The sequence below is a fragment of the Vombatus ursinus genome, unplaced genomic scaffold (assembly GCF_900497805.2).
Source record: "Vombatus ursinus unplaced genomic scaffold, bare-nosed wombat genome assembly UNPS02014810.1, whole genome shotgun sequence".
NCBI classification, from domain to species: domain Eukaryota; kingdom Metazoa; phylum Chordata; class Mammalia; order Diprotodontia; family Vombatidae; genus Vombatus; species Vombatus ursinus.
In genome coordinates this window covers 225,630-297,718 of record NW_020954588.1, presented here as the reverse complement: position 1 = coordinate 297,718, position 72,089 = coordinate 225,630, and the positions used below count along the sequence as shown (strand labels likewise).

General features: G+C 39.1%; 2 protein-coding genes across 4 annotated transcripts in view; both read left to right on the top strand.

Annotated features, from left to right (window-relative positions):
* The window catches only part of CUL3 (cullin 3), a 108,784-nt gene extending 108,106 nt beyond the window's left edge, over positions 1-678 (top strand). The window contains exon 16 of the mRNA XM_027875884.1: positions 1-678. This exon is cut by the window's left edge and continues 535 nt beyond it. The gene's annotated coding sequence lies outside the window, so the exon portion shown is untranslated.
* A 20,919-nt stretch (positions 679-21,597) lies between these two features.
* FAM124B (family with sequence similarity 124 member B) lies at positions 21,598-70,669 on the top strand. 3 transcript variants are annotated; one of them, XM_027876128.1, is made up of 5 exons: positions 23,823-23,889; positions 54,900-55,002; positions 59,830-59,898; positions 60,591-61,329; positions 69,711-70,669. In XM_027876128.1, exons 4-5 carry the CDS (start codon positions 60,598-60,600, stop codon positions 70,350-70,352), a joined length of 1,374 nt encoding a protein of 457 aa, XP_027731929.1. In that variant the 5' UTR covers positions 23,823-23,889; positions 54,900-55,002; positions 59,830-59,898; positions 60,591-60,597; the 3' UTR covers positions 70,353-70,669. The 3 variants fall into 3 exon arrangements, with proteins under 3 accessions (XP_027731931.1, XP_027731930.1, XP_027731929.1); XM_027876130.1 differs by lacking the exons at positions 23,823-23,889; positions 54,900-55,002 and adding an exon at positions 21,598-21,662; XM_027876129.1 differs by lacking the exon at positions 54,900-55,002 and having other exon boundaries at positions 23,820-23,889.
* The last annotated feature ends 1,420 nt before the right edge of the window (positions 70,670-72,089 follow it).

Here is a 72,089-nt window from a genome sequence, read left to right as displayed (position 1 = left end):
CGCATTGTATAAGTTGGGTAACAGAAAGATAAAAGAAATGACAGAATTCCCAATTATATTGCTCTGCTTCCAACATTTCTTGAGTCATGTTTAATTTAAAGATTTGGTAAATAGTCAAAAACCCAAGGATACAATTTTAGCATGCTCCACTACTCAAATTGCACTTACTAATCTAGCTTCACAACCATGAACCTTTGTTTCTGTCTTAATTGGCTTTTTCCTGTTTTAATTTGAATTCTTCCAAATTAAGTCCTTATGTTGATTAGGTTTTGTTCTGCATTATTTCTAGCAGTAAGAAAGGAAAATATTTTAGTATGTATAAATTGTATAATAATTTTTTTTGCTGTTGTACTCACTGCTGATAGTGGATTGTACAGAGCGGTGTTTTTATTTCATTTATTGTAGACAAATTCAAAATAAATGGATTTAGTGTTCACATACCCACTAATTCAAATATGTCAGAGCACAAAGGTGGCAGTTAATTATTTTGGCCCCTTTGAAAAGCACACCAGTCTACACTTTGTTATAAATGTCTTTGGTTTTTTTGCAACCATAAAGTTCCTCCACTTTAAATACTTTGGGAGAAAGAAGTGAAGCCTGTTGTGCACTATTAATTTACTGTTTTAAAACACAATCTAAAGATGCAATAAATATGGTTACTTTAATCTTTTAATGAAATCTTCAGTTCTTACAGCCAAATTTTATGTTTTGGAGTGTGATAAAGCAATATTTTTTAAAGCTGGTGATTTGTGGACAAAATTTGCATTCCACAGAATCAGTTTTACTTTCTTCAAAAATGTGCTTTGTACATGAAGTTGTACTTCGGTTTTCCTGTACTTCCAAACATTCACAGATGTTTTTGACCTAACATCTACCAAGGACTATATTTTTCTTTATTTTAACATCAAAGTATTTTTATCTTTGCTTCTATTTAATTTTGGTTTGGTTTGGTTTTCCTAAGGCAACGTTTCAAAAATGTAATTGGGACAAACCACTAAAGATGCCTGTTGGGTGGAAAAATAGATTGTTACTAACAAGTTTGAATTGAATAACTGACACTTGGTTGAATATAAGTACTATTGATACATTTATTAGAATGTGTGTCTCAGAAGATGATTTTTGTTCAACTTTATGGTCAAGTTAAATCAATTGAATTTTAATCTGGATTAAAAATTCCACGTAAATATTTTTTTCCCATGCGTCTTGGGTAATAATTTTTCCTTTTAGATTGACAAATGTCCTTATGTTAGATTTACTTTTTTTGGCTTATTCAGAATCTTACATTATTACAAATACATTTCAACATTTTTTGTTTATTCATGTTGAAATATAAGAGATGAAAAAATTTATCAGCATCATTCTCAGGTTTATCTTTTCTCATCCCACCTTGAGGTATTAAAGGTGGATATTGGGTCAGTTACCATATGGAAAGCCAGAAGTTTTCCATGTCTAATTGCAATTTTAGTTAAGAGTTGTTAAGCTTTCTTAAGAGTTATTGGGTTTTTTTCAATGTTCTTTTTTTGTTTCAGTTTGTTTTTGTAATTTCTCTGCCTAATTAAATATCTCTGTATAATTAAGTTTAGGTAATGTATATATAGGTTATATTGTTGGTGTATGTGTGCTTTTATTCATAAGGCACAAAAGGTTTCTTTTAAAGTTGGCAGTGGGAAAGGGAAGATGAGACTTTTCTAATGGAAGAAGTATCTAAAATACTAATGAAGTGCTTACAGTTTTTTTTTTCTTTAAAAAATTAATACCTCAATGTCAAAGATTGAGTAAAATCAAAATTACATTCATTTTTGGTGTTGAAGTGGAAAGCAAATAGGAAGTATAATTGTTTTCTTCTCCAGCATATGTAGTCTTTGTACTTCTAAAGTCAGCATTTCTCAGAAACATTTCTGAACACCAAATGAATAGGATGTCAGAGAAAATTACTTATTTTTGTGGGTGCTATTTAGTGCTGCATAAAAATTAACTATAGTATATAAATACCAGAATGTTGCCTGGAAAGGGTTTTAGCTCTTTTACAAAGTAAAATTCATCTAATTATATCTTAATTTGATATTACTTTGTTCCCACAAATTTATAGATTGCATTCATTTTGTTTTTTTCTTAATGTTCTGGTTTTAAAAATTAAATACGTCCTTCCCAGTAAGCCATTCATTTGGATAAATATGACTGTGTGAAGAATGCAAATGGATTAGGTCGAGTGTTTTAACAATAGAAATTTATATACTCGTGTTTTCTCTCATATAGAATAGATCATATTGTATGTCTTGAATTACACCTTGGATCAGAGGATTTAGAGCTTGGAGGAGCACATGGGGCTGTCTAATCAAATCCCCACCTCATTTTTTAGGGATGAGGAAATTGTGACCACATCAATAAGGATGCTAAATTTTATGTAGTGAAAATTTAGGAAAATGTACAACTCAGAAAAAAGATTGTCTGTCCATAAAATGTATTTATTGTATTTAACATCCTACTAACAGTTCAAAACTGCACTTCTGTGTAATAAATATCTGAAGTAAAAGTAAGAAATATTAAACTATTAGTATTTGGATTTCCCAATAAGCTTCTAATACCTTATATTTAAATGGTAATGTTCATACTATACATTTTCAGAAGTAATTTTACAGGATTACTGAGTTTTCTCAGTCATACAAGAAATACATTCCAAATCAAAACAGCACTTTTCTTTTCAACCAGTCAGCAAGTATTTGTTGCTTGTCATTACATGAACATAAATTATAAAACATTTGAAGTTAACCAAATGATAGTAAAATTATTTCTGGCCTAGTCATAGAAATAATCTTGAATTATCACTATGATATTGACATAGCATGTTGGATATATGTTTTTAAGGAATACTTTTAGCATTTTATTTTTTCATTCACCTGAAGAAAAGTTATAGTAAGCTATGTAGTATAAAACTGCTTAGCAAACAGATGCATAAATATCTAAGTCTATTGCACTTTTGCTATTTTTCTTCACTGAATATTAACAATGATAGAGGCCATTTTTGTTTTTTCTGGAATGCACTCATTTAAAAGGACATTTTAATTCCTTTGTTTTCCTCAGAGAACACTGAGTTGATATCTTTTCTTTAGTAGGTCATGTGAACTTTTAACTGCAGAAGTCAGTACTCATAATGTTAACAGTTGTCATCATTTTCTCCTTCCCAAATGGATGAAACAGTATTTGAAAATGTGTGTTGTCAGAAATATTTTAACTACAACATATGTTTTTTGACCTAATACATTTATGCCCATCATAAATATTGATGCAAATACTGAAACTAACTTTCGTTATACTGTATTACAGCTGGGTTTCCAGGGCCCCTTTCACTTGATAAAACATAATGTGAGTTATGCTGAAGAATCTTTTAGAAATAAACAGTTTGTTCATTTAAGCCAAGATAATATCTTTTAGACTAGGTTCTTAGTTGATAGAAGAAAAACAATGGCTCAACACTATGTTGAGTGCTGAAAATCTGAACTGTTTTTAAAAAGTATTTTAAGTTGATGCCAGATTTAAAAGTGTATGGTGAGAGGGAAATTGCAAATCCTTGAATTTAGGGAGTATGGAACAAAATTTAAATATGCTCAACAACGTTTGCAGTCTAGCAAATTTAGTCTTTTCTAATTCTCACCTGGATCTGAGTTTTTCTAACTAAAACAAGTCTTTAAGAATTTGCTTTTTCTAGTTTTCTGTTAATAACGTTTAGAAAGGGAAAATGTGCAAAGAATTAAAATGTATAAAATAATCATCCCTTTCATTATCTTTGGGTGTAATGAATGACAAAGTTAATGATGTTTTCACTTCTATAAACTGAAATTCAGATGCACAATAGATTTTTGGTGGTGCCTAACATGATGCTCATACACCTGACTGAAGTAAAAAATTCAGACAATGATTTTTTTCCCCTCCACGACTCTAAATACTCTGATTTTCCCCCTTTCCTGTCAGTTGATTGCTCTGGTATTGTTTGAATCCAGCTTTATGATTTCAGGGCTGTGAAAGTAAAGGTAAGGTCTGCTTTTTAGTAATGATTTAACTTAAGTAATGGATTTTCCTTTACAGGTATTTTGTGAAAGTTCATGTGAATTGGTTTTTTGCTGTCATTATTAGAAAGTGTTTCATGAAGAACTTCATGACTTGAATAAGGAACATGAAACTGATTCAAACTCAACAGGAAAATTTGTGAGTGAAAGTCATTTCTATTTAGTGACTCTTGAAGATAGTCTGTATCATATAGTATGTGGAGTATATTCAAACTTTTCTTCTTCAAAACATACTTTAGAAATACCAAAACGCAGCATGTGAACCTCACAGGTATGGTGGAAATTTTTACTGTATCTTGCTAAAAAAATCTGAATGAATTTTCTTTTTATAAAAAGCCCTTTGACAAGATAATATACTTGTTCCAATGGTGTTGCTGTTTGAAAGTATTTAGTCTTATTTTCGGAGCTATAGAATAAAGCTAGTCTCAAGGCAAACGTTATTTTAAAGAGATTTTTTAAAAATTGTTAGTAGCTATGTTAATCACTTAAGCAATTCCCCAGATTTGCTTCAGATTTTTCCCTAAGATCAAATCCACTTTTGAACAATTAATACATTTCCACCATTAAAGATTTTGAGAAAGAAGAGGCCATAACTTTGGAAATGAGCTCCAAAGATGTTTTCAGAATCTTTGGAATTACCATAAAATGCAAGGTCACACCTTTTCAAAAGTAATTTGAGTGTGTAAGTTATTTTGTGACAGTCAACTTTGTACATCAACCTATGGGCCTAACAGTTTATATTAGTTGACATTTCTCTAACTCCTTACATTAGTTACTGTATTTGGCCCTCACCTCACAACAGTTCTTTGAGGTAGGTCTTATAGGCACAGTTACACTCATTTTATAGCAGATTGAGACTCAGAGGCTCAGCCATTTGTCCATCATTAGACAATAAAGTGGACTTTGAACCCTGATCTCCCCTTCTGCAAGGCTGATATTCTTTTCACTACTGAGTCAAGTCCTGTGACAAAGCTAATTTTTGGTCTTGGGTAGGTAGGGTAAGAGGATGGACAAATGTAAATTCATCAAAGTTCACGAACTGTTCATGATTTAATGGAATTGACATCTGTGAGATGGGCCTGCTAACTTCTAATGAGGCATATAAGTAAGTGGTGGAAAGAACAGAAAAATGGAACTAGACAAAATTTAGAAATGAGGAAGCATATTGCCTTGAGGACAATATAAATGAGGAATATGAACACCAGAAGAATGATTGTCATACATAAGGAAACGTTAGAAACACAGACATCTTGACCAATGGAGATTGGCATTTTTTCTAGAAGACCCATTCCTGTATATTGCAAAAACATGTTAGTCATGCAAAATCTGAGATGTTTTGGTTATTTGTGTGTCAGAATCCATAGAACCAGGGACAAATGGCAATGTGAAGCTCCCTTTTCCCAGAGGTCCTTTTGAGGCCTGCAGGTTTTCAGTCACACTGGGTCTTGAGCTAAAGTGCTTACTCTGCATAGTATTGGGCTGGGCCTGATGTAGTAGCTAAGTAAGAGTGCCCATGCCATCAAGGATCAAGGAGCTCTCTACAGATGCATCAGCTGAGGGGTTTTCCTGACCCTGGACATGGGCCTTTCATAGCCAGGATAGGTGAGGCACAGTCAAGGCCATTGGTTATGGGGGGATAGCCCAGAAAGTGGTGGTCTGGCATCAAGACTTAAGTTTAATCCTTGCTCTACCATGTCATATCATGTTCAGTCAATGAAATGTTCGAAGTGTTAACATCTTGCTTCACTCACTGAACTGTTAAAAGAGCCAAATTAGATTTTATTTAGTAGGTTAAATGGAATAGGTCCCCACTATTTTTTTGTAAATATGATTTTTCCTGAATGGTGTCTAATTTGTAAAATAGTCTATTTTGAGCCCCTTCCTATTGTATTTGTTCAGAGTATTTTATTTTTCTTCATATCTGAAGAAAGTGAATGTAAAATATACTAAATAAAGCATTTGTGTAAGTCATTTTACAATTAATATTAAGAAATAATATGACATCCGGTAACATCTTCAATAAGAGTAAAGTATCAAAGTAATACTAAAAAACATAGCTCCAGTTCCCAGTTTTGTTTTAATACACTGCTTCCTAACAAAGATGTTAAATAGGAAATTATTTGACTGAGAAAATATTTACTTCTGCCAATATAATTTCCCAACCTTAATGTAACCGTTTATATTAGTTCCAGTTTGTAAAACTACTTTTGTTTTTTGTTTTATTTCAGAAACCAGGACACTAGTTTCATGCGTACTGATGCACATAATAATAATAATACCTCCCATTTATGTAGTGCTTTAAAATTTGCAAAGCACTTTACATACATTCTCTCTCTTGACCCTCACAGTAACCTTGTGAGGTCGGTGCTATTACTGTCCCCATTTACCTGATGAGGAAACACAAAGTTTTCCAAACAGTTTAAATTTATGCCCCCTCCACCATCCCTTCTACAAGTGAAAAGACATCTTAATGGTTTTTCATAGAAATCTTGCTGCAGTGGCACCACACACTCTTGATTCTAAGACTCTTTGAATACAGGCTGCTTAATCTGGTGTAATCTTGATGACCATGCAGTATGATGCTGTGTATGGTACAGACATGAGCTTTTAGGTTAAGTCAAGTCCCCTCTTAACTGCTGTTGGTGTATCCACTTTGGATTCCTTATCCTTATCTTATTCTGACATATTCATCTCCATTCTGCTGTAGCCTGGCAAACCAGGGAACCAAAGCTTTTGTTTTATCGTTGGTGGCTTTGGATAAGATTAACATGAGTAAAGTGCATGATTTTAGTGCAGTGGCTTTTTGACTTTTTTTGGGGGGGGGTGGGGGCTCTTAGAGATTTTCTGCTTCCTTCTAGACTATAGGTTGGGGTAGCCTGAACTCTCGGTAAATGAAATGCATTTGTATAATTAAAGATGATCTTGATCTGAGCCTGAAAGACACCTTTTGGAATCTAGGTTAGCAGAAGGATACCTTTGAAAGGAAGGATGAATTCTGAAAAAGTTCAATTGGGAGAAGCTCAAGCTTTGGCCTTGACTTCCCTCTCCGCGTTACACGGACTGGTTTTAAAGTACCTTCTTCGTTGCTCCAGTACTGATTTCATCTATCTGGATACTACTTCCAGTGGTACAGATCAACAATCCATCTATGCTTCCTGTACAACTCTCATGTTCCAATAAATCTTCCATTGGGATCTGTTCAACATGCTAGAGGCCTTCCTCTAGGTCTTTTAACATTACTCGGCTACTTGTGCAGCATTTAAATTGTCCAACTATTATCCCTTCTAATATGTTCTTCCCACTTTTTTTCCAGTCATTTGATAACATCTTTTATATATTTAAAAATACATATTGGGGGCAAATCTAATTATCAGAAGTTAGAGTGGCTGCACTAATAAAATCACATCTACCAAAGTACCATGTTGGCATATATAGTAAACACCCATTTGTCCAGAATGATTGAGGAATGGGATGTTCTAGTTAATTGAATATTCTGTTAACTGAAGTTACCATATATACCATGCATGGATATTACTAAATAAATTTCAAAGAAGTAGAATGCAGAAAAATATATTTAATATAGAAACAGTACTGAACATCATTTAACGCATCATTGCTTCACAAGAAATTTTAGGACTTTGTGCTTTATGTTCATTATAAGCATCACTTCTTATGGTACAGTACTGTAAGTGTAGGAAATTAGAATGAACATGTACCATCTGGAAAACATACCATGGAAGGTTTTGTTTATTTGTAAATAAATTTGTGGTACCAGCTTGTATATCTGTCATTTGTCTCTTGATTATAAAAAAAGAATTTGAAATGTGGGGATAAATGCTGGTTGAATTCTCCAGGGATTTATGTAAATAAAATATTTTTAAAACATTTTTAGCCTTGCAGTTTAATTAGAGGTTATTCAGCCATCACTGCTAATAATAAACAATGTTTTTTTTTTTTTTTCTCCAGAAGCAAATACCGCTTCGTACTGAGAACTAGGGCTTTAGCAATTAGCTCATCAATCAGTTTGAGGAAGATAACTTACAAATACTAAACCTCTTGTCCTCTCTTATAATTTATTAGCTGACTTAATCTTGCCTCAGGTGAGGTTTTTAAAAATTGCTACTGGAAAAAAAATTCCAAGTATCACATAGTTTAAATGATCATAGGATTACAGATGAAGTGTAAGGAAGTTAAGTGATTGCCCAAACGTCCTTTGGCTTCTAGTGACATGGGCAGGATTTGTGGCAAAGTCCTCTCTGCCTCTGGAACCAGAATTCTTGGATGACACTTGTGTTAGATTTAACAAACCAACTTTAATAATGCTAAAGTCTTGTCACACACAAGTCACCAGAAATACAGTATAGGCCCTGCTGTCAAGGGTCCTACACATCAGTGAGAATGGGGACAAGTACACAAGATAATGATAGAAGGGAAGGTGAGGTAAGTTCAGAGGGGAATTTGCTGGCAAAATGATGTGAGCTATTTGAACAGAGAGAGTCAGAAGCTTGTTCACTGGGGCAATGAAAGAGCTAGGGAAAGATTATCAAGAAGGTGGCAAATGAACCTTGAAGAAGAGATGAACATAAACAAGAGATGGAATTCATTCAAAGACTAGGGATGGCAAAGAGGACAGAACAAAGAAGGGAAAGTCTGGTTTAACTGTAATGTAAAGTATGTGAAAGAAATATGTACGACTGAAGGCTGGTGAAAGAACTTGTACTAGAACAATTAGGGCTGACCACCCTACCTAGGTGTAGCTAAAGGAGTTTGGTCCTGGCACAAAAGCTAGAAAGATGAGTAAACCATTTTATTTACACTTATGTATGTATTCTCATACATACATATCTACCTACCTATCTTATACCCATACATGTATGTATATGTGTGTGTATAATGGCTTATGTAATGGTTTATATATACATATATTATTTTACATGTGTACACCATAGACTATATAGGAAAGAGTGACTCCCTAACAACTAATAAGCACAGAGAAAGACTGAAAGGAAAAAAATGGGTTTTCTACAAACTACAAGAATACCTAGAAGAAATGAAGCAAAAGAAAAATCAGGTATAATAGCTCAGGAAAGAATTGGAAAAATTATAAACAGCTTAGTTGTAAACCTTGATTAACAGATTCCCTGGAAACTGAAATAGACCAAAGAGAAATCCATGACTGTGAGACAGCCAGAAATATCAGAATAAAACCAAAAGGCTGGGGGGGAAAACGAGATAACATCTCAAAAACAAACGATCTGGAAAACAGGTCACAGAAAGATCACTCAAGAATCATTGGACTCCTTGAAAACTAATTTTAAGCAAAAGAGTCCTAGATACTGTGTTTCTGGTGATCAAATGATAACCACTTACATCAGAAGTAGAACATGAAGCCACCAATTGCTTCCTTAAAGAAACTGAAAGGAAATGACCAAGGAATATTATAGCCTAAATCAAGAGTTCCCACCAAAGAAAAAATGCCAGTATCCAGAAAGTAGTTCCAAGTACCAAGGAACGACAGGATCATACAAAACCTGGCTAGCTCCTACTTAATTCAGAAGAAATCTTCTAATACAGTATTTCGAAAGCTCAGAGTCTTGAAATCAGGGGAAACTTACCCTGAAAAGAGGAATACAATAACAGAGAAATAAAAATGGACCTTTAATAGCACAGAGAACTTTCAAGAATTTCTGATGAAAAGACCAGAGCTAAATAGGAATTTTGAAATATAAACACAAACATCACAAGAAATCTAGAAAGGTAAATTTATTTGAGCAATTGGAAAGCGCTATATGATGATGTAGTGTTAATATTCTAACGAGGGAGAAAAAAATAAGTGTCCCTTCAGAACCTTAACGTCTGGGCTATTGAGGGAGTTAAGCAAAGCAGCACCAGGGGTTGGATTGGTTTATGTGTAAGAGTTTTAAGAAGGGAAAGAGAAGGGAGGCTAAAAGGAATACACTTATACAGAAAAGAAAGAGAAAGTTGAATTGAACTCCCACCTAATTTGAGGGCATGAGAATAAACAAACTGAGGAGGGGAGTAGGAATCAGTTGATTTTCATTTATCTGAAAGAAAAGTAAAGTTGTTCCCGACTTGCTGCAGAAATACATCAAACTAAACAGAAATCAGGAGAAATATGAGGGCATCCCAAAAAAAAAAAAAACTACGAGGGCAAATAATTGGATAATATTAGGGAAGGGAAGTCACAAGCAATACAAACTTTCTAGTGCTGAAGAGGGAATTAAAAGGGAGAAAGAAAGAAAGAAACCTAGAATCTAAAGGAGCACCCATCACTTGGAGAATGCCTGAATACATTGTCTATGAAGAAATAGGATTTTATTGCACTATAACAAATTATATAATTGTTTAGTATAATACATTCATATGATACTTTTAGATTTGCAGAGTACTTTATTTGCAAAGTACTCATTTGATCCTCACAGTTCTAGGGTAGGTGCTATTTTTATTCCCATTTTACAGATTAGGAAACTGAGACTGAGAAGTTAAATGACTTGCCCAGTGTCACAGCTAATAAGTGTCTGGATTTGAAAGAGGTGGGATTTGAAATCAGGTCTTCTTGAATCCCAGGTCCCACACCTACACACTGCACACTGTGCCCACCTACCTGCCCCATAACAAAATGATGAATTCAGAGAATCTTGAGTCATATGAACTGATGCAGAGTGAAGCGAGAATCTGGAAAACAAGGACACCAACCTTATACAGGGACACCAACATTATTAAAAATACACAAACAGAACTTTAAGAGACTTAACTCTGATCGATGCAATGACCAACCATGTCTCCAGAGGACTTATGCTAAATCATGTGACCCATCTCCTAATGAAGAAGTGATGAACTCCATGCAGAGGCGCACATTTTTCATTACCACCTTTGAGTGGATTTATTTTGATTGCTTATACTTATTACAGTTGATTCTTTTTTTCTTTTGGTGTTTTAATTGGGGGAAGATTTTGGGGAAAATAGCAAATTAACGGTGATGCCAAAAAAGAGGACCAGCAGAACTTTATTTTTTTAATGCATAGAAGAGGGAAATTCAGAAGGAAACAAACAAGTGGAACAGTTTTGAAAGTAATGTGTAGAAAACAGGTCTATAACTATCTCCAAATGTCTCATTTGACCCATCATTTAACCTGTTGAGATTTTTTTGGATCCAAACTCATCAAAGATATTTGCTGTCCTTTCCTTCCCAATTTCTTGTCATCTGTAAATTTGAGGAGCAAGCCATTAACAACTTCATTCAAATAACTGATAGAATATTGGACAGCACAGGGCCAAGGACAGATTGCTGGGGTGCCATAGGTTCAAACTTCCCTCCAGGCTGCTATTGGGTCCTTGAAAGCTTCTCTTTCAACTGGATCATTTAGACCAGTTATGAAATAAATTAGCTTTCTTATTATCTAGCCCAATATATCTCTTCCTCTTTTACATAAGGATAGCATGAGATCTTAAGTGTTTTACCAAAATTTCGATAAATAGCTCTCCCCTGACCTGAGTCTAATAACTGTCAGGAAAGAAAATGAGGTATAGCCTGTTCTTGAGGATGCCAAGGTGGCTCTTTGCAACTGCTAATGCCTTCTTTAGTTCACCAACCAGCCCTTTAATTAGTTCTAGAATGTTGCAAAGATTTGAATTCAAACTTATTTTGCTGTGTTCACCTTCCTTATCCTTAGAGTACTGGCCCTGGAGTCAGGAGGACCTGAGTTCAAATTCAGCCTCAGTCACTTGACACTTAAGCTGTGTGACCCTGGCCAAGTCATTTAACCCTGATTGCCTTGCCCACCCCCCAAAAAAATTGTGTGTGTGTGTGTGTGTGTGTGTGTGTGTGTGTGAAACCGGTATTATTTGCATGTGTCCAGCCCTAGGATCTAAAACTAGAAGAGACCTTAGATATCTATTCCAATCCTTAATTTTTACAGATGAAGCAGACCCTGAGAGGCTAAGGGACTTGTCCAAAAATCACACTGATCAGCAGTAGAGCTTAGATGCAAATTTAGATCCCAGACTTAAGTCTAAAAGAGAGAGTAGATATCACTCTAGATATTCCCAAATTGCTATGGAAATGTTTATATAGTACCAAGAAATTAGCTGTATAGTTATTTCTCTTTTTTGTATGTGTGTATGCATGTGTGTATGTATATATGTATATATGTATATGTATGTATATATACATATATGTCCCCCCAATTACATGTTTCAAACAATTTTAAACATTTGGTTTTTTAAAGTTTTGAGTTCCAAATTCTATCCCTTCCTTCTTACTTGCCTTCCCCCCTCCCTGACAAAAGCAAGCAATCAGATATAGGTTACACATGGGCAATCATGTAAAACATTTCCATATTAGGCGTTTTGTACAAGAAGGAAACAAAGTGAAAATAACATACTTCATTCTGTATTCAAACAGTATCCATTCTTTCTCTGGAGGCAGATAGTATGCTTCATCATTAGTCCTTTGGAATTGTGTTGCTGAGAATAGCTAAGTCATTCACAGTTCATCATCGAACAATATTGCTGTTACTGTGTACAACATGCTCCTGGTTCTATTTGCTTCACTCTGCATCAGTTCATGTAAGTCTTTCCAGGTTTTTCTGAAATCATCCTACTTGTCATATAGCATAATAATATTCCATTACAATCATATACTAAAGCCTGTTAAGCATTTCCCAATTGATGGGTATCCCTTCAATTTCAAATTCTTAACCACCACGGAAAGAACTGCTGTGAATATTTTTGTACAAATAGGTCCTTTTGCTGATACTATAAGCAAACTAGGAGAGCAAGAAATAGTTTACCTGTCAGATCTATGGAGAAGGGAAGAATTTATGACCAAACAAGAGAGAGAGAACATTATGAAATGCAAAATGGATGATTTTAATTACATTAAATTGAAAAGGTTTTGCACAAAGCCAATGCAACCAAGATTAGGAGGGAAGCAGAAAGCTAGGAAACAATTTTTACAGTCAATATCTCTAATAAAGGCCTCATTTCTAAAATATATAGAGAACTGAGTCAAAGAATACAAGTCATTCCCCAATTGATAAATGGTCAAAGGATATGAACAGGCAGTTTTCAGATGAAGAAATTAAAGCCGTCTATAGTCATATGAAAAAATGCTCTAAATCTGTGTTGATTAGAGAAATGCAAACCAAAACAATTCTATCAGATTGGCTAACATGGCAAAACAGGAAAATGATAAATGTGGAAGAAGACATGGGAAAATTGGAACACTAATGCATTGTTGATGGAGTTTTGAAATGATCTAACCATTCTGGAGAGCAATTTGGAACTATGCCTAAAGAACTATAAAACCGTACATACCCTTTCACCCAGAAATACCACTCCTAGGTCAGTAGCCCAAAGAGATCATAAAAAAGAGGAAAGGACCCATGTATACAAAAATATTTATAGCAGCTCTTTTTGTGGTGGCCAAGAATTGGAAATTGAGGAGATGCCCATCAATTGGGGAATGGCTGAACAAATTGTAGTATATAGATGTATTGGAATACTGTTGTTATAAGAAATAATGAGCAGGTAGACTTCAGAAAAACCTGGAAAGACTTACATGAACGGATGCTCAGTGAAGTGAATAGAACCAGGAGAACATTGTTCACAGTAATAGCCACATTGTGCAATGATTAACTTTCATAGATTTGGCTCTTCTCAGCAATGCAAGGATCTAGACAACTCCAAAACACTCATGTTGGAAAATGCTATCTACATCCAGAGAAAGAACTATGGAGTTTGAATGCAGATCAAAGCATACTATTTGCTCTCTCTCTTTTTGTTGTTGTTGTTGTTGTTTTGTTTTTCTCATGGATCCTGCCATGGATTCTAATTCTTCTTTACAACATGACTAATTTGAAACTTTGTTTAATATGAATGTGTATGTAGGGTCTATATCAGTCGTATGCTGTCTCAGAGAGGGGAGAGGGGAAAGAGTAGGGGGGAATTTATTTTTTTTTAATTTTTTTTTTAGGGGGGAATTTGAAACTCAAAAGCTTATGGAAGTGAATATTGAAAACTGAAAATAAATTAATTAATTTTAAAAACTCGAATAGGTCGTTTTCCCTTTTTTTATGTCTTTGGGATACAGACCTAGCAGTGGTATTGCTGGATCAAAGGGTATTCCCAGTGTCATGTAACTATTTTTAATGAAAATAATTTTAGCCAAATTCCTGCCATTTCAATTAAAGATATTTTAATTCTCTAATAATTTTCACAATATTGATGGCATAATTGGTAGGGACTTAGGGTTTGTATTCAAAGGAAATTTATACAGGAATTTTATGTCTAGACATAATTATGGGAGATATAAAAAATGTGTATAAAGGCAGATGATTGTTCTTCTCTCTTCTATCTTCAAATCAGTTGTCAAAGTGATCTTCTTAAAGCACAGGTCTGACCGTGTCACCCTCCTACTCAACAAATTCAAGTGGCTCCCTTTTGGATGTAAGATCAAATGTAAAAATTTGGCATTCGAAACACTTCATATTCTTACACACACACACACACACACACACACACACACACACACACACACCTTTCCAGTCTTCTTACACTTTATACTCCCTATTGTCATGATTTCTTCCATCCAGTGACACCAAGCCTTGAGACACTCCCTCTCCTAATCCGGGGATTTTCACTGCCTGTTCCTCAAACATTTCTCATCTCCGCCTCCTGGCTTCCTTGACTTCAAATCTCAGCTGAAATCTAATACAGGAGGCCTTTTGCGGTTCCGAACAACAAGCTCCCTTCACTCTTTTGTCCACCTTTTGAAGAATTAAATCATTGTTAAGAATACCTCAGCTTTTGTTAGTGAGTTTCAGCAGACGTTCAGATTGAAGTCCTATTACAACCATACTATGCCTTTGTGCCAAGTTTGTGTCCTGTTTCCTTAATTCCTCATCTCCCCTGAGACCTTGTTTCCATTCCATTTTATCTTGCTATCACATCCTCTTGAATAACTAGGAATGACTGTTTTAAGTCTGGCTTGGTGCCTTAAACTAGCAGAGATTTATGTACGTGTAGATTCTAGACAAGTTCCTTTCTCTTTATTGTTATACACATTCAGTGCTCTAAAGTCAGCCAGAATGGGTAGATCTGCCATGCAAAGTGCTAACTTCAGCATTCTTCTCTTCGAGCAGCAGACCACGTTTGCTGCCTGTACCTCATTTTGATTTTTAAGGACATCATCTCAACAGAGGTCGGGATCCCAAAAGAATGTTTTGTCAGGAAAATTAATTTGATATTGGATATGTCCAAGGTAAGATAGCCATTTCCCGGGGCAGCTAGGTGGCACAGTGGATAAAGCACAGGCCCTGAAGTCAGGAGGACCTGAGTTCAAGTCCGGGTTCAGACCAAACACTTGAGACTTACTAGCTGTGTGACCTTGGGCAAGTCACTTAACCCCAATTGCCTTACCAAAAAAAAATAGCCATTTCCCAAAGTGGATATGTTGTTTAGACAGAAGAAAATGTAAGGTTTAAAAGCTGTCATTTAGTGAAGAAAGGGCTTAGGGCAGATCACATTACACAGGCCCCATTCCCCCTAACAGTTTTTAGGTGGGTGGAACCATGGTCAGCATGGGCCAGTTGGATCTGTGGGATTAAGAATACAGAAATGGGCAACAGCAGTCAGTAGAGAGGGGCTTGTGTTGAAGTGCTCCCTACAACCTCTGGAGCAGCATGAGGGCATGAATACTAGGGAAAGGTGAGGAGATGACACATTGATGCTGATAAGACTGATGTCTTAGCACTAGTTTTATTTCAGCCGCCAACTTTTTACTATTACTTTCTTCTCTTTTCTAGTGCTGGGCCCAGAGTACTGGACCACATCATATGCCCTAGAGACATCTTTCAGCAGCTGAGGTGTCCAGACTGGTGAAGTTATTATTAGATTAATAGATATGGTGGGAGTTGAAGCCTTGAGAATTCTGGGTTCTAGTCCTGGTTTTGCCTGCAATTGGCTGTTCAGACTTCAGCAAGCTACTTCAACTCACTGGACCTCAGTTTCTTCCTCTGTAAAATGAGAAGGTTGGCAAATATTATCTCTAAGAGTTTCTTCTAGCCACCTTTGCCCCACCCTTCCCCACCTTCACATAGCAAGCTTTTGTTTTCCTATACCTTTACCTCCTCCACTCAGGCAGGAGGGGAAGCTGAATACTACTGCTTGTTTTCGCCGAGTGGTTAAAGGAGGGCAAGGGCGAGGTTTGCTGATGATTGCAGAAGCAGCAGCATCAAGGGGTGGATCTAAGAGCACAAGACGAAGGTGCTGTTGTGCTGCCCTGGCGGAGAACGGAGGGCTGACAGAGGACTGAGTGAGCACCTTGGGGGTTAGAGATCAGATTTCTCTGCTATTAATACATCAAGTTGTTATCTCATTAGGCTTCTTAGCGTCTTCATTTGTAGAGTCAGACACAATTAGTTTACCTCCTAAATATAATTCTTATATTGGAGAGTTTTGGGCATTACGGAGGATCATAGAAGAGGTCTTACTGGCCATCTTGTCGGTCACGTCCACTCAATATAAATGACCAGCCACAGAGGTTATGCAACCCCTGTTAACTCTGAAAATACCAAAGAGCTCACACAGGTTATCACAACCTCAGTTAACTCTGAGAAATTAAAACAAAACAAAACCCAAAGAGCTTATAGTGGTCATAAGCAAAAAGCTTTCTTTATTCCACTGGAGGAGGGAAACTAGACACATGAGCTGGGGCCTCCTCTGATCCCGAGGAGACCCACTTTAGCATGGGCAAATCTCAATACCTATACTAGTGAGCGGTAGCCCCGACAATGAGGGGCACCAGCAACAATCAGACAGGTTTGATTCATAGCAGGACTTCACGACCAGAATACAGGCCCTGTAGGTGCTTGTACAAGTCCAGAGACCACCTGGTGCTGGTGTGAAACAATTCTGGGATTTCACTGCGGCTTTCATCCAGAAGTTGAGCACAAAGAATTGTTGTTATGTCGAGTTTAGGGCACAACTTGCTTAGGGGTTAGCTTACCTAAAAGAAAAAAGAGATGGGTGGTTTGGCATGGAGATCCTGACAGTCATATGATCTGGAAGTCAAAAGGAATTTTATGAATAGTAGTCCTATGTTATCAACTAACACATGTCAGTATGTGACATTAAATGTGAGTGGTGTATTTAAATTAAAGAAAAATACAAATTTAGTTGATACGTATGTATATGAATTTGTGATTTCATCAATGTGGATAATCCCTCCAACAGCAGATATCACAACCTCTTTTTATCTCTCTCTTGAGTAGGTCAGATCATTTTGGCAACTAAATGGAGCATAAATTGGTTGGTAGAGACTTGAAGCAGGGAGGCGAATTGGAAGGCAATTGGAATAGTTAAATGAGAGGCATCTTGTTTCAGTTTCATAAACAGATTTTCTCAGGATGGTCTGGCTCAACAGGATCTCATACCAAGCACCTTGAGGTTCATTTTCTCCTAAACTGGTTTTTGCTGTTTTGTTTTGGTAGGTGATACTGTTCATAATTTTCTCTCCCCTTCTCTCTAATATTTTTTTAAAATGAATTCATATTCTAAACCTGTGTTGCCCTTAACTACCATGTCTCTCTGGTAAGAAAGCTGTGGCAGCAAGACAAAGCAATTTCTAGCATCTTTTAGCCTCCTCTTTACTGTTTTGCATGGGAATCTTCAGGTCTTCATTATCCTAAAAATCTCTCTTAAGGTTTGGGTTTTCCCTTCAATGGATAAGATTTCTTCTTTTCTCAAATCTTCTTGGGGGAGACTGGCTTTTAGAATAGGAGGAGAAAGGACCTAAGGCCAGCTTGTGTAACTCAGATACCCCATGGCAATGATTTCTGCCATGGTGAAATAACCCTGGATACCTCCTAGCACACAGATACATGCTAAGGAGCATGCCTCCAGGTAAGGTCAGATTCTTGCAGTTTGGACCAAGAACAAAAGAAGGGTCATGTTTTAAACAATCAGTGTGGTTTTCTTCCACTCCTGAGAGAGTCTGCTGTTGCCAGTTTGGAGCTGGCAGTTTGATTATTTCTCCCCAACTCGCCTTCCCCTAACCCACAATGAGCTGAACTGCACCAGAGAGGAAGGGTGGCAACATAGCAGGGAGAGAGAGAGACAGAGACAGAGAGACAGAGAGAGAGACAGACAGAAAGAGAGAGAGAAAGAGAGAGACAGAGACAGAGAGAGACAGAAGACAGAGAGACAGAAGACAGAGAGAAAAAAGAGACAGAGAGAGAGAGAGACAGAAGACAGAAAGAGAGAGAGACAGGAGACAGAGAGAAAAAAGAGACAGAGAGAAAGAGAGAGAGAAGACAGAAAGAGAGACAGAGACAGAGAGAGACAGAAGATAGAAAGAAAAAGAGAGACAGAGACAGAAAAACAGAGAGACAGAAGACAGAAGACAGAGAGAGAGAGCGAGAGAGAGAGAGAGAGAGAGAGAGAGAGACTAGACTCTTTACTTGTAACTTTGATTCTAGTAAATGAGGCTCTCTTCATGAGGAAATAGCTCTTTGGGGATAGCCTGGCTGGAATGGAATGAGATTTCTGGTTGTGACCTTTTGTTGTTCATTCTTCATTTTTGAAGAGGACCAATGACATCACAGGGGATGTTTTGACTTGTGTGTGAATTGGGATTAAGGGAGGCAGAGCTATGCAAAGTCATCAGTCTCTCTTGCTGAGTCACTGAAGTCCAGCGAGAAGAGCAAAGTCAGGATGACTGGTGATGGCCCAGGATGCAGTGGATGACCTTGACATCTTCCATGCCTGAGAAAGCTCTAAGCGCTCCCCAGTGCCTGCTTCAGTCACCTTCATGGCCATTGGAACAAATAGTTCTCATCCACCCATTCTACTGGGGGAAGTCTTCTCATACTTGGGGTAGGCATGTGACCCTTTAAGAACAACAGGAAAGTTGCTCAAGGTTTAACTCATCCCAACTCTCTATCCACAGTGCCACCTATTGTTGGAAGGTGCTTTATATGATTTTACCCCCTCTTTCTTTAAGCTGTTTGTATTTTCTGATTTTTTTATCACATAAAAACTATAATTGATCATCATTTCTTTGTGATGCATCTCGATATATTAATTGTGTACAAAGGAGGACTGTAATGGAGGATGAAAGTTACTAAGTTGGTTTGCACAAAACAAAACTACATCTGGCGGCAGCTAGGTGGTGCAGTAGATAGAGCACCGGCCCTGCAGTCAGGAGGACCTGAGTTCAAATCCGGTGTCAGACCAAACAGTTGACACTTACTAGCTGGTGACCCTGGGCAAGTCACTTAACCCCAATTGCCTAAAAAAAAAAAAAAAAAAACTACATTAGACAATTAGACCATTCCTTAGAAGGCTGTGGATCACTAGCTGGGGGCAAGTTGATTGTAAGAGTTTTATGGTTTTGATTATTAATAATGTTGATAAACTTCCCAAAAGGTAGAACTAACCTAGATTAGGGCTTTTTCTCCTTTATTCTAGGCGAAAACAAGCTATTGTTTAAAAGGGGTTATATGTGGCTTGGAGTTCAGCCCCTGTTTCCAGCTTCCATTCTGCTCCAAATGTGCCATCCAGTGCTGAGCTTGGAGTCAGGAAGTTGTTGAGTGATTTCAGTCCTTTTGGACTCTTCATGACCCCATTTGGGGTTTTCTTGGCAAAAATACTGGAGTGGTTTGACATTTCCTTCTCCAGCTCATTTTACAAATGCAGAAACTGAGGGAAACAGAGATAAGTGACTTGCCCAGGGTCACACAGCTAGTGTGTGAGGCCAGATTTCAACTCAGAAAGATGAATCTTCCCAACTCCAGGCCCAGCACTCTACTGTACCACCTACCTGCCCCTGGAGACAGGAAGTCCTGAGTTCAAATCTAGCCTCAGATACTTACAAGCTGTGTGACCCTGGATAAGTCCTCTAACCCTTGTTGCCTCAGTTTCCTCATCTGTAAAATGAACTGGAGAAGGAAGTAGCAAACTGCTCCAGGAAGTTTGCTAAGAAAACCCCAAATGGGGTCACAAAGAATTGGACAAGACTGAAAGGACTGAACAACAACAGAGTAGAGCAGGGCATAGACCAAGGGTAGGTCTCACCTCCAGGGATACCTAATAGGGGAAGAAAAACCTAATCTGGAAAGAATCAGCCCCTCCCATTTACCTGGTAAGAAAAGTGAGTTTTTTACTTTCTCACAAACATTCTCTATTTCAATTAATTATTCTTGCCAGTGGGGTACTAAGCTTAGTTCCTCTTAGGCTGCTAAACAACTGTTGTCAGAATCCTCTATTGGAGTCAGTCTGGCCTGGGTTCAAATCCTAACTGCCAATAACCCTACTTGTCATCTTGGATACTTATCACTTCATTGCTATGATCCTTGGCTCACTTCTCTGTAAGTAATGAGGTTGGTCTCAATATTTTCTAGGGTCCTTTCCAGCTTCAAACTTTACTATATGAAAAGCAGCAACACTGACTGTAGAGCAGTGAGTAAAGTGCCATGTAGTTCTATAGCAAATACTTTATAGTGATCTCAAGAATGAAGATAAATTTCTGCTTATCGAATCTGAGAAACAGGAGACTGTTGGAGTGCCCTTGAGGGATGACCTAGGTAAATGCTTGGAGGCAGAAGATGACATGTTAGATTCAGGGAACAACCTCAAGGCAAGGCAACAAGCATTTGTTAAGCCTTATTATGTGTCAGGCTGGTGCTAATCACCAGGGATACAAATTTAAGTGTAACCTGAGTCCCGAAGCCCATTGGTATGGGATTCTCTCCTCACTGGTGGAGATCAATGCCCTGCACCTGTGTGAGGCAGAGAAGAACAGACAGGAGAGAAGATTGGCAGGCTCTCTGAGACTCTTCAGTCTCTGTAGTCACTTCAGGTGCTTCTGGTCTTGAACTTCAAGAGAGATGATGGAAGATGATGATAGCTGTTCAGATCGCTGAAGGGAAAAGCCTCTGGGAAGAAACCGACATGAAAGAAGCCAACAGTCTCCATCATGTCCCTATCCCTGGATTGCTAAACTACAGATTTCAGGGACGGGACTTTCCCCTTGGCTGAGATCTGGGACTCTCTCTCTCTCTCTCTCTCTCTCTCTCTCTCTCTCTCTCTCTCTCTGTCTCTCTCTCTCTGTGTCTCTCTCTCTCTCAGGCTGTTACCTCAATCCCAAAGGGAGAGCTTCTTCATTCTGTATTGTCTGGTATATATTCTCCTACATACAGTTTCTTCACTTTCTGTTTTGTTATTCCTCAAGACAAGTCTTGGATATAAAGGTTGGAGTGCTGTTTCCCTCATTAATCAATAATTCTCAGAAGTTTAGCCTGATCCTGAAAAGTGTATCTCTTAGACAAATAATATTTAAGAGAGCATAAAGATATCTCTTCAAGTGCTCCCTCTCTATTAGGAAAGCAGAGAGTTAAACTTTTGGCCCCAACCTCCTGCTTTCCCTCTCAGCAGGAAGTAAACCCTCCCTTGAAGAGAGGGGAGTGGAGGATGGGGAGAATTGTCTACAGACGTCCATTTTGCCTCCCTTGAGCCACAATGTGACACCTCCATGCTGCTTGTAGGGGACAACCTCACTACACAAGCAAAAGGAAGGTCAGTTCCTACCCTACAGGAGATTACATCCTAATGGGGAAGACGGCACATAAAAGGAAGCTGGAAAATGGGGAGTGGGTGGGAAAAGGAGAAGTACTTATATGGGGGTATTGTGGCAAAGTCCAGAAAGTCTGAAGCAGAGCCATGACAAGAATCAAAGATGATAGACCTGGGACTGTTTGATTCCTATCCTTTATGGCCCCCTGCTTTGGGAACCCAGAATTTAGGCTATACATTCTTTATATTACTGGCCAAATGGATTTCTCTGAATTGCCCAGGGAAGGTATTCCAAAGGACCTTTGGGAATACCACCTGATTCTAACCTGAGTACAGTGTATGATTGTGTCAAAACGAGGGTCAGGGATTGCAAAATACTATAGAAGCTCTGAAGAGGAAGAAATCAAGGGCAGTAATTATATCATGCCAGAAGTGGGCTTTCAGGAAGCTATACATTGAAGGATAAATGAGTAACATTTAGATAGAAGGATAGAAGGTTGTTGTCCTTCGTTCTGGAATAGGACCAAAATGACATCACTATGTTGGAGTCAAGGTATAGTGTGTTGGGACTGTGGCTGATTAAACCAACGCAAGCTCTGAATGCTTTAGCACAGGTAGGGCACAAATATTCCCTATGTTGAGATAAGTACAAACACAAGGAGGTTCAGAAATAGGGAAAAGTTACCCATCTCATTAGAGGATTCTGTATAGGAGTAATAATAAGGCTAGACAATTGTCAGATTATTTTTAGCCTTAATTTGCTGGCCAAGAAGTTTGGACCTTATCCTGTAGGCAGTGGGAAGCCACTGAAAAAGTATTCACCAGGTAAGTGATGTGACTAAAGGAAATTAGCACCATGGTTTTTATAGTGCTTTACATAGTTTATAAAGGGCTTCTTTTTTCAAGTGATTATTGTTTAATTCCTACAACAGCCCTGTAAGACAGGTAAGGGAAGCAATCCTCCCTTTATGGGTGGGGAAACATGCAGAAGCCCTGAATTCTCAGAGCTTTTGACATAAGAGTTCAGCAATCTTCACACAACATACAGGTTTCCCAGTTTGGGACATTTTTGTAGAGGGAGGAAGGTTATGTGGAAAAATAATGTTGATCATTTTATATATAGAGAAAGGAGAGCAAGGAAAAAAACATGGAAATAGGGAAGCCTCTAAATTCCATCCTTTTCCCACCTATGGAGGCAGTTGGTGTAGAGGAAAAATGAAAATTTCGGGAAATTTCCAGATTTGAACGCAGACTGCCCTCCTTCAAAAACTGGTTTTGTGTTCTCTTTAGCTTTTTCAGCCTCAGTTTCCACATCTGTAAAAATGAGAGTAAAACTTGAACTACCACCTTTGGACTTGTTATGCAGTCCCTACAATGCCAACTATCCAGAACTATTTTTACCTCCTTTCAAAATCCCTGAATTGGTGAGGACCCGTGGGTAACCAGTATAATGAGTGAGCCCATACTTTTTCCATCCCAACCCCCAAGTTTCAAAGATCAGCACAGTGGGCAGCTCAGGTGTCTGAGCAGACAGCCTCCAGCTCAATCCAGGGCAGTAGAGAAAGGGGTTGCACTGCCCCAGATGACCTTGATCCACCGAGGGGGTTGGAAGTGGTGAAGCCAGTAAGCCAGTAAGAGATCTGCGCTCTTGTGGCTGCCCCGGCCCTCTCTGGGTCTGGCAGAAGGACGTGAGCTGCTGTCCAGTTCCTGGCCGAGGTCTGGGCGGCGCTGTTCGGAAGAGGGAGGAGCTTCAGGCGCTGTGGGTGGAAACCCAACAGAGCCCCTGAGGCCAGGATGCGAGTGGCTGCAGCGGGGTGGAGCGGTCAGCGCTTCGGGGCTTCGCGACCTGCGCTCTGTCTTCTACCCTTTGGGCAGTAAAATGCGTGCATAAGTGTGAATAGAACCACAGGCGGGGGCTCGTTCTCCAGACCCCAGACAGACAGAGCTGGGTTCCCAAGCTGGCCCTGAGCCCCACAAGCCCCCAAGTCCCGGCGCCTACGAAACCTTGAGTCCCTTCGGAGCTCTGCGCAAGGCTAAGCCAGCCAAAGAAGCTGCTTTGGCAGCAGGTCCGTGCCGTCATCACTGGCAGAGAAGCCCGGGCTTCGTTCCTGGCTCCGAGTTGGTCCAGCATTATCTTGGAAAGTTCGTCCTTTCGAAGAATTCCAAAGCGCTACCAGCTCCAGCCGAGGGAGATGCTGCGTGTCCAAAGTTGCTTCCCAGTGGGCTCAAGGTGCGTTTGGCCAGCAGATCCGGGGTCTTTGCTTCTGGAGTAGGGAAGGCGCCTTGCCCTGTCTTGCCAAACGGGCATAGGGACGCACCTTTCTTTGCAGTTATAACTCGCTGGGGCTCTCTGGGCATCTGTCTCCTTTGCCTGCCTCTCTTATCTTTTCTCCAGTCTTTCCCTATATAGGCGCTTCACTTTCATTAGACTCCAGTCTGCAAAGGACCTTAGATGTCATCTCCTTCAAATCCCTCACTTTATGGATGAGGAAACTGAAGCCCAGAGAGTCGAGGAGATGTGCCTAAGGTCACTCAGGTGGCTGAGCAGGGGATTCCAGCCCAGAGCCTCAGACTCTAAAGTCAATGCTGTCTCGGGCAAGACTACTGCTCACGGTGCCTATTGGTTATTCTGACTCTTTTTCTCTTTAAAGGTGTCAGTGTTTTCTTCCACAAGTCTACCCTGCAAACGCACACCACCAAGATTTGTTAGCATAAGCGGTAGACTTCGTTCCTTTAAACGCATCCCCTGTTATCTTTATGAGAAACTTTTTGTAATTGGACATTTACTTTTCCCCGCTTCCTCCTGAAATAATAGTGAATTGATCTGGTCACTAAAGGACAGAGACCAGAACCTTGTTTGAATCACTAGCTCAAATAATGGCACAAAGTAACCATGGGAACTGGCAACTTTGCTTTTTATTCATCTCCATTCTCTGAGTATTTAAGAAATTTTTCCTTTCACTTACAAAAAAAACTTTTGAAATGATAATTTTTTTGCTCCCTACTGAATTTCCAAGAGGTTTCAACTGTTCTTTCATGTGTTGGCTATCAGTCTTTGATTATGAACCCAGGTATATGATTTCTTCTCCCCCAAAAGAAAGATAATTAAAATTAAATTAAATTATAGGTTCTGATTTCTTCCAGTTTTAAAATGAACAGAAAAAAAAAACCTAGTTTCTAAAGACTTCGGGACTCATGAGCTGACCAATCATGGCTTCAGAAGACTGATAAAAAAAAATGGCCTCCTGTCCCTGGGCAGAAAGATGATGGACTAGAGATGCAAAATGAGTCGCTCATGTTTAGATAGGGCCAAAATATAGATTTGTTTTGCTTGACTGCCCTTATTTATTATAAGGGAGAGCTTGTGTTACTGAGCACCATTTAAAATAAAAGACCAGAATGTTAGGAGAGTAACCATTTGGCAAGTTCCAAGACTAGACCACAAAGGGAAGAAATTTTAAGAAACCCGAGTGTAAAGAGTACTCAGAAGCTAACGGTTTTTTTACTAAAAACAAACAATTAAGACAAATACCCAATACTTTAAAAAAAAATAAAGGCTACATTTTGGTGCTTGCTCTGTAAATGTTTTTATTTTAATCTATTGAAGAGACTGCATGAGAAATGATTTTAAAGTTTTATTTATTTACTCTTTCTTTAGGAAATTAACTTTTATGGGAAGTGGCCAGAAAAATATACCCTAAAAAGAATTTCCTACAGTATAGCCATGGCAGAAATGAAAATGTGGAAGAGGCAAAGAAGTATGATGTTCTGAATCTATACATTAATTAATAAGAAAGAGAGTAAAAGAATTTAGTAGCAAGGAAATGTCAGAGCATGATCAAATTCTAAAGAAAATACAAAGGAATGCTACTCTGTTTCAGGGTGAAGGCCCAAAGATAGACATCTAAAACTGTAGATTACACCTGTAATATTGAAATAATCCTGGCAATTATTGAACCAATGGAAGAATTTGGAAAACTCTAAATGGAGAAACAGTTGAAAGACTAGCCAAAGAGGAAAATGTATATGATTTTTAACATTCACATCATAGGAAATATAGGTTGAGGAAGATCCCCCACATGTACATACATTTCTCTTTTGTAAATTCATTTGACACAAATCTCATTACTGCCATAGCCCAGATTGTGAATCTGGAAGCTGATGACTATGGAGGTGAAGTGATTTGCTTGAGGTCACACAGACAGAAAGAGCAGAGCTAGGATTCTAATCAAGCACCTAAGATTCCACACGATAACTCCCACCCTTTCCACTTGAAAGTGCTAACATCTTGTTGCCAAGCCCATTTTATCATTATTTGCCTTGCTATTCATTTATTAACTATTACTGAGTACAGAACTTTATATTACTATAAACACAGTAGAAAATGAAATATTAACTGGAAGATATAGTTGCCATCCTCAAAGACCTTTCAGTTCAAGCAAAAAATGGAATAAAACTAAATATGTACATATACAAGAGTCGTTGCTACAATACTCTAGTCTTTCTTCATTGTGGAATCACTTCTTAAGTGAATCCACTTTATAAAAGAGTCTTTTCAGTGTGTAGGTAACTAAAACTGTTGGCTTGACTTTTACCTAGTCCTCCAGGGTGAGTAGTGCTATAATGAATTCCAGTGTATAAAGTCCAATGATAAAAACATACATGGTACTGAACCAGCTATAACGATTCTTGGGTAATACATAGAAGTGCCTAATAGTAAAGAAGGTTAGCAAGGAATGTACTGTTATGACTGAGCCCAAGTGAAATATACTTGGAAAAAATTTGGTGCAAGAGGAGAGGCTGAAGCTGAGTTTTGAATGTGGGGGAAAGGGAAAGAAAGGAGAAGGGAAATGAGTGTTCTAGGTGAGGTGCACAGCATAAGTAATGTTCTAGAATGAAGAGATAGAAGAACTTAGGATCATAGATTTACAACTGCAAGGGACCTTAGAAGCAATCCAATTCAACTCCCTCACTTTTACAGATAAGGAAATTGAGGCATAGAGAAGTTAAGTGACTTCTGAGGTGTTAAGAGATTAAACTCAAGGTCACATAGTAGACATTTGAATAGTGCTGAGAAATGAGAAGTGCTAGTTGCTGAATTAAGGGGTTAGGTAGACAATTGTAAAAAAAACACATGGTCAAGTGTTTTAGTAGGATTGAAGAGGCAAATAGAAAAGAAAATAAGGATTGGGTTAATGGAAAATAAATTCAAACTGATATCTTATTTTCCAATAAAAACATTGCTTTCCAATTTATAAATATCTTCAAACTTATGTATTAATGGCATGAAGAACAAGGAAGAAAATTATTTATCTTTTGACTTAAGGTCATAGAACCAAAGAATTGAGAGGGAATTTAGAGGTTATCCAGTTTAATCTCCCAACCAATACAGGAATTACCTGTCAAATGTTCCTACTAAGTGGCCAGCCAGCCTCAGTTCAAACAATTTCATTGAAAAGGAACTTACTACCTCAGAAGGCAGCCCATTCTTTTAAAATTACAAACAACAACAACACTGAGCCAAAATCTGCTTTCTTGAAACTTTTCCACTTTCTCCCATGATCCTCCTTCTGCCCTCTGGAAACCTATAAAATAAGTCTTTTTTTCCACATGACAACCCTTCAGATATTTGAAATGCTTATATTCCCTTGTAAATCTTTTCTTCTCAGGCTAAATATCCCCAGGTGCTTTTGACATTCCATATATGACATGATTTCCACATCCATTACCATCCTGCTTGCTTTCCCTGGATAGGCTCCAGTTGTGAAGGTCCCTCTTAAAATGGAGGGCCCAGAATCAAGCATGGCATTCCAAATGTGAGCTGTCCAGTGTGGAGTGCAGTGGAACAGTTTACTCTGTGTACTTTAATTTAAGATACCTAAGATGATATTTACTTATGTTTTGGCAACTATGTTTTGATAGATAGATAGATAGATAGATAGATAGATAGATAGATAGATAGACAGATAGATAGAAAGATAGATAGTTATAGATATAGATATATATTCTATGTCTCATGTTGAGACAAGCTACTAAAAATTTAAATACTTTCCATGTGAATTCCTGTCAAGCCACGTGAATATCCCCCACCTTATTTTTGCCATTCGTTTTTTGAACCTAAGCAAGGACTTTATCTTTATCACTAAAATTTCTTCCTGTTAGTTTTGATTCATTAATCCACCCTATCCAAGAAATTTTTGGATTCCAATTCTGTCATCTAACAAATTGACATACCTGCCAGCTTCATTAGTAATTTTTCTTTTTGTAATACTATTCATTGTTGCTAGGGAAAAAATTTTGAAAGTAAGGGCTTTAGGAAATCATATTTCATGGTGTTTATGTGAGCTATGGCTATTTCAATAATCCTATAGTTATGATCCTTCTGCTTCTAAAAATAATTAGCTTGTGATGGTAATGAAACTCTGACAAAACACTGACATGTTGGCGTATTTATGGGATTTTCCAGTCATATGGTAATTCAGCTCAGCATAAGGCAAAAAATCAACCAAACAAACAAAAAACCTGATAAGATTGAAGGTTTAAATTAAAACTTTTCTTTGGAAAGCTTACTTGTGTATGCCTATATCTGGTAAAATACAGCCACATATTACACTCCTGGTTTTCCCTCCTGATCTCCTGTGTTTCTGTTTCGAATCACCTCTCCTTTTTTTCAGCCTTGATTCAGCTGGAGAACTCTTCCTTCCTCATAAAACCATATCCATAGAATGATACATGACATAGATTTATAGTGAAGAAAACAAATTAAAGCCTTATTTAACCAGAATGGTTAGGGAACCCCAAGTTCTGGTTACTTGGGTTTTCTTGTCATGAAATGACAGAACCTCAGGGTCAAAATGAACCATAACTGAACAAAAATTATCATGGCAACTCATCATCCAGCCTCTGTTGGAAGACTTCTAGGAGGAGTCTTCCAAGCGTGCCCCTGGCAACCCACTGGATTTTTGAGTAGATCAGATTGTTAGGAAGCTCTCTTACATCATGACTCAATTTACCTTTTTTCAACTTCCACCTCTGGCCACTATTTCTGGCTTTGGGGTCAAATAAAACAAACATAACCCTTCTTCCATATGATATTTTGGTCCCAAGCTATGATTCCATTGACATAAGGAACTTCAGGTAAGAGAACTCTTAGTAAGGAAATTCTCTCTGCCAATGCAAATGAATGAATGAATGAATAAAGCATTTATTAAGCATTTAATTGTGCTAAGCACTGGGGATACAAAAAAAATCAGGTAGTTCTTTCTCTCAAGGAACTCACTTTCTAACTGGAGAGAGAATACATATGGAAGGTTTTAGCTGAGAAGCAAATGGAGAAGTCCTATGGTACTTAGGATGCTGCACCAAAACAGGTGGTAATGTCTCTTTTTAATGTCATTTCCACTGATAAAAGCATGTTTCTGATATTGACCCATTTGACAATGCCAAGGACTTTGGTAGCAAGAGCTTTCTTTTTGGGGTTTTCAATAGATGTGGCTGTAGCATCCACAGGACCAATTGTCAGGCTACATCTCTATAGGGGTTGCTTTCCAGGATGATAGCTATGGACATTGAGTTGAAAGCATTGCTATTCCAAAGGCTCTTGGGTTCAGGGATCCTGGGCTGTCTCCAATGGGGTCTGAGAAAAGATGGTGGTCAAAGCAGTGGCCTTGCTGCTTCAACTAGGCTGGCTTCCCTATCCTCTGGGTGACAACTGGTTGATAGTTGACGGAGATAACTGGCCCTTTCTTCACAGGACCTGGCTATGAGTACTGAGCTGAAAGGAGAACCAGTGGTCAGATTGACAAGTCTTCTGCAATTTAAGGTCTTAGAGAGCTGTTGGGAGGAAATGAGAGATTAAGTGATTTGCTTACAGTCACACAGCTAATACGTATCAGAGGCAGAATTGGAACACAGATCTTCCAGATTCTGAGGTCATCTCACTATCCACTAAAGCTGAACATCCTTAATTCTTTCAGTGGATCCTTACATTGTGTGATCATGAGTTCCTTCACCGTACTTACTACCCTCTTCTGGACTCTCTCCAACTTATCAATGATCTCCCTTCCTAAATGTGGCTCCCAGAACTCCAAACTCTAGATATTATTTAACCAGAGCTGTGTATTAAAAGATTGTGGAGAACAGGAGAAGATGGAAAAGAGCAAATATCCCAATTTTAAAAAGAGCTGAGAATGGAGCCTGCAAATTATACATCAGAGAACTTGATTTGGACTCCAGGCAACATTCCAGAATATATTCTTGAATAGATATTTGGAGACTAAGTAGACAGTTAAGTTGTAATCACAAGATCTAACATAACTATCAAAAACATGCTAAATAAATGACATTTACTATTTTTGTCAAGTTTTAGTTTACCTATGTTAGAGGGGCATTCAGCACCCTTCCACCCCAGCTAATGTAGCTAACAAAATGCTACACACCTTCACCCTGCTAGTTTATTGGGTTAGAATGCCTTTTTGATTGAGTGGTAGAATCATCAAATACTTAAAGGTATAAATTATGCATACACAATTCCTAGATACATCTGTTGAATTCATAAAAGGTGTGAACCAGGTACAAATTGAATGAAAGCAGATGATGCCACACAGGAAATGTCTAGTGGTGGTTGGTGAATAGAATAAGGCACTTTCTATGGGCTTAGACAAAACATCAAACCAATATAGCATTCTGGCATTCCAACAGCAGGTCAGTCTAATGGTGGAGCAGCTCTAGCCAAGCTCCTTAGAAGGAATTATCTGGAGGAGAGGTGATGGAAAATCTCAACCTTTCCAAGCCATCCCCACCAGAGCAAGGACTGGTGAACTTTTAAGAAACACAGCTTCAGAACTCTACAAGGACACCAACTCTTGGAATTCAGCAGAGAGCTATACAACCAAAGAGGAACTCTCCACAAAGGGAGAAATGGGCTTGTATCCAATGAGGAGCTGTGAGTTATCCCTTTGTCATATATGCTTTCTAATCTTTTTTTAAAATTAATTTATTTTGAATTATCAACAATCACTTCCATGAGTTTTTGGGTTTTAAATTTTTCTCCCTCTCCCTCCCCAAGACAGCGCACAATCTGATTTAGGCTATATATACTTTCTAATCTTGAACCTACTTCCTCATAGACTCTGTACTTTTAGGAAAGAAAGTCTCAGACTTTTAGGGGGTGTTTTGTACCACTATTCTTACTTATCACTATAGTAAACCTCCCTTTCTCAAAGCTAATTAATTTTGACTAATAATCAATAGGGAGCATACTAGATGGGGGCGCATTAGTGATAGTATTAGAAATCCACCCCCAACCCTAGAACCCTATCAAAAGAAATAGTCATTCACCCTATGGTGACTCAGACTACCAGTGGAGGTTGGGGGAAGTAGCCCAGAGAGGGTACTATACCTAAATCTTAGCAAAACATTTGACATTGTCTCCCATGCTCTTCATGGATAAGGTGGAGAGATATGGAAAAGAAGATGATGCAGTTAGTTGGATTTAGATTTAGTTGAATGTCAGGACCCAAAGAAAATTAACTAATGATTTGATGCTAATTTGATGAACTATTTTTTAATAGAGTTCCTCTAGTGGTAAGTGTTCAGTCTTCTGCTATTTAACATTTTTTTTTAATCATTAACTTGCATAATGGCATAGATTACAAATTATTAAATATGCAGGTGATACAAAGTTGGGAGCTATAGCTAACATATTGAATGACAGAATCAGAATCCCTCAAAATCCCCACAGTCTAGAATACTGGGCTGGTTTTAACAAAATGTAATTAAATGAGGACAAATATGAAGTATTACATTTGGTTTCAAGAAATCAACTTCACATATGCCAGATAGGAAAGCATAATTAAACAGAAGTTTGTCTGAAAAAAACCTGAGGATTTTAGTGACCTGAAACTTAGTGTGAGTCAATGCTGTGGTACAGTAGCCAAAAAAGCCAGCATGATCATAGGCAGCATTAAGAGATGCATAAACTTAGAGGTTAGAGTCCAATTTTATTCTGCTGTGGTCAGACTTTAGCTAAGTAATGTATTCAGTCCTGAGAATCACATTTAAGAAGGGCATTGATGAACTAGAGAGTGTTGAGAGGAGGGAAAGCAGAATAGAGAATAGCTTAGATATCAAGCCGTGTGAGAATGAGTCAAAGGAACTGAGGATGTTTAATCCTGAAGGAGAGTTTGAGGTGGTGTGGGTCCACAGTGACATGATAGCTGTTTTCACATATTTGAAGGTCTGTCATGTGGAAAAGGAAATAGACTTTTATTCTTGGCTTAAGGGGGAAAAGGTGGTTGAAAGTTGAAAAGAGGCCGATTTAGGCATGATCTAAGGAAGAGCTTCTTACTGATTAGAGCTATCTAAAAGCTTAGAGGGGCTACTTCAGGAAGCAGTGCATTCCCCTTTTTTGGAGGCCTTTAAGCAAAGACTGGATGACCATTTGTTAGACACCCTGTTGGGGGATTTGCATTCAGATAGAATTTGAATGAGATGTTCTTTGTTAGTCCTTCCAACCCTGATATTCTTTGATTAGATGATCTCAAAGGTCCTTTCCAGCTTTAAATCAGGTCATCACAGGGAGATCTGTTAGGATCTCAGGGTGATAATGTTGAACATCATTAATGGTGGTTCCCTACCACAGCCATCATTAAAGTCTATGTAGGAGATTGAGCTAAGTGTATTCACGATCTGGTAGTTGTTTTATTGATAAAATCTTTGCTACATGCTTCTTTTGTTGTCATTGGCATTTTTCTGTTAAATATTGGCTGCATTGATTGAAGCAGACTTTTTAAAAATTTTCTGTCTTCTTGGGTTGTTGGTTTGTTTTTTTTGGTCTGTGTTTTCTTTTGCAACATGGCTAATATAGAAATATGTTTTGCATGACGACATATGTATAATCTATATTAAATTGCTTGCCTTCTCAAGGAGGGCGAGGAGGAAAAGGGAGAGAATTTGGAATTTAAAATTTTTTACAAGGTTAAAAATTTTTGTTTACGTGTAATTGAGAAAAAAATTAAATATAAATAAATATGGACTGTACACAGTCCCTTTTAAAATTCTCCTTAAGTCTTGCAAAAATGTTTTCTAACAATAGCATAAAAGCTCTGCAGTAATTATGGAGAACTTTATTACCATTTCATCTGACTGTGCGAGAGGAAACAAGTCATTACCGTAGGAATGATCCTCATCAGCTGTGAAACACAACTCTTCCGTACAGGAAAGCGCTGGACAAGAGAGGATGTGAACTTTGGTGTGATTGTTTTTTTAGTAAATGGAAATGTTTGACAATCAACATGCTTTTGTGAACCACTCATTTGGAATGAAATTTTGTGTTCACAAAATTTCCCATTAATTTTTTTTACTCTTGTATGAATGAGGAATTGGGTGTATTAGCCGCAGAAGTAGATTCACTAGGATAACTTTATTCAGTAGGAAAAATTTGATTCTAAAAAAGACGATCCAAAAAAAAAAGATCCACTTCTTACATTGTAAAATATGCTTACTGATGTCTTTTGTTTTTAAGCCAGTCATTTCCTGCTTGTGCCCATTCCAGATTGCACCCTTCCATGTGCCAAAGAAAACAAGCAAAAAAATCCAAATCAGAGATAATGTCATGTAACATATGCAATATTCTGTCCATGTAGTCCCTGACTTGTCTTCCCTGAAGGAGGAGGTTTCATTCAGCATCTGTCTTGTAAGATTTCCATGGATTTTTTTCCATTACTCAGAGTTCAACTACTAAACTTTGAGTGATTTGTTTATTAACACTGTTCTAGTCACTATATATGTGTATATATATACATACACATATATGGACACATGTGTGTGTAGTTTTCTTAGTTCTCCTAATTTTACTCTGTATCAATTCATTCAGATATTTCCGTATTTCTCTAAATTCCTTTTATTCATCATTTCTTACTGTACAATAATATCATATTACATTTACATACCACTATTTTCAACCATTCAGTAATCCATGGGCATCCACTTTTTTTCCAGTTCTTTGCTACCACAAGCAGTATTGCTGTGAATATTTTGGCATATATTAGACCCCTTTTTTCTGCCTTTGACTTTCTTGGGGTATATTAGTATATTAGTAGGACTACAAGGTCAAAGGGGGGGTGGAAAATATAATTATGTTTCTTAAGTAATTCCAAATTGAAATTCAGAAGTGATGGACCACTTTCCAGTTCTACCAAGAGTGGATCAGTGTCCCTGTTTCCCAATTATCCCTTCAACAATGACTATTCCCATCTTTTTTTCACCTTTGCTACTTTGCATGGTGTAAAGTGGACCTTCAAAGTTGTTTGAGCTTTCATTTCTCTATTATTGATCTGGAGCATTTGTCATGTGGTCCTTTAGGATTTGTAGTCTTTTTGAAGACTGTTCTTCATATCCTTCGACCACTTTGATTTTGAGAAACTGGCATTGGTGTTATAAATCTGTGTCAATTGTCTGAGTATTTTGGATATTAGATTTTTACTGATGATATTTGACATAAATATTTTCCACTATTATTTCTTTTCTGATTTTGTCTTCATTGATTTTATATGTCCAAAGCTTTTAAATTTTATGTTATCAAAATTGTCTATTTTATTACTTCATCTATCCCTTGTTTGGCTAAAAATTCTGCCCCAAACTTAGTCTTTAAAGGTACCTATTTTCCTCTAGTTTGCTTTCTTTTGTGCTGTGATTTCTTTATATTCAGCTCATTATCCATTTTGAGTTTACTGTGGTATGGGGTGTAAGAGGCTATTCTAATTTTGATTTCTGCCAAATTCCCTTCCAGTTTTATCCCAGTTTTTGTCAAAAAAAAAAAGTTCTTCCCCTTGTAACTAACCCTAACTCTATCCTTATTGACTTAGCATTAAACATGTAATTTAATAGTAGCTCACACTTATATAGCATCTTAAAGTTTGCAAAGAACTTCATATGTATGTACATATACATATATGTGTATATATGTGTATGTGTATATATGAGTGTCTCTATATATACATATATACATGTCCTTTGATCCCCCCAACAACCCTGTGAAGTGGGTACTATTATCTCCATTTTACAGATGAGGAAACTGAGGCTGAAAGCCATTAAGTGAGTTGTCCATAGTCTCATAGCCAGTGTCTGATGAAAGATTCAAATTCTAGTTTTCCTAACTCCAAATTCAGAACACTATCCACCATACTACCTAACTACTACCAATAAGAGTAGTATCATCATTTCTATCATATTGGCATGGACTGACCTTAAGCAGTGAATATTTTTCTAATTATTTGTCTTCCTTTATTTCAGGAAAGATTATTTTGGCATTCAAAGCCCTCCATAATCAATCAATCAATCAATCAATTAACATTTATTAGGTGACTACTATGTGCCAGGCACTGTGCTAAGTGCTGTGGATACAAAAAGAGGCAAAAGACAGTCTCTGCACTCAAGGAGGTTTCAGTCTAATAGGGGAGACAACATGCAAATAAATACATACAAACGAGTTATATAACAGGATAAAAATAGGCGATAACAGAGAGAAGGTACTAGAATTGAGGCGTTGGTGAAGGCTTCCTATACAAGGTGGGATTTTATTTGAGACCCCTACTACCTTTCCAGTGTTCTTACACCTTACTTCCCACTACATACTCCTTGATCTAGGGAAACAGGTCTCCTTGATGAGCCATGAACAAGACACTTCATCTCTCAGCTTCAGGTATTTCCCTGGCTGTCCCCCATCCTTGGAATGTTCTCCCTCCTCATCTCTGCCTCCTGGCTTCCCTGGCTTCTTGTAAGTCCCAACTAAAATCACATCTTTTACAGGAAGGCTTTCCCAACTCCTCTTACTTCCCAACTCCTCTTACTTACTTACTTACTAATGACTTCCCCATTAATTATTTCCTATTTATCCTGTATGTAACTTGTTTGTACATTTTTTGTTTGTTTGTTTGTTCTCTGACCGATTATTAGGTTGTGAGCTCCTTGAGGGCAGGGACAGATGGTCTTTTGATTCTTTTTGTTTCCGAAATGCTTAGCACAATGCCTGGTGCACAGTAAATGCTTAAAATATGTTTATTGATTCTGTGTGTGTCTTGGTAGGTTTACTTATTTATTTGGCAGTTTTTGAATAGAAGATCTCTTGTTGTTTTTTCTTAGTTTTTGTAAGTAACATATACTTTTTAATTCAAGTTTATAAATCTCATCGTATGGTAAATAGCACATCCATAAGCACACATACATTCACTGACACAACTATGCCTACACAACACATGTTATATTGGAGCTCTTTCTGCTCAAGACAAAAGTTACCTTATGGATGTCATCTGTTCTTTTTTTTCCCCTGCTCACTGTTTGACTTTTTTTTTAAATCATTATTTATTTAATGTTCTTTTCTTTTTAATTGAGTTCTAAATTCTCTCCCTCCCTCCTACCTTTCCCCACCCACTGAGAAGGCAAACAAAATTATATCAATTATACATGTGAAATCATGCAAAACATTTCCATATTAGCCATTATCCCCCCCAAAAAAAGCAAAAAAAAAATAAAGAAATTGGGAAAATTATGCTTCAGTTTGCACTGAGTTCACCAGTTCTCTCTCTGGAGATGGAGAACATTTTTTCATCGAGTCCTTTGGAATTGTCTTGGATCATTGTGTTGATTAGAGTAGTCAAATCTTTCATGGTTGATCATCATTATAACATTGCTCTTATCGTGCACAATGATCTCCTGGTTTTTCTCACTTCATTTTGCGTAAGTTCACATAGATCTTGTCTTTTTTTTTTCCTGAAACCACCCTCTCTCATCATTTCTTATAGCACAATAATACTCTATAATAATCATGCTGCAACTTGTTCAGCCACTCCCCGATTGATGAGCATCCCCTGGATTTCCAATTCTTTGCCACCACAAAAAGAGCTGATACAAATTTTTTGCACCTGCAGGTTCTTTTTCTTCTCATCTCTTTGGAGTATAAACCTAGTAGTTTTATTGCTGGGTCCAAGGTATGCACAGTTCTATAGCTCTTTGGGTATATTTCCAAATTTTCATCTGTACTTTTGTTACTGGGGATGATAAGACAACCCAGGTTCAATGTTCATTACTTAAGAAAATGTCCATGAAAGCTTAATGTTCATGACTACCTTTAACTCTTTCCATCCTGTATTCTGTTCCAAGTAATGGAATCTTCTCGAGGGCCAATACAATTTTGTTTTTATGTTTGTATCTATAGTTAAATTGGAAAAGAGAAAGGGAAATTGGAGAGAATGAGGAGAAATGGATGATAAGTTCATAGGTTTATAGCTGGAAGGGACCTTAGAAGACCCTTGTTTTACAGTTGAGAAAACTGAGGCACAGAGAGTTCAACTCACTTACCCAGGATAACAAAGCTAGTAAGTTTCTGAAGCAGGTTTTGAACTCAAGTCTTCTGAGTCCAAATTCAGAGTCCTATCCACCATACCATGCTGCCCATCAAAAAGCAGTTGTGTTGGTCAGGGATCAAACCTGGGCCAACTGCTTGAAAGGTATTTAAGATTATCACTCTTCCACCAACACAGTTAAGTGAAATAATATAGGGATATAGAGTGAGGAAGGATCACATGCACACACATATTTTATAGCGAAACAAGCTCTGAACTATGAATCAGAAGACGAGTTCAGATTTAGGCTCTCCCAGGAGAACTAGCCATATGACCTTGGACAAGTCACCCACTCTTGGTCTTAGTGGTATCATCTATAAAACTAAATGGATGGTCTAAATAATGTCCAAGGTCCCTTTCAGTGTCAAGAATCTATAATGCGACTAGCGATAAGGCAATAAAGAACCTTCTTTTAAAAAGAGGAAAGTATCTGTAAGGTCAGAAGTCTGTCAAGGGGAAGTCGGAAGATTAGCCACTCATGGATATTGCTGTGTACCAGGAAGGCTTAAGGAAAGAGCACCCTGGGGACTGGGGCCAGGGCTTGGGGGCGGGGCTAACAGTGGATTAGGAAGACAGGCAAGACTTCTGGAGCTGAAATCCATCAAGGCAGAGGGGGTAGGAGGACAAACTCCAGCCAGCAACAAGACTTGGTTACTGAGATCACTTTAGGGTCCATGCAGGAAGCTTTTCATCTGTGTCCAGGAACCAGTCCCACTAACCTTCAGGGCAATAACTTGGGGCACCTAATAAACTCTGAAAACTGGTTGTTCATGTTGTTACAAATCTTCATCTCAATGTGCCTGAATGGTGGCGGCATCTGTGGATGGTTTTCTAGATGAGGATTTCAGGAGTGCGAACAACCAGCCTAGACTGTCAGGTGCTAGTCGGAAGGAAAGGCATTACCCAGAAACCATACATAAAGGATTTTTCTTCAAGGACCACAGCTGGAGGGAAAGCAATTACTGACCTGGGGGGTGAACCATTGTGTGGAACTAAGAAGAAAAATTAGGCACATATGCTAAGCCAGATAAGGGTGAATTCTGAGCCTAAACTGGGTACCTGCAAATTGCATGCCACCATGTAGTTTGCACACCAAAATTCCTTACACTGTAGCAAAGTAGATTGTGTGGTTGAAATGGACTGCTGAGAACATTGTGATTTGTTTTTTATTTTTGTTTTGTTCTGAGATTTGGCCTCCCTATCTTAACCCAGGCTGAAAGTTCAATAGTCATTTGTGAACCAGACCTCACCAGTGATTGCCGGAGAAGCTTTGACCTGCTCTGTTTCTACCCTGGGCTGGTTCACCTCTCCTTGAGCAACCTGGTTGTCCCTGCTTCTGAGGGCTCTCCACATTGGTGCAAAACTTAGTGTAGTTACCCAGATGACTTTAGCCCACTGCTATTCACAACTCCCAGAGTCATATAATCCACCAGTCTTAGCCTCCTCAATATCAGAAATTACTGGACTGTGCCACCATATTTGGCGAATAATGTGGCATGGATGGCTTATTGTGGAGAAGGGTTTGAAAACATAATCTGGGGCTATGCCATAGTACTAACATTGACATTGAAAGAGGAGAATCCAATTAATGACTTGGGGTAGGGACATTTAAGTGACCAAAGGTGAACTTGGAGAACTTAGTATTTAAAAGGGTTTTGGAATGGGTTTGGTAACATGTGTTAAAAGCAATTTATAAGTGGCATAGTGGATAGAACACCGGCCCTGAAGTCAGGAGGACCTGAATTCAAATCCGGCCTCAGACCAAACACTTGACACTTACTAGCTGTGTGACCCTGGGCAAGTCACTTAACCCTAATTGCCTCACTAAAAAACAAACAAAAAAAAAACACATGTAGGGCAGCTAGGTGGTACAGTGGCTGGTGTGCCAAGCCTAAAGTCAGGAAGATTCATCTTCCTGAGTTCAAATCTAGCCTCAGACACTTACTAGCTGTGTGACCTCGGGCAAGTCACTTAACCCTGTTTGCCTCAGTTTCCTTATCTGTAAAACAATCTGGAGAAAAAAATGGCAAACTACTCTAGTAACTTTGCCAAGAAAACCCCAAATGGGGCCATGAAGAGTTAAATACAAATGAAGTGACTGAACAACAACAAATAATACACATGCACATTCAAACATAAACCAACAAACCACAGACAAAAAGGCCTGAATATCAAAATGCATTACATGAGGGTGGCACAACAGAGATCGCATCAGTTTGGGAGTCAGAAAACCTGGATTCCAATACTGATTCTGCTCCTTGTTAGCTCTGTGACCTCAACCTCTCTGGAGGAGTGTTCTTATCTATAAAATGATGGGGCATGGAGGTGGAGGGAGAGGACTGGGTATTAGACTCGGTCATTTCTAAGCTTCCTTCCAGCTCAGGAGCAATTGGATCTTGGAGTCAGAGAATCTGTGTTCAAATCCCAGTTCTACCACTGACTGACTTCTTTCTCACCTGTAAGATGAGAGAGTTGAACTGGATGAAGTGATCACCAGCATCCCTTCCAACTCTGTATCTATGATCCAAATCCTATGATCTAGAAGAAGAGAAGGAAAGAGATGGAAACATGCTCGGTGTGACTCATTTTTTCTTTCTTCTGAGATGCCAAACTCTTCTTTTCACCCTGGTGACATTTAGTCAAACAGATCTTGTAACTTCTTCTTATGCCTATTTGAGTCTTATTTAAAATGAATAAATAAATAAATAAAACCTAGCTCAGCTTATCCTTCAGGAAATGTATGTTTATATTAGGAACCAAAGCTCTTTAAAGTACTTTGCAAATGATTGTTTTGGGGCATTTGATAGCTGCAAGAAACTAGCAAAGAGATGTATACACACACACACACACACACACACACACACACACACACACACACAAAGAGAGTACCAGAAATGAGAAGAGATGACTGAACATTTTTCCCAACCAGGATTCCTTTTCTTGCTCTCCATAGCAAAGCCTTTAAGATTTATTAACCAAGTTGAAATATCTCGCTTAAGCCCACTTTATTCATCTGAAGTTGTATGAAATTCACATAAAACTCTGTTCAGTAAAAAAACAAAGACCTACTGGGTGCCCACCATATGTCCAATGCTTATGCAAAAGAAACAAGATGTGGTCCTTGTTCTTGGGGAGTGCATGATCTAGTTGGGGAAATAAGATAAAACTAGATAGAACAATTAGTGAGCAGGACAATATCATAACAAGAGGCAGCATGGTGGTAAGTAATAAAGACAGGATTCAAACTCACAGTCTTTAATTCCGAATCTAAAACTCTATGATCCTATAAAAGTGCCAAAAGCATGTGGTTCAGGGTATAAGTGCTGTAGGAATTTAGGGAATGGGAAGATCAGGGAAGTCTAGATTAATAGGGGAAGGGTTTTTGAAGAAGGTGAGAGTTGCTTTGTACCTGGGAACACTGATGTCAAGCACTCTAGACAATGGGGAGCCACATGAACAAAGCCGTACTACATTTTTTTTCCATGCTCCTTAGCTCCTCCCTTATATTCACGCTATTTATCTGATCTCTTGTCAGATCCTATCATTTCTACTTTCACAACAGCTCTCATCCATATTCCCTTCTCCTCACTCATACAATCCCTACCCTACTATAAGTTCTGGTCACCCCTTGCCTGGACTGTTGCAACAGCCTGCCAGAGATGATATGTGGCTTCTTTCACTCAGTGCTTTGTCTTCTGTGTTCAGATATTCTGGGCAGCTTTCTTGTATCATTTCCTGCATTATAGTGTTCAAGGTTTTTTATTTGTCATCTTCCTCTGGATGATCTATGATCCTTCAATTGTCTCTATGCATCCTTTCTTCAATATCAACATGTTTTGCTTGTACAGATCATGAGTTGTTTTAATATAATTTCTTCTTGCTTCTCTTTTTCCAGATCGTCCTTTATTTCTGTGTATTCGTATTCCCAATTAGTTGTTAAATATTTTATTTATCTAGAGACACTCACCATCATGGATTCAAGTTTTTCTATTCTGCAACATGTTCATGCTGGGTGACCCATAAATTTTGTTTTCATGATTTTTATTTCTCTCGAACTGTTTGGGATCATTTTGCTATGGTTCCATGCTCTTCTGAGAATTCACAGAGTACTGTGCCTCATCTAGTGTTGATTCATTTTCCTTTGTCTTACAATTTTTTTTTTCAGAGAAGTCTAGATTCTTTCAGATGTTTTGTAGGCCATCCTTCTTTCTGTAACTAGTATCTTCAATGTTGACCTGCTTGTGGTCAAGGTTTTTAATTGAGTTTTCTTCCTTCTGAGATATTTGGTAAATTGTCTTTTTTTGCTCACATTCTAATTCCTTCCCCTTTTATGGTGAATCTCCAGGGTGGGCCCTCAAAACTGTCTCAGCCTCCTCCCTTTCCTTCAGGCTTTGTACTGTAGTTCTCTCCCAAAACTGATGTTCAGCCCCAGTCCCTTTATTCTTTATCCTCTGGTCAATCACTACTGTAGTAGAGCCCCACTTCCACTTCACTATTCCTTAGCCAGGGTGAGGTTGGGTGGAGACAGAATTGAGTCCTGCTCTTGTTGTCACAGATTGGTGGCATGAAGGCAGGGGCAGAGAATGCCCCAAAACAATCATTTGCTGTCAAAAACCACAGCAGGAGCCAGAAAATTGATCTCAGAGCTCAAGCTTGTGGGTCCTATTATATTACCCTGCCAGAGCTTGGGGGCAGGTGAGGGAGGGGCTGCTGAGTGAGCCTGTTAGGGATTAGAGATTAGGTTGTTACCTCATTAGACTTCTCGGTCTCTTGGCTGGCAAAGACAATTGTAATTATTTACTCCAATCCCTCCTCCACTCATCTGCCAAAGCGATCTTCCCAAAGCACAGGTATGTGCTACTTCTCCTCCACCCCAATTCCAACCTTTTATCTTCAGCAGTTCCTGATTTCCTCAAGGATCCAACATAAACTCTTCTTCTTGGCATTTAGAGCCCTTTACAACCTAGTCCCTTGCTATCTTGGCAGCGTTCTTACATTACTCCCTTCCATACATTCTACAATGCAGCTGCACTGGTTTACATATCACACGTAACACTCCAACTTCTTCTTCTTTTTTTTTTTTTTGGCTAAGCAATGGGGTTAAGTGACTTGCCCAAGGTCACGCAGCTAATAAGTGTTATGTGTGTGAGGGCAGATTTGAACTCAGGTCCTCCTGAATCCAGGGCCGGTGCTCTAACCACTGCGCCACCTAGCTGCCCCCACTCCAACTTCTGATGCAGTTTGTTTGCATAGACAATCCCAAATGAACGTAATGCCCTACTCCATCAGCTCTCTGCTTCTTGTCTTCTCTGGCTTCCTTTATGACTCAGTTCAAATTCCAACTTTCTTTAGGAGGTATGTTTCCCTCCCCTATCCCTACCACCAGTTTTTAACCTTCCATCTCTCTCTCTCTCTCTCCCTCTCTCCCTCCCCCCCTCCATATATACACGTTATCTATATTTTTAGAGACCATAGGTATGTATGTATATATACATACACATGTGTATTATAGATAAGCATATATGTGTATACATACACACATACACATACATTTATGTGTATACATACATGTATGTATACACACATATGTATATATATATAAAAATATATCCTAAATACATAGTTGTTAGTAAATTATCTCCCCTAATTAGAATGTGAACTCCTTGAGTTCAGGGAAAGGATTTTTGCCTTTCTTTGTATCCTGGGAGCTTAGCAAAGTACATGGTACATAGTTAAGTCCTTCCTTAATAAAAGCTTGTTGAGTGATTGACATGTTCAATTTTTGAAGTTCCAATCCTGCTATAACATAACACATGCATTCCTAAAAACTACCACACTGTGCACAGTCACACAAAAACCATAGGGATTAGGGAGAAAATGGGGTCAGGGCACAATTCTCACCATAGACATTTCTTTTATTTCTACAACATCGTCTCTGATGTGGATTCCTTTATACCTGTTGCTTGAGAGATATCACATGTTCACTCTTTCTTTCAAAACTTTACTCCTTCAAGCTCCTTCTCAAGACTTGAAGCTTTCCTTTGGCAGGCACTGCTTGACATTTTTGAACCAGGATGCTTAGACATATATGGGATATTGAATGAGTAGGTTGTGGTGGTGGTTGTTGACAAGAAAAGTTCACAAATGCAAAAAAAAAACAACTTAGTAAAAACAATCTTGTAGGATGATACATGCAGTTAAGTCAGGTAGCTGGTAGATGTTTAAGGTGTGTATATGTACGTTTTGTGTATTCCTATGTGGCTCAGTTCAGTTGGGTATAATTTTCTACATTCACTTAGTGTTTCTCATGGATGGAACCACATAAGCAAATGCAAAATGTGCATGAGACTCAAATTGTTCCCTAATGTATCAGTCTCATTGGAACAAATTCACATTTACAAAACAAGTGTTATACCAGAACTGCCTGTGTGGGTGTGTCTCATATGTGTGTAATTGCCATTTGTGCTATTGGTTGCTTGTGTTATTCAGTTGTCTAGTATAGTCTGAGTGGCCCCCAGGGAATGCTATTAACTATAAGAGAAAATGTGCTAATTAAATGCTCACTATATTCATGGAGTGGTCTCTGTGATTCTTTTTTTCCCCAAATGATTCAGCACTGCATACAGGAATTTTGTATTAAAAGGCTCTTAAGTCCTACTCCTATGCTTCGCCATGATGTGGAGTGACCCTGGAGAGTCAAAGCCAGATTGTAAATTCTAGGGGGTCCTAGCAAAACAGAAAGGCTTTCAGTATAGGTTTGGTGATTAACTGCAGAGCTTCTGGCCCAAGGGGTTCTATCCTTAATCTTGGGGGGAGGAAGGGGAAGGGGTTGGACCCCAATGGATCGGGTCAGACTTTTCACTCTCTGGCTCTGACTCTACCACCCAAAGTAACTCCAGCGAAATATATAAAGGAAAATTTATGTATGATTCATGTTTAGGTATTTCCTATATGGAGATAACATGGTCCTGTCTAGAAAAGATACTCAATGTACAATACGGGCATCAGGTAAAAGAGAGCAGTTTATTTCCTTTACCACAGAAACTCCATAAGATGCAAGTGCACAAATAAGTACAGAAAATAAAAAACCTCTCAAGTGGTGCATTACACTCACTATACTCCTCCGAGAAGGTAAAAACAATTTTGCGGGGCTAATTCTCATTCTTCTCAGAACTGACTTATCTAAACAACTTACAAGGTCCAGGCAGAAAAAGGCAGCCAGAGACTCAGGCTCCCCTAGACAAACATTTCTCCCATTGCCGCATGCTTGTACCACAAATTCTCATTGCCTTTCTTTCTCTTGGGAGATGTCCCGAGGACAGAAGAATATGTAATGAGAGAGAGGTTCACAATGGAAGAACAGCATGATTTCTGCTTAGCTCTTCTCCTAGACTACAGAGAGAAGCAGCCTCTCTGCCAGGATTCCGTTCTCCTGGGTCAGCCAGCTCCCGTCGCTGGGGACCGGTCAGGGGTGCTCACTCTGGCATCCCAGAATGGTGCATGACCCACCATAAGGCACCACGTTCACATGTCCAGCTCTGTGGGTGGGGCCTTAGCAAGAGCATTCCCCTGATTACTTCTGCCACCATCTGAAGGCCAGCAGGAATGGGTCACCACCAAGATGGCCACAGAGCAACGATGTTTTCTGACCACAGTACCTTTATTTGTTGTTGTTGGTGTTGTACAGGTTTATTTTACTTTGTTTCAAAAAGCTTTATCGATACCTTCTGTTTTTATACAACAGTCATTTCTTATATACCATCCACTGTATTGAACTCTTCCTTCTAACAAAGAAAAACATTTAAGCAAAACCTGTTGACCCAGCAGTTGCATCTGTGGACACGTAGCCCTAGCTACCACAATAGTCTCCCTCCTCTCCACAGACAAGAGGAAATATATGTTTCATCATCTAATCTTCTAGATCAAGACTTGTCATTGCCAGTGTTCAGAGACTGGCCACCTTTCAGTGTTTTTTTTTGTTTGTTTATGTGACTATAGTTATTCGGTGTATTATTCTCCTGATTCTGTATAATTCACTGTACATTAATTTGCATAAATATTGCCCTGCCTCTCTGAATGCCCCATCCTTGTCATTTCTTATGGTGGAATTAATATTCCACTAATTTATATACCACAATTTGGCTAGTTCTTCTCCAATCAATGGAAACCCACTTTATTTCTAGATTTTTCGCTACCATAAAACAGTAGCCATAGCCACTCTTTTTTTTAATCCTTTTTTTTTTAATTTATTTTTTGGGGGGTAAGGCAATCAGAATTAAGTGACTTGCCCAGGGTCACACAGCTAGTTGGTGCCAAGTATCTGAGGCTGGATTTGAACTCAGATCTTCCTGACTGTAAGGCTGGAGCTCTATCCACTGAGCCACCTAGCTGCCCCAAGGCCATAGCCACTCTTGAAGGACATTTGTTAGGTCACAAAGGAGTTATGATTTGCATCAAAAGAGAATATGCCAACTTTGAAGGATTTACGGATTCTTGGAGGACTGAAGTAAAGGACCCCAGAAATGGTTTGGGATATGTAAAAATAAATGTATCAGTTGAGGAGAGACTTTCCAGAAAAAAGCTGGGCATCTTCAATTGGAGCAGTGTTCTCAAGTATGGTTACTACCTACCTGGGATGAGGGATGGAGTAGTCTGTTTTATTAATGGGATTAGATAAGGTATCAAGGACAGGCATTTCATCTGGAGCCATGGAGATTTTTTTTTTTCATACAAAACTCCCTGGTCTTTAAGAACAAGGGTGGATCAAGCCCACGATCTTGATACTGATGGTATATTTCCATAGTGAACTCAAGGTTTGTTTAAAAAAAAAATACCACCATGACCTAGCAAACCAAATTAGCTTCTCTTCTCCTTGGTCTACCAATTCTATTGCTGCTACTCAACTTCTCTTTCTAATGGCCTTTTCAGGTTTAAACTAACAAATCTACTTTAAGAGAATCCTAGTGTTGGGGCAGCTAGGTGGTGCGTTGGATAGAGTACCAGCCCTGAAGTCAGGAGAACCTGAGTTCAAATCCAGCCTCAGACCAAACATTTGACACTTACTATCTGTGTGACCTTGGGCAAGTCACTTAACCTCAATTGCCTTTAAAAAAAAAAAGAGAGAGAGAGAGAATCCTAGTGCCAGCCAAGAGAATCACAGTACTAACAGGTTTAACATTTTACAGATCTTATACCTTATACCTTATCTAAATAGTATTTTCAAAATTGCATTAGACCTTTGGTGTATTCCAGTTTTACTGTGGTCTAGAATTGGTGTGAAGTAGTTTTGTCTTAGCTTTTTTCCAAGGAGTTTTGCTACCAATGTACCAAAACAAACAAACAAACAAACAAAAAAAAAAAACCCCAAAATGAAGTGATCTCACACATATCCATGACATGGATACTGAGATCAATATTACATATAGTCTTCAGCATATTAGGTATCTTATCCAACATTGCAAAGAGAGTTGTTACTATTTTAATCTATTCTCTTAAACTTTATATTGGAGAGTAAGATGAAGGATGTGTTTTGGTTTAAATTTCTAGACTTTTCAGTGGAAAGTTGCTGCTTTTAATCAGATACCTGCATGTTAGCTGGTCCCATAATGCCTGAAGAATTTGGGACAGGATTAAAGAAGGCAAAAGAAAGCTGTGCCAAAAGACCTAGAAAATCAAGTCTGTCTAGAACAAAAAGAATATTTCAGAACTCTGTAAATTCCACGACCTCATTCATGGCTACCCATCCCAAGATAGCTCAGCAGATTTGTAAAAATCTTCAAAAGGAAAATATTTAACAGTTAAGTTGATTTTCTTTTTGAACCTGAAATCCAATGAACAACAGTAATTAAAATAGACAAAGTTCTGAGAGAAGAGTGATTTTGCTCCTTTATAATATCAATTATTACTCAATGAGTATTTTTTGACTCTTCTATCTGAGCTTAAGTATTAAGTTTCAAAATAAGACTGACAGAGAAAAGGCATCTACAAGGAAATTACCACAGGGATTGGATTGTGGTCAGATAGGATCAGTCAATAGCAAGTAGCAATGTATTCCAGAAATTTCTTGTTATGTTTATTTTAAATACTGTCATTCCTATAAGATGAAAGAAACCAAGAGATCTATGCAGCTTGAAAGTTTCTAAACTGAACTTTTGAGACCCTCCACAGTGACTCTAGTTGGGGAGCTCCAGTTACCACCCAGCAACAAAACTTGGCATAAATATTCCTGTCTTAAAAGCAGCTCGTCCAGAAGCATCGAATTCCTGCGATACTGTATTTCCTGTTGTTCTGGAGCTCACATTGCCAGCAGAGATATAAATCAGGGCCTCTATGTGTCATGCTTTCCTTTGAAGGAGTGGCTGGGTTCTTAACTAATTACTAGGCAAATGGAACAATTACTTTCAAAAGCAGATCTGTTAAATGTTAAACCTGTTGGTACTGTGATTCTCTTGGTTGGCACTAAGATTCTCTTAAAGTAGCTTTGTTAGGGTAAACCTGAAAAGGCCATTAGGAAAAGAGGTTGAGTACCAGCAATAGAATTGGTAGACCAAGAAGAAGAAGAGATGCTAATTTGGTTTGCTAGGTCATGGTGGTATTTTTTTTTAAACAAACCTTGAGTTCACTATGGAAATACACCATTAGTATCAAGATCATGGGCTTGGCCCACCCTTACTCTTAAATACCAGGGAGTTTTGTATGGAAAAAAAAAAGTCTCTATGGCTCCAGATAATATGCCTATCCCTGATGAAAACTCCAAAAAAATCAAGTTTCATTTAGGAAGTCCAACATAAACTTGTCACCATAACTGGAAAAAACAGCTCAGCACTCATGTCCTACTCATGCTTGGTTATCAGCATTACCCTGCTTGTCAATGGTGGAGAATGTATCCTCAGTATTTTGAAGTGAACACACACACTAGCTTATGGAAAATTGAATAGATACTTCATTATTTAAGCCAGTCATTAAATTAAATTAAATGGGAGCATTTGCTCATGCAGATTCTTTGGGGGAACACGCAGAAGACATTCTCTTAACACATACAAGAAGAGAATATTAGTGCCTAATATATTTGGAACAAAACTTATTTTTCCCAATTTTCAACACACTGTGTGTCCTGAGGATGGAGACTGCCCATTATTAATAGCTCTTGAGACATAATAAGAATCCAATAAATATTAACTGACGAAATCAAAGGGACATCCAGCCTGCCCTTTCAACACTACATCTCTCATGTTGCAGCTTGCCCTCCCAAACTGACCTGGCTTATGATAGCAGGCAAAGGTACTCATTTGAATTAGTATACAACTATTTTTCTAAGCATCCTTCTGTAATGTCTGTAGTGGCCAGAATAAAGATTTCCTTAGAACAGTTTATTTTCATAAGGTTAAAGAGGGATCTTAGAGGCCATTTATTCTAACTCCCATATTTTACAAATAAGGAAACTGAGGCCCAGACAGGTTAAGTCAATTGTTCAAGGTCACAGAGGTTAGTCAATAGCAGAGGCAGGATTTGAACCCAAGTCCTGAGACTTTAAGTTCAGCAACACTTTTCATTGTACTGCAGTCTCCAAAAGAATGCATCGTACCTATTCCCAGATAGAATCCAAATGGTTAACTAATGAAAATGGAAAGACTGTATTACTCCAAATTCTCCTACAACTAAAGCCTAGATATTTTCTCAGGGGAAAAATAATAAAATTAGATGATTAACCAATTAAACACTTATTAGGCACCTACTATATGCCAGGCACTGTGCTAAGCCCTAGGAGATACAAGAAGAGACAACAGACAGTCCCTGACCTCAAGGTGCTTATAACTCAACAGAGGAGACAACAAGCAAACAAACAATTTTATGCCTGTTTTTTAAAAAATGAATCCTTCACATTTCATTTTTAAAGGAAGTAAATGATTGCAGAAAAGGAAAGCATTTCCTCCGTTGTTAAGGCCATTTTTTCTTTGCACATCTTTCGATTAAGCTCTCTCCTTCATTGCCTCCCCATGGCATGGAGGAGATGCTGAATTCTTAAAGAATAGCACAAGCACCTGCAGCTCTTCCTAGGCTGGAAAGACATCAAATGCAAAGTTTCTGATGACATCAGTCTGCCCTCTGAAACCATGCCTTAGTGAGTTAGGAGAGACTCATTACCAGATACCTAGTTACCACATGGTGCCTGTTTTGGCTACAACGACTCATAAGACTATTCAAGTGAGAACTGATCTCTTGAGGTCTTAAACAACTGATGGCAGTATGTTATCATGGTGAGAAGGTTGGCTTTGAACGCCAAAGACCTGGGTTCAAATCTTACCTCTGCTACTTAGTACATGTGTTATCTAAAATTTTTGTGTCTCTCCCCCCCCCATAGTAGGTTCTTAATAAAGTCTTTTTTGGGGGGCAGCTAGGTGGCAACAGAGTGCTAGCTTTGGAACCAGGAAAACTTATCTTCCTGAATTTAAATCTGGCCTCCAGACACTTCCTGTGTCTTACTGTGTGACCCTTTGCAAGTCACTTAAACCTGTTTGCCTCAGTTTCTCATCTATACAATGAGCCAGAGAAGGAAATGCCAAGCCACTCCAGTATCTTTGCCAACAAAACCCCAAAACGGGGTCACAAAGAGTTGGACATGACTGAAACAATTCAACAGCAACAACAAAAGTCTTAATTTTTTTTTGTATTATATTACAGAAAGAGAGCTTATTCTTTCCTGCTGGTTACCTACTTAAGTTCTAGCTCTGGTGGGTGGTCTGTGAACAGAATAAAACACACAGTAATTACTCTGGTTTTATTGGCTGCTCTCTTAGGAGGCAGCAGCCACAATGAGCAAAGCATTTCTCAACTTTATGAAAGGCACTGGATTTATCCATCACCAGCATTCACAATCTGAGGCTGGTAAAAAACTTAACCCTCCAAAAAAGCCATCTGTGGCCACCTGCGCTTTTATTTGGGAGTTTCTACGGTACTTCATGCCATTTCACCTGGAGTCTTTCTAAAACGTCAATCAGGAAACCGAGCCACCTGAGTAACCATTGGAGTTTCTTTCTACACCTACCCTGAATTTCCCACTTGGGATTTATGACTGCCAATAGCTCTTACCCTTGAGCGCCTTATAACAGTCTGCTGAGCACTGACTAGCAGCCTGAAACTTTCCAAAAGAGGGAGAAAAAAGCCTTTCTTCGATAAGGAGATTGTATCAGATATAAAGACAGACTTCTTGGTGATTCATGTACTTGACTATGCCTAACCACCTTCATCTACTCAACTCCTGACCTTCTCTTGATTGATTTACAATCAATAAATCCTTGAGATCAGATGAATGAGAGGTTCCTTCCCTCTGGTAAGTTTAATTTTGACTTGGGAACTGTATCATAGACATTCAGAGCTAGCTAGTGTCCTTTGTAGAGCAACGAAAGAAATTTCCCATTTGTTTACGGTCAGCAACAATAGATGTGACTTCTAGTATAAGAGAGGGGGAAAGCTGTCAAGTCTGGACTGTCCTTTCTTTCTCTTAGAAATGCTAATCATATTAAATACGTATATGGAGGATATTCCAACGACTTCCATCCTGTCCCATCTTGCTAATTTCCTTTTCCCTGTTAGTGACTTTTTGAGGGCACTGTTTGATGCCTTTTCCATTATTGGAAACAATTGCGGAAGTGATGGTTAGGAGGATCAGAGAGCAAGCAACTTGGGCTTGTAACATTTAACTTGCAGTTTGCTGAGTGTGTAACTCAATATCCCTGTGCTGTTTGTTTTTTTCTTCCTCTCCCATCTATAAACTACTCACCTTTCAGAAAGGACTAATGGACATGAGACATAAAATGTGTGCCATGTTAGCATTTTTTTAAAGGGGTCCCCTGGAAATGGTGGGTATTTTTGTATTTAAGAAACCAAATATGCTGGTGCTAAAGAAAAAATATATGAGACACATAATAAGTCATGCCTGCCCTTTAAGAGACATTTTAAATTAGCATGGCATAGGCTATACCTTGTGCATAAACACTGCAATCAATATGCATATCTATTCTGTATGTGATAATAACAACAAAAGCTAACATTTATAAAGCACTTACTCTGTACCAGACACTGTGCTAAGCACATAACGATTATCATCTCATTTGATCCTGGGGATTAATTGAAGTGTTTGCTCTGTCTGTGCCCAGGTACTGGGGATATAAAGATAAAATAGAAACCACTTCTGCCCTAAAGGAGCTTGTTTACTTACATTTACTGGGTCAGACAACCTGTACAAATGTACTTATATATGAAATAGATACAAGGCAATTTGGGACATGAGGAAAGGCCTCATGGAGGAGGTGACATTTAAGGTGAACTCTGAGGGAAACTGGAGAGTCTGGAAGGTTAAGGAGAGAAGAGAATCCATTCCAGACATGAGGTTAGGATTAGGGTTAGGACAGTCTATGCAAAAGTGCAGGAGTGGACAGAAAGGTGGTATGACAGCAGGAAGGGCAACATGACTGTGTGAGAGAATGCACAGAGGGGAGTGTGATCCAATGCACAAATAAATATTACTGACCCTTAAACTGATCACATCAGCTACCATATATAGACAGACTCTTGACACGGCTCATGAGCTTATCAGTTTACCTATGGAAAATACCATATCTATGTCCCAATAGCAAATTTAGAAACCTGGTAAATAGTTGGAAGGCATTTCAGCGTGATGACTGGTTTGTGGTCCCAACTAAGCTACTTACTCCCTTGTGACCTAGCTGGGCAAGTCAGAAACAAAGGGTTTCAGAGTTGGAAGAGACCTATTCCAACCTATATCTGAGAAAGGATCTCTCTGGGTCATATTGGAAGAGTGGTCATACAGCCTTTGCTGATGACCTCCAGTGAGGGAGGGGGAACCAACTACTGTACCTCCTGAGGCAAACATTCCACTCACCTCCCTGGGCCTCGGTTTGCTCATCTGTGAAATGACATCCTAGAATTAGCACTAGAAAGGACCTTAAAGGTTACCTAGTCCAACCTCCACCATCCCCACAGCCCTTTTTATGATCAGGCAACTGAAGCCTGGAGAGGCTAAGTTATCAAGGGACACATGGGGAATAAGGGGCAGAACCAGGATTTGAAACTGAATAGGGTCAGATTCCTACCATGTTCTGGTGCCAGAGGCTCCACTTTTAACCTGGAACACCAAGCCCCCACCCTGGGACCCTGATCATTCACCACATGGAGCCTGGACTCAGCACATCCTACTGGCCAGCATCTAAATGTCATGCTGCCACACTATCTTCCCCACCCAGTTCAGTCAAATCAACAAGTATTTATTAGGCTTTATTAAGCACCTGTTCTATGCCAGGCATTGTGCTAAATCCTAGCAAAAAAAATCTCCTGCCGTCAAGGAGATTACATTCTAAGGAGGGCTGAAAAGTAGGACTGGAGATGGAGAAATCTGGAGAGTCAAGAGCAGAGCCAGGAGAACAGTGAACAAGCAAGCCCAGAGCTAGCCTTAAAATGAAGCTGTGGGAAGAGCTCACCAAGCAGAGGACGGGCCCCGAGCAGAGAAATCATCCAGGCTGAGAAGGCCACAAAAGCAATGGCACCTGCTGGGATGAGAACGCCCACCCCCACCCCCACAACAACACACTTTGCCTTCACTCCTCCTAGGTCAGGCCACCAGTCCTCCAAGGTGTCTTCCTCATTGGAATACATAAGGGCCTTGAGGGCATGGGCTGTCCGCTTGCTGGTGTCTGTACCCTTCCCTTTCCCACCGCCCCCACTCCCCAAATAAGTGCTTGCATGGCACGATGCCCCGTAGAGGGCTTTCCATTCTGTTCCTGCCTCGCGTTTAAAAAATGAAAGCGAAGTGCGGCTCAGTGATTACAGTGTAGGTATTGTTGTTTTTCTCACCACTTCTTTCCCTGTGCTAGACATTAGCTATCATTATTTGCAGCAGCTGTGGTTTAAATATAAAAGGAGAAATGGAAGTCGGTGAGGCCGGCTTGGGACAACAGCTGAGTGGGGCTTGGCAAAGCCAGAAGCTTTCTCAGACGCGGGGATGCGTTCGGGCTTGCTGGTTTCGGTCTCTGGAGGATTTGTCGGTGTGTATGCCCGGCAGCTTTTTATGATTGGAAGTTTAGCTTAGTAAGACTTGCCGCTTGTCACGTGGCTCATTTAGAAACAAGGTGCTAATTAAAGCCAGCCTTTCTGAAGCCGGGTGTCATCCCCCTACTACCCACCCCACTCCTGTTTGTGTGATGATGGGGAAGATGATGTAGTCTTTCTCTACAGAGAGTCATCTAATTCCAGTTTCTTGATAAAGAAACTTGTTAAAGGCTTGCTATCGTCTTAATTCTTAATTCTCTTCTTAAAGGAGCATATTAAAATGATTACTTCAATGGTTAATTTTTTTTTACACTCACAGAACCACAGAATTTCTGAATTGCATGTGACTTCAGCAGCCAGAACCCACCCACCCACCCCCACTTAAACAATCTGATGCTTCCTTATTCACATATGTGCCATTGACCCTATGAATATTCATCCTTAAAATGAAAAATATAGAGAGAGGGAATTAAAAAGAATAATCCCTCATGGGGTTTCTATACAAAATGACATGTGTAGGCCATTTTTGCAAAATCTGACAGCTTCATTTTATCATTCTCAGAATTAAAAATCAAGAAATAATGGCTATAAAAACTTTGAAGTTTTCAATAAAACTTCAGCAAATTAGCTATGATCAGCATTTTTTAAAGCTTTCAATAAAACTTTAAAAAAATACTGATTGTACCTAAGGTACTGGGATAAAAATACAAACGACCGTTTCCCCTCCCCACCCCCCAAAAGGATAGTCAAAACTGAGCTTTCTGAAATTTTTCATCTAAAATAGTTGATTTGACAGATGACATACAATGAGCAAGCATGCTTTCAAAGGACCTGTTACGAAGCTCTTTCCATTCCTCTCAGTGGAGAGTTTGGGGACCACAGATCATCTGCCATCTTTGACTTAGCCATCTGAGGATTGGGGTGCGGTGGGCAAAAGTGGGGGAAGTGAGAGTATTGGGAACTGACAAGTTTGAAAAATGAAAAACCCCAATATAACAAAAAGATGGATTTTGAATAGTGTCACATTTAAAAAAAAAAAACCCTACAAATGCCAAATGACTGAAGGTTATTTGTTTGTTTGTTTTAAATCCTTGGTTATGGTGCTACCTGCAGAGACGTTCCAGAACAAGGCCTGAGTTTTCCCATCTGTGGAATGATGTTTTGTTCCCCTTCTAAAATGGAGGGATATGCTTGGATTATGTGGTATTTTCCAAGGACAAAGGGAAAAGGGTTATAAAATTGTGCATTGGGAGTGTTCTGAGGCCCTAGGAAGAAATGTTTTTGAAAGACGAAGTTCCTTTCTAGAGAAAATTATACTAAAAATTCTAACGAGTTGGCTGCCATTGTCATCCCAAAAAGAAATGCCATCTTGCTGGGTGATCTGTGTTGGGGAAAGGTCAGTATTATGGTAACTCAGACTCAATCACCTTGAAAGCAGACTCATCTCAAGAAAGGAAAATCACGTTACTTCATGACCAAGCAGAGGTTTTTGTGACAAAGGGAACTTGATTAACATCAAAAAGTCAAGGGGGAACACAGTGGTCTTTGTTCACACCTGTAACAACTGAGTGTATCAGCTGTCATGCTGTTACTTACCTTCATTGTCTCAGGAAAAAAAGGGAAACAGATGGTCGTTTTATAGGGCTGAGATTGTATTGTTTTTGGTTGGGAATGCCGTTCCGCCTTGGGAGCTGGGGGAGAGGTTTTCCACGTTTAGCAACCACAACTTGGAAAAGGATCTCACCCTACTTCCTCTTTCCCCCTCCAATCCCAGGAGACCAGGCAGGGTGGAATTGTCCATGACCCAGATGTTTTCATGCTGGCTGATGTTGCTGCCCGTACCTCCCAGACAGGCAACAGGAGCAGATGACGTGAGGGTATGCACCTGTGGGAGGCTGGAAGCATTGATCGGGCAGGAAAGGAAGGGAGGGCAGAGGATGGAATGGGGAGGGGCCCCAAAACAGAGGAGGGAGGAACTCGCCCAGCCTAGAGGCTGCCAGCCTCCAGGAGCACTTGACTCCCGCGACGGGGAGTCAAGACCCTTGGCTGATTCCCATCTTCTCTTGGCTTTTCTTCTAACAAGGGTCATACAGCCATAAGACAGGAAGAATCTTCTCACTGTTGAATCGAGACCTCAGAGACAGAAGTTTCTTCCAGAACAAAACCATGTGCTACATTTGGTTACCATTGTTATAGTGGCAGGTAGTATAAGGATAGAACGTTGGCCTAGGAGTCAGGAAAATCTAGGTCAGGGTGGGGAACCTGTGGGCCTCCGGTTACCCACCCCTGATCTAGGTTGCATCCCATCTCTAATACTTACCATCTGAGTGAACAAAGTCACACAAAGCCCACAAAGATTGTGTGAACTCTGGAAGCAGTACAGAGAGTTCCCACACTGGTAATTCCCTTACCTGATAAAAACATAAATCTTCTAGGTATTGAAACTTTTAAAAAATTCATTAAACTTTAATATATTTATTCCAAGCTCATAGTCGTTTCAGCAATTTGAAGCATTTAGCACATTTACTAGGACCAGGTCAATAAAACATTTAAATGGAAATGGAAACAAGGATTTGGATATTGGTTTTTTTTCTAGTCCACTAGGGGGCGCTGGACCTCGAGGCAGGAACATCTGCGTTCCAATGCATCTTAGATACTTACTGGCTGGCTGTGCCACAATAGGCTAGTCATTTAACCACTGTCTGCCTCAGTTTCCTCATCTGTAAAATGGGGATAATAATAGCATCTACCTGTCAGGGTTGGGATAAGGGTAAAATGAGATAATATTTGTAAGTTGCTTTTCAAAACCTTTGCTAGCTATTATTATTAAAATTATTGTTTATCTTTTATTGATCATTTTGTTTTGTTTATGTTTTTTGTTTTCTTTATGGCCATTTTAAATGTATCACTGTCTCCTCCCCTATCCAAGAAGTCATCCTTTATAACAAAGATTAAGAGAAAGAGAAAAAAAAAGCAGTTCATCGACAAAATGAAAGAGATGAAATAAATAATCCAGAAGGCCCCTTAAAGTTCTAAAAGGGGGCAGCTAGGTGGCACAGAGGATAGAGCACTGGCCTGAAAATCTGGCCTCAGACACATAACATTTATTAGCTGTGTAACTCTGGGTAAGTCACTTAACCCCAATTGCCTTGCCAAGAAAAAAAATAAAGCTCTAAAAGTATATAATTCTATGCCTTAAATGAGTCAATTATATATAAATTATTTTATATATCTCCATATATAATAAATTAATAAACATAAATTATATAATTCTGTGCCTTCAGTCAATCATCAATTATATATTTGTATATAAATTAATTTTTCTATTTGTATATATAAATTATATATAGATAAACATATGCTACATGTAAATTTATCTATATATTATGTAAATTTGTGCCCTTAATCAATCAACAAATATATTTATATATAAATTGTTTTTATATGTTTGTATATAGGAATTATATGCATATTTTATTAAAAATATACATTCTATAATTCTGTGCCTTTATACTCAATCAACAACGTGAGCCAGCCTCTGCCAAGCACTGGGGGATCCAAAAAGAGGGGATGCAAAAAAAGGTCTCCTACCTCAGGGAGCTCATATTTTAACGGGGTAGACAATAGGCAAAAAACAAATTGTCCATATATACGGCATAAATGGAAGGTGATTTCAGGGGGAAGGCACTAGCAGCATCTGTGGACTCCCGAGTTCCTCAGTTTCTCTAGTAAAAGAGTAGCCAGAACAACAAACAGCCCATGGACAAGATGCTGTTGTCCTATCTAAAAGGTGACTCCTTGCAGGGTTCTTGAGTGTTCTCCTCAGAATGATGACAGATTGCTGAAATCGATATTAAAGAAGTACCTGAGTAGTCCTTGACCATCATCAGTGAAGTAAATGAGATTCAAGTAGCAACCAAGATTCCAGAGAAATGAACTGGGGAGGAAGTAGGGGGTAGTCAGCACTCTTCAAAGCCTTTGTAGGAAAGCTTTGAGTAAGACTAGCAGATGAGAGAAAGTAACACTCAGCTAATTCTGAAGAATAAATCAACTATGTCTACCTAAGAAGGGAATGCCTTGACAATTATTTGGGCATAGACTAACTTACCGTGCAAACAGGGGAAGAAGGGAGCCCCATTTCAGGGGAGATCTGTTTATTTTATAAATGACAAAGAGCTCGGGGCTTGGAAATTGAATATCCTTTCAAGAGAGCAACAATAATAGCAGGGACTGATCCAGGAGGCCTCCCAAGGCTTCCCCCCAATCTTCATTATTGGTTGCTTTCTTGGAGTTTTGAACATTACCTGTCAACAGCTCCTCCACTTTGACTGGATGGTGTTTGCCAACTGGCTTTTATCCAGGAACTGAATTCTGACAGAAATTTGGAGAGCTTTTCAAAGTTTGATACAAACGAGAGACCTGAGTGTCATCCATAGTTGGATAGTAGCAGCCAATGAATTCTCATGTTTTCATCTGTAAATTGAATGAAAGAATCCTGAAAACAAAACAAACAAACAAACAAACAAACAAAAATAGCCCTATAAGAAAAGAGTCAAGAATGGGGTGGAGATGGGGTGTGAAGTAGGGGAAAAGAGAAGTTTTTTGTTCTATCTCTCTTTCAGAAAATCTTTGTATGCGTATGTCAGAATTGATGAAGAGATTGAAAAAAGACCAAAACCTCATCACATAGGTTGCCTTGTATGAAATCGTATGGGGCAGTGAGGTGGCACAGTGAATACAGTGCCCAAAATGGAGTCAGTAAGATCTGAGTTCAAATGTGACCTCAGACATTTACTAGCTTTGTGACCCTGGGCAAACCACTTAAGCCTGATTGCCTCAGTTTCCTCATCTGTAAAATGAGCTGGAGAAGGAAATGGCAAACCATTCCAATATCTTTGCCAAGAAAACCCCAAAATGGATCAAGACGAGTCAGACACGACTGAAACTATTTAACAAATTGAATAGTGTAATTGTGTTACAGTCTACTCTGTTTCATTTCTGGAATTGTTTGTGTGTTGAATGCCCCCTTCCCAATGCCTTTGCTGGTACTTTCAGAGTGATAAGGACTTGTAATGAGAGCAGGAGTGTGCTGGAGCTGCTCATGCAAGTAAATTATCAGTGACAGCATTTACACCTCAGAAATTGGCACTATCCTACAAACCAGGTAGGGCTTAATTTGGTGTTTTGTTGATTGTCTGCACTTAAGAAATTGTTAATAATGGTGATTAAACATAAAAGTATGTGCATATGTCCCCTTTTCTGCCTGATTGTTAAACATTTATTACTACACTCTCTATGAAAGGATGTTTTGTCTGTGCTATAAAAATGAGTACAGCTATAGGAAGGAAGTGAGAGAGATAGAGCAGAGACAAAGACAGAGACACAGAGATTGAGACTTGGAGGGCTGGGAATGTCTGTGCTATAAATCTAAATATCTTAAAAGTTATCATCCACTGAAATAACTCCTGATGGTAGGCACAAAGAGTAATGAGACTTGGAAGAAGTATTTTCTGTGGTTTGGGGGTTTGTTTTTTAAAAAGACACTAACATATTTAAATTTTTTGTTGTTTTTCTTCAAGCTTACATTTTTTATAATTATTGTCTCTTGTGTTCTTGGTTCCGCTTGTTTCATTTTGTATCAGTTCATATAAGTCTTCCATGCTTCTCTGAATTCTTCATATTCATCATTTCTGATAGTGCAGTAATATTCCCTTACATTTACATAGCATAATTTGTTTAGCCATCCCTAATTGCTGGGCATCTACTTTGTTGCCAGTTTTTTTTTTTGTTTGTTTTTTGTTTGTTTATTTTTGCTACCACAAACCATGTTGTTTTGAATATATTGGTCTATATGGTTGATCTCCTCGGGGGGTATAGGCTTTGCAATGACTCTAATGTATTTTTTTTGGAAGTTTGAGCAAAATCCAGAGTAAAAAGAAGAAAAACATTTGCCTGCTAAACAGATGTTTTCACAATGTTTATTTGTTATTCTGTCATTTGAAAACTGTAAGGAGTTCTGAAAATCAGGTTTGGCAGAGCCGAAGTTTTAGATGCAGACAAAGAAATTAGAAGAATAATTGTTCCTTCTGTATCAATAAAAAAGTACAAGGTGTTCCAAAGATCACAATTGCACTAAGACTTTTAAGACACACTGTATTTGGCTCTTTACATTTGAATGCTACTATTTATAAAGAAATCTGACTGTAGAAAAATTTGTACTTATAAAATGAACAAAATAGGAAGTAATTCTTTTTGTTACAAAAGTACTTTACAAAAAAAATTCCCTGGAAGGCTCCTTTCAGTAATAAACTCCTTATTAGGTTTCAGATCTTTTCATTTTACTCCTATAATTATTCCAGAATACATTTACAGTAGAATCCAATTTATAAAAATTGGATTTACATACAGCCTTTTAAGAGCACACCAATCTATGCCTAAGTAGCATGTGATTAACAAACAAAATTGTTGTTGGAACAAACTATATTAGGGTGTTGTAGATAGGACTTCCAGAATTAAAAGGCATGTTCAAGAGCCAATGAAGAAGGGAAAGCTTTTGTTACATGTCATTTTTCAACTAACACTTTCTTGGGGTTTTTCCCCCTTTAAATACACTAACAACATCAAATAGAAAATTCAGGCCAGGTCTCTGATCAATGGGTCACGTTGCCACCTGAAAATCCCATCTTTTCATTTTCTTTTCTAAGGAGTCAGAAGAATGAAGGGGGTTGCATTTCCTAGAGCTTCTTCCTATGCTGAGTGGACTCTGAAGCAAAGTGAGTAATTTTCAGTAAATAGTGAAAATCCTTTACCCAACATACTGTTTTTCAGGTACAGAAGCATAAAGTCTCCAAAATGAAAAATACATAGCTTCCGGGGAAATTTTGAAGCCCTTAATCATGCTCTGGGTCTCCCAGACAATGGCTGTAAATAGCATGTATACAGTAGGAATGTATTCACAGTGGAAAATCGGTGCCCCTAAATGAAAGTTGATTCTTATCTCTTGGCATTTCTCATTGACTAAAGTTATGATTGTTCTCATTGAACCTACTTGCTAGTCAGTTTCCTTTTTGGTTTATCAGCCGCCCCCAAGTGGGTGTTTGTCCTCAAGATTACAGCCATTTAGGTCCAGCTGAAGTCTTGGTGTGTTGCTTCAATAAGCCCAATACAGTGAGTTGTTTCACACTTAAGCTAAATAACACTAATGCTGACCTTGCCTGTGTCTAGTAAGATTCTTTGCCAAGCCTTGGGGAGCTGCCAGCCTGGTGTCTCTAATAGCTACCAGCAAGACTCCCATATAGGAACCAGGCTATTGGATATTTGCTCTGATTTCCTGGTGGGCTGAAACCTTGTGGAGAGCCAAACATGCTCTCCCACACACTACTCCCCTGATTTCAGAAGGTTAGGAGGTGGATATTTTGGCATCTGGTCTAACAGCAGTTGCTTCCTTTTTCTCTCTGGGGGGCAGCCTGACGATGGACAAGAGACAGGATCCTTTGGTCATGACTGTCCATCTCCTGGCCAACTTTGGATATGCCCTGCCTTTGCAGCAAACCCTTGACCGCCTCTTGGAGTGGATTTGCCCAGAAGTCCATCTATTTCTGGTGTCAGAGAGAGTGACTCCAGTGAAATACTATGAAAGAAACCATTCCAAGCGGTCTGGGTTCCCAGGGATTTCTGTTTTGCTCTTCTTGCATGAAGACTGTGGGGAAGAGCGGTTCTTTCACATCTATGACTCCTTCCAACAGCCACCGTGGCAGTCTCATCCCACACAGAATGAGGGTGGAAAGCTGTGCCCATACACACTTACCAAGCAGGATTTCTACAGCCTAGATCCACACATGCCCGTGTGGGGGGTGAGACAGGCACGCTATGGCAGTGAGATCCTTCAGGTGACCTTATATTGTAGCTTTGATAACTATGAAGATGCAGTCAGACTTTATGAAATGATCTTACAGAAGGAAGCCGTCACCCAGAAGAACAACTTTTCCTTCTTTGTACTGTATTCAAAGAAAAACTTTTCAATCCAGCTCTCTTTGAAGCAACTTCCCCTAGGAATGTCTGTGGAACTCAAAGAGTCTTCCGTGCTACAGTTCAAAGTTCAAGAAATCGGCCAGTTAGTACCACTTCTGCCAAATCCCTGCATTCCTATCAGCAGCACCAGGTGGCAAACTCAGGATTATGATGGGAACAAAATTCTCCTACAGGTATGTTCTTAGGGTTTTTTTCCCCCTCTAGACATAAACACATGATCATATGGGAGAAAAACAATTATCTTTCTCTTGTATTAATAACTAATTATTGAATCAGAAACAAGGTTTTTCTCCTTTTCTTCTTCCTCATCCAGAAATCAACCAGTGTGGGAAATCTTTCTCAAAGATTTACCCAGGCCAAGATTTAGTCAGATAGTAAAAGAAATTCGAAGTTTGGGCTAATAGGAGGTTTCCTGCTCATTGTGTTTACTCAGGTCTGGGAAAATGTTGATTTTCCCTTTTGTCAGACAGGTGACATGGAAATTGATAAGTCTCTTTGATCAAGATTTTGATGATCCAGTCATATATACCAAGACCCTCACTGTAATATAAGACAGCCTCTCATTATAATATTCTTTCTCTCATCAATTAACCAATCAGAGTTGATTGCTACCATCAGGAACACCTACTCTTCAAGAGCATATAAATTGTAAACCCACTGCCATGAGGGGTATTTGGTCTAAGAGAGATGGCCAAATGACCATCTTTTTTATTAATAAACATACTTGCCTTATTAATAAGATCACTAAATCACCCAGAAACTACGTCTCTCGAACTTTAAAAATGCCACATACAAAATCATAGATCCAGTGATGCTGGCCTCCCGGCTATTCCACAAAGAAGACATTCCATTTCTTGGCTCTGGACATTATCTCTGGTTGTCCCTCCCCATACCTGGAATGCTCTCCCTCTTTCACTCTGTCTACTGAACCTCCCTGGCTTCCTTTAAGTCTCAACTAAAGTCCTACCTCCTACAGGAAGCCTTCCCCAATTCCAGTGCCTGCTCTCTGTCAATTATTTCCCATTTATCCTGTACATAGCTTGCTTTGTATATATTTGTTTGCACGTTGTCTCTCTCATTAGATTGTAATCTCCTTGAGGGCAGGGACTTTTACCTCTTGTACTAGCACACAGCAGGAGCTTAAAGCCTTTGGAAATGCAAGGTGTGTGGAGATAGAAAGCCAGTTGGGGGAAATTAGCAGACAACTTGGGGTTTATGGTAAAGAGCATAAAAGGAACATCTTAAATGAAGATGGAGAAGTAATTTAGTCACATTATGGAGGGCTGGGAATGCCAGGTGGAGGAGAATATATTTTATCCCAGAAGTAAAAGGGAACCAGAGACTATTTTGAGCAGGGAAGTGATATGTGGTCATGCCTGAGATTTACAAAGATTATTTTGGCAGCGATGGGGGAAGGATGGGTAGGAAAAGGGAAGAATGAAAACCTTAAGCACAAATCTGACCGAGTTAGCTCCTCCACTCAGAAAACTCCAATGGCTCCTGAGAACCTTTTGTTGTTCAGTTGTGTCTGACTCTCTGTGACCTGTTTTGGGTTTTTTTGGCAGAGATACTGGCGTGTTTTGCCATTTCCTTCTCCAGTTCATTCAACAGATGAGGAAATGAGGCAAACAGGGTGAAGTGACTTGATAACTAGGAAATGTCTGAGGCTGGATTTGAACTCAGATCTTCCCAACTCCAGGCCCAGAACTCTATCCACTGCACCACTTGTAACCTTTAAGATCAAATATAAACTCCACTATTTGGCATTGAAAGCTCTTTGCCACCCGACCTCATCCTACCTATCCAGCCTTTATACAGATGACACCTCTCTAAGTCTTACCAGCCTACTTGCTGCTTCTCCTAAGTGCTCCTGCCTCACCTGCTCTAGTGCCTTTGGGCTGACTGTCCTCTCTGGCAGGATTCTCTCCCTCCTTACTGCCTCCTCTTGGAAACCACAGTTTCCTTCAAGATTCAGTTCAAGTGCGTCCTTCTGATCAAGGCTTTTTCTGGCCCCTCCAAATGTAGTGCCATCCCCTTCAAGTTTACCTTTTATCTGCTTACCTGTGTTTTGTACATACTTATATTGTGTACACGTGGTTACCCTCACTAGAATGTAAGCTCCTTGAGGGCAGAAATTGTTTTGCTCTTGTTTTTATGTCCCCAGCCCCTAGCACGGGAGAGACAGAGAGATGGCACTTGATAAATGATTATTTGCTTAATCCAGAATGTAGCAGGGGATTTATTTTGGATGATCCAGCTAAAGCATAATTGCTTATTTGGTTTTTAGGCCACAGCTGTTGATATTTTATTTTGGAAAGTTGGACCAAACTGGGATAGAAGGGAAAAGATACATAAGAATCTGCAGAATAGACAGCCCACCCTAGACTATCTGAAATAAGCCTGGTTAATGGGGGAAAGAGGAAGAAAAGATCAAATGGAGAAATGAGGCTAATGGGGATACAGTAAATCCCATCAGTAATCAGAAATAATTATTGTGGCTCTCATTTTTCAGCCGTTTCTTCCCTTGTACTCCACAAAACCTTTACTGGGGTGTTTTACCTGTCCCTTTTTCGGCCTGAACACTGAGATGCTTGAAAAGCAACTCCCTTGTGGGAAAAGGCCAGCCAAGAGAGACAATTCACAGAATAGGTAATCAGCCTCAAAATAATGTGTAATTGGTTGTTTTTGCCTTTGGTTCTCCCTTTATACAGACCCTTCACCTATACATGACATGTCCTAGTGCTCTGAATACAGGCTGTTCCACTATCAATAAGTAAATATTTCTCAATCATCTGCCATATGTCAGTAATGTGCTAGGAACTAGAAACAAAAATGAAATAACCCCAGCCCTTATGGAGCTTATGTTTTGGGGGGAGGGGAAGGGGAGAACACTTACAAATACATGTACATTTAAATACAAACAAAGTAAAGACAATGTAATTTCAGGGTGAAGGATTTTGGGTTGTGAGGATCAGGAAAGGTTTTATATAAGAGATGAACATTGAGCTAAGCTTGAAAGGAAACTAGTGTTCACTAAAATCAGGTGTTTTGAAAGAAATATATATAGATATATAGTGAGAAATAACATTGCGGATAGGCTGCATAAAAACCTCAGTTTTTGTAGAAGGCAGGGTTAGTTTTTGTTTTGTTTTGTTTTGTTTTGTTTTTGGCAGGGCAGGGAGCATGACCTATATTTGGACAAATGTATTTCACCTATTTTCACATAAATTGGTGTCATAGTTTTATTCAAGTAGTGGGAGATGCAGAATAGTGGCAAGTATAGAAGCAGTGAGTTTATTCAATTAGTCAATAAACACTTATTAAGTGCTTGTGATAGTCAGGAAGATCTGAGTTTAAATTTAGCCTCAGATACATACTAGCTATATGACCCTGGGCAAATCACTTAACCCTGTTTGCCTCAATTTCCTCATCTGTAAAATGAGCTGGAGAAAGAAATGGCAAACCACTCCAATATCTTTGCCAAGAAAACTGCAAGTGCAGTCATGAAGAGTTGGACATAACTGAAACAACTGAACAAATATGTCAGGCAATGGGCTGAGTGCTCGAAAGAAAGAGAAAGTACAGAAACGTGACCTCAACCCCTGCTTCCCTCTGGCATCTGAACTAGGGGCATCCGTGAACTAGGATGCACCCATGAGGGGCATCCCCTCAATGAATCAAAACAAATGCAAACTGGTTTAATCTGTTCATGGACGGGGCAGACCAAGACTAGATTACAGATTCAAGATTAGAAACTTGGCAAATTGGTAATGAAAACTTTATGCAGGCTGATCAGTGAACTAAGAGAGATCAAGGTGAACAGTTTTCCCAGAAGTAGTTCTGAGCTCAGCACTGGCTACTCAACTCAGCTGCTGCCTGTGAAGAACTTTCTGGTCTTAGTAGGTGCTTTATAAATACTTGTTAAACTAAACTAGGTAGATCCATCAGTGAATATTATATGAGCTTTCCTTCCCCAAAGGGGAGACCCTCTGTCATATCCAGTCATTTGTGTTCTGTGTCAGTGACTGAGAAAAGACCTACAGCCTTCAGATGGTTTGGCAGACTGGGTGGGGCATCTATGTGCTGTCCAATCATAGCATGGTTGATCTCTGGAGTGGCAGGTTAAGGTTCATGCAAAGGTGTTTTTTCAATTGTTTATGTCAGAGTTGTCTTCCTTCAAGATCAAACCTCTCTAGATGGTGAGAGTTCCTGACTTCTGAAACTCTTTGCTCATTATCTACTCCCTTTTTATTTGATTGTTAGCTAAGACATCCACAATGAACACATATAAGATAAATTGATAGGTTCTATGTATAAACCCCAGGAAGAGCACTTGGACCAAACCAAGTACGTGTAGAAGAAAAGCATGGTGGAGACAACCTAATTTTGAAAGGAAAGAGGTGTCAATGTTCAGGATATCTGAAAGAAAGGAAATATACCAAGCAATTAGAAAAAATGCCAGATGATATTATTAACTTCTCTAAAAATGCAATCAAGAGGATATAAATAACAACTGGTCTGTATGCCTACTTTCTTATTTTGGTAAGCTCTTTATGAGGATGATCTACACATACATTAAGTGCATCTTTGATAAAAATATGAGAAAGGAACCTGACATTTTGGATATGGGCATAATATGACATATTGTTCAGAGAGTTGTTTTTTTACAGCAGACCATATCTCCCCAGTCACAAAGTTGACTCAAATGCATAGAGAAGACAAAATCTCACTCCTTAATGTTTGTTGGTTATAAAAAAAAAGCATTTCAATTTGTCAGAGTGAAATGTACTTTCAAAGGCTTCTCTGTATGTCTAATGTGAATCTTGAAATCAAACAAAATTCATTGATAGATCTACCCAGTTTAGTTCAACAAACATTTATTAAGTACCTATTAAGTGCTGGGGGATTCAAAGAGAAAAGTGAAAAACAGTCCCTGCTCTCCAGGACTTTATCAACTGGAGGAAGAGAAGGGGCCATAATATATGTAGATAAGTAAATACAAAATACCAAATAAGGCAGTTAGGTGGTGCAGTGGATAAATCACCAAACCTGGAATCAGGGAGTTCAAATCCGGCCTCAGACACTTACTAGCTGTGTGACCCTGGGCAAGTCACTTAATTCTGTTTGCCTCAGTTTCTTCATCTGTAAAATGAGTTGGAGAAGGAAATGGCATATCACTCCAATATCTCTGCCAAGAAAACCCTAAATGAATCTCAATGGGTCAGACATGACTGAAACAACTGAACAACAGCATATTATATAGCATTCATAGGGGCAGCTAGGTGGCACAGTGGATAGAGTGCTAGGCCTAGAGTCAGGAAGACCTGAGTTCAAATCTGACCTCAGACACCTACTAACTTAGGTGACCCTGGGCAAGTCACTTAACCCTATTTGCCCCTATTTTCCTCAACTGTAAAATGAGCTAGAGAGGAAATGGCAAAGCACTCAAATGTCCTTGCCAAGAAAACCCCAAATGGGGTCACAAAGAGTCAGACACAACTGAAAAATGACGACACAACAACAACAAAGACAAAATAGTTTCAAGAGGGAGAAAGCATTATCACCAAGAAAAAGGCAGAAAGGCTTTAAAGGAAGCGCCTTTGAGGAAGCTGGTAGTTCTAAGAGGCAGAGGTGAAGAGGGCATTCCTTCTGCAATGGTGGAGTAAGGGGAGGTACAGAGGCAGGGAGCCACTCGTTCAAAGGGACAGAGGCAGGATAAAGTTGTAAATCTGTGGTGCTTTCTTTTTTATTTACATGGGACTGGAAAGAAATGTAGATGTCAGGTAACGTGGGGCAGTAGAAAAAGCACTGGCCATGAAATCATAGAACCTGGGTTTGAAACAGGTCCCTTCCATTTACTACCCATGTGACGTTGGACCAGTCACTTAAGCTCTCTAGGACCCATTTTCCTCACGTGTAAAAGGAGGCTACGTAGTTCAGTCCTCATGCCTAGGTGGCTCAGTGGATAGAGCTCTGGGCTTGAAATCAGGGAGAAGACCGGAGGTCAAATTTGCCTCAGACACTTAATAGCTTAACATCTGTTTGCCTCAGTTTCCCAAATAAGGATAATAATAGCACCTACCTTCCAGGGTTGTTGTGAGGATCAAATGAGATAATTGTAAAATGCTTACCACAGCGCCTGGCACATAGGAGGCACTATATAAATATCATTGCAATGGTGATCCAAACCCTCTCGATTACAAATGAGAAAATTAAGACTTGGAAAGTAGCATGACCCTCTCAGGATCACTCACTGTAAATATCAAAGCTGGGATTCCAACCCAGCTTCCAAAGGAGTCCTTTTTCAATTACAGACTTTTAAAAAGTTTTCTAGGTAGGATTTGGGATGTGTTTCTCAAATGTTACTCAGTGGCATTTATATGTCATACCTACCAGTTTCCTTACTGTGTTAATTTCCCATCCTTATGTCTCCTGAAGGATTTTACTATCTCCTTCCCAATCCCCCAAGTGCTGCCATTAGACCAACATTGCAGTCTCCCAGACTTGAACTTGGTGTTGTCTTTCGTACTTTTGGTCCCAAAGTCAATCCGATCAATTCAGTTCCCTTGTTAAGGGCCCACTAGGTACAGATTACTACATTAGGTACTCAGGAGGCAGAAATGGAAAGCAAACCATGGCCCTGTCCATTCCATCAGTATATCTGTGGAAACTCCAGTTCCCATTGATGTCTCCATTTTCTAGCTCCTTTTATAATTATTGTCAATGTCGCCCAGCTATTCCGTAAAAAAATAAGAGAAATAAGGAAAATCAATGACAAGAATATGGATATTTGGGTGGGAGTTGAGGTGATAGTGCAGTGGATAGGATACCAAGCCTGGAGTTAGAAAGACTCATCCTTCTGAGTTCAAATCTGGCTTCAGACATTTATTAGCTGTATGACCCTGAACAAGCCACTTAAGCCTGTTTGCCTCAGTGTCCTCATCTGTAAAATGAGCTGGAGAAGGAAATGGCAAACCACTCCAGTTTCTTTGCCAAGAAGACCCCAAAATGGATCGTGAAGAGTCCTACATGACTGAAATGACTAAACGACAACAAATTGAATTACAGCCTACTGTGTTTCATTTCTATAATTGTTCTTAAGTCGAATGCCCCCTTCCCAATACCTTCTTCTCTGCTCTCATAGTCATTGCTCTGATTCGGGGTCTTATCACCTCTTGTCCCGACCATTATAATAATGACTTATTGGTCTCTCTACTTCCAGTCTTTTCCCTAATTGAATCACCACACTATTTCCAAAAGCATTTTCCTAAAGCACAGTTCTAATAATGTTACTGCTGTTTTCAAGAAGCTTCAATGGCTCCCTATTATCTCTAGGGAGGAAAACAACAAAAACAAATACATTCAATTCCTCAGCTTCATAACCTGGCTCTAGCCTATCTTTTCCAGGCTTATTTCACACTCCCGCCCTTCATACAGTCCGCAACCTCACCCAGCCCATTTTCTGTTCCGTGAGATCAGCATTCTGCCTCCTATCTGTCTGCTTTTGCACCAGTGTTCCTTACACCTAGGAAGCGCTCCCTCCTTAGCTCTGCTTCTTCTAATCCTCAGCTTCTACGAGAAGATACTTTCTCTGGCTTCTTTGCAGAGGTGGAGGGCCATGGGTGTGGAAAGCTGCGTGTGATGCGTGAGTGTGAGTGCGTGTGGGGGGGGTATGTGTGTGTGGGTTAGTTTGGTGGTACTTTATTAAGAGAACTTTTTAAAAAATCCTGTTCAAAACTATTATAAGGAATGATGGTTCTCTGGAGAGACTGGGGGAAGGGATAACAGCAGCAACAACAGCGATAACAACAACTAGCATTTATTTAGCACTTTAGTGTCTGCAAATTGCTTTACATCTCATTTGATTCTCTTAATAACTCCGTGAAGTAGGTGCTATTATCATCCCTATTTTAGAGATAAGGAAACTGAGGCTCAGAGAGAGAGAGGTTAAGTGACTTACCCAGGGTCACACAGTATCTGATGTAGGATTTGAACTCAGGTCTTCCCATTCCAAGTGTATCTACTATGCTACCGAGTTGCCAAGGATACAGTAGGAACTCTAGGTGACATAAAAACAACAACAAAAGTAAATTAACAATTACTTTTTTAAAAAGAATCTTTAGCCAGATCTCGAAGATGGAAGGTTTACCTTCCTGCTAAATTGGGGTATGAGCTGCACCAATTGAGGTAGTTCTCTGCACTCTTTCCCCAGCTCTGCAGACCACCCCACCTTCAATTACTAGCCACACTGGCCTACCTGAAGTGGCCCTAACTAGACATTTCAATCTCCTGCCTCCAAGCCTTTGCACAGACTGTTCCCAATACTTAGAATGTACACTCTCTCTTAAAAACCTTTGTTTCTTTAAAGGCTCAGTTCAGGTGCTGCCTACTGTGGGATTCCCATAGATGGAAGTGTTCTTTTAACTCTAAATCTGTTATGAACCTTGAATTATCTGAAATATAATTATTATTTTTATATGTTGCATTCCCTGGTAGTAGACTAAGGACCTTGAAGGCAAAAATCAGTGATATTCTTGCCCTTCTTTGTTAATAGGTCCAAACAAACCCAGGACCAGGCGAAAACAAGGGTGAGCTTTCCTCTAAGCACGGCCACACGGGAGCCGACACCCCTCTCCAAGACTCCGACCAAACTCTAGTCTCTGCCCAAAGGACCACAGAACAAAGAAGTCGGAGAAGTCAAACCGGGAGGTCAAAGCACAACCCCCCAGAGCCTCTTGACCTGAGAGTGGGCGCTTTGCCATCCAGAAGCTCCTGTAGGGCTCCCTGGACTGGCTCTTGTTCATCCCACTCTAGCAGCACATCAGCAACTTCCCAGTGGGGTAGACCCTCTCTCCATCTGGAATCGACTGCCAGAATCAAAACACGCCAGCAAGGAAACAGTTTTCAGAAGCCTGGGGCAGAGACTAATGTTGATACAGGGTTCACAGTAATCGATTCAGAACAGAGGCAATCTTCTCTGAGAACATTTCCAAGGGATTTGCAAAGCAGCCTGCCTGCATCGTGGACGCCAAACTCTTTGTTAGCCATAACTGGCTCAAGAAATAAGCCCTCCGAGGAGACAGTCCACCCCTTGCCATCTACTGGCCAAAGGGACAGTGGTGCAGGGCGGATAACCCCAGCATTTCACTTGCCACAAATACCCCATGGAAATGACAAAGAAGAATTCTTTATATGATGGGAAACAAATGCCAGTTGCAGACACTGAATCAAATCCATTGTTCCGGAGACTGAGCCCAAACTAGCCAGCTTCTCTTGAACATCTGGAGATGTCTGGGTATCCCTCAAGCCTACACCTATGTGTCTTTAATTAAAAAAAAAAAAAAACCTGTTCCAAAGAAACAATGGACTGGTTTGGATGTTTAACTTCCTTTGTAAGAGATTATAGCCAAAAGCACAAGGAAAAAGGATAACCACTGTTTTTCCCCAGGATGTGTACACACAATTTGAATCAGTTGTTTAGTGAGTCTCAGGTCATTTGTGTTGTGTGCTTATGAACAGAATATATTATGCAACTCATTAGTGTTTTAAATTTTGCTTTAGTATTCATTGGAGCTGCCTAGCTTCTTCCAGAACCACATTAAATATTTATTCTTTACCACTTGCTAATCTCATAACTTGTATTGGTTCCTATATACTTCTGATATCCTTTGGGCATTCTGGATTTGTTTGTATATTTGATCCATTAAAATACCTAGTGCATTGAAAATTTCAAACTTCTTCCTCCCCTCTCCTTCCAATCTAATAATCAGATCATGATAAACTTATAAAAGTCACTTAGAGTGTCCAAATGATGGTGTTTTGTTTTTGGTTTTTTTTTATTTTTTATTTTTTTTTTTTGGTTAGGGAATGGGGTTAAGTGACTTGCCCAGGGTCACACAGCTAGTAAGTATTGTGTCTGAGGCCGGGTTTGAACTCAGGTCCTCCTGAATCCAGAGCTGGGCTCTATCCACTGAGCCATCTAGCTGCCCTCAAATGGTGGTGTTGTTCAGTCATTTTTCAGTCATGTTCAACTCTTCATGACCCCAGTTGGGTCATTTTTGGCAGAGATACTGGAGTGGTTTGCCATTTCCTTCTCTGGCTCATTTTACAGATAAGGAACTGAGGCAAAGAGGATTAAGTGACTTACCCAGGATCACACAGCTAGTAAGTGTCTGAGGCCAGATTTGAACTCAGGAATATGAGTCTTCCTGAATGCTAGGCCCAGCAACTCTATCCAGTGCACCACCTGGCTGCTCCTAGAGTACCCAAATGGGTCTGCACAAAGCCTTGCTTTTGCAAAGACAACAATGGTGCCTGCCAAGAGCCGCTCAAATTCATATATGTTGCTTATTTAAGAGATCAAAGACCAACACTAGAATGTAAATTTGTTGCTTTCCTAATCAGCACTGTTCTGGCCTGCTCTAGAGACGCAAATTGTACTTGTTATTAATCAGAAGAATATCTCTTTTTTTTTTTGTTTTCCTTTCTGTAATTCATGGATATAGGGAATTTTCAGGGAGCCAGGCAACAAGTACATAATAAGCTTCTGTTGTATGTTAGGTATTGTGGCATTGAGGAAATAAAAAAAATGAAATATCCCTGTCCTCAGGGGGTTTCTATCCCAGTGGGAGAGACATTCCATATTTATATATAAGTATATTCAAAATAAATGCAAGGTATTTGGGGAGGACACTAGTATCTGAGGGATCAGCTCATGTAGAAAGTAGCACTTGAACTACATTTTGAAAGATACAAGGGGTGGGGGGGCAGAACCAAGATGGCAGAGTGAAAGCAGTGACTTGCTTGAGCTCTTCCCCAAACCCCTCCAAATACCTGTAAAAAATGGCTCTAAACAAATTCTAAAGCAGCAGAACCCACAAAAAGGCAAAGTGAAACAAATTTCCAGCCCAAGACAACCTGGATGGTCGACTGG

Bases quoted from the DNA above. Each gene is read 5' to 3' on its own strand.
- FAM124B (XM_027876130.1), top strand. From the start codon at position 60,598: ATGGACAAGAGACAGGATCCTTTGGTCATGACTGTCCATCTCCTGGCC. The intron at 61,330-69,710 runs GTATGTTCTTAG...CTTTGTTAATAG, and splicing joins GGAACAAAATTCTCCTACAG to GTCCAAACAAACCCAGGACC.